Here is a 72,089-nt window from a genome sequence, read left to right on the forward strand (position 1 = left end):
CCAGTCTTCTGGAATCTCTCCCGTCTCCCATGATTTTCCAAAGATAATAGCTAGAGGCTCAGATACCTCCTCTATTAGCTCCTTGAGTATTCTAGGATGCATTTCATCAGGCCCTGGTGACTTGCAGGCATCTAACTTTTCTAAGTGATTTTTAACTTGTTCTTTTTTTATTTTATCTGCAAAACCTACCCCCTTCCCATTAGCATTCACTATGTTAGGCATTCCTTCAGACTTCTCGGTGAAGACCAAAAAAAAGAAGTCATTAAGCATCTCTGCCATTTCCAAGTTTCCTGTTACTGTTTCTCCCTCTTCACTAAGCAGTGGGCCTACCCTGGCTTTGGTCTTCCTCTTGCTTCTAATGTATTGATAAAAAGTCTTCTTGTTTCCCTTTATTCCTGTAGCTAGTTTGAGCTCATTTTATGCCTTTGCCTTTCTAATCTTGCCCCTGCATTCCTGTGTTGTTTGCCTATATTCATCTTTTGTAATCTGTCCTAGTTTCCATTTTTTATATGACTCCGTTTTATTTTTTAGATCATGCAAGATCTCGTGGTTAAGCCAAGGTGGTCTTTTTCCACATTTTCTATCTTTCCTAACCAGCGGAATAGCTTGCTTTTGGGCCCTTAATAGTGTCCCTTTTAAAAACTGCCAACTCTCCTCAGTTGTTTTTCCCCTCAGTCTTGATTCCCATGGGACCTTACCTATCAGCTCTCTGAGCTTACCAAAATCTGCCTTCCTGAAATCCATTGTCTCTATTTTGCTGTTCTCCCTTCTACCCTTCCTTAGAATAGCAAACACTATGATTTCATGATCACTTTCACCCAAGCTGCCTTCTACTTTCAAATTCTCAATGAGTTCCTCCCTATTTGTTAAAATCAAGTCTAGAACAGCTTCCCCCCTAGTAGCTTTTTCAACCTTCTGAAATAAAAAGTTGTCTGCAATGCATTCCAAGAATTTGTTGGATAGTCTGTGCCCCACTGTGTTATTTTCCCAACATATATCCGGATAGTTGAAGTCCCCCATCACCACCAAATCTTGGGCTTTGGATGATTTTGTTAGTTGCTTAAAAAAAGCCTCATCCACCTCTTCCACCTGGTTATAAATATGTTGCATCTAAACCACCCAAGACAGATTAAGCCTTCTTTGGACAACCTCTAGCGAAGGAGCTTCCACTATTTCCCAAGGTGTCTTTTCCATTATCTTCCTATCCTTACAGTTAGGAAGTTTTTCAAGATTTCATCTAAATCTGCAATGAAATTGGATGTATTTGAAAAGACCACTTTTTTTTTGTAAACCCTATGGTTGACCGGCAATTATATTCCTAGCCTTTTTTTAACTAATCCCATACCGGTTTTTTTGGCTCTGCTGCTGCCTAATTCTGTACTTCTGGTTATAAATTAGATGTGTGGTGGATCAGTCAGTTCATTACTCTGGTGTTCATAACGCTAAGGTTCTACGGTGGTTGCTGTTTAACATCCTCCTTGACTGCTAATGTAGTATCACTTTGATATGATTATCACATAGTCCTTCTTTCCAAATGCAGAACAAAACTATTTCTTGAACACATCTACCTTTTATGCAACAATAACAACTTTCATTTCTGCCTGTAGGAATTCACCTTAACCTTTTCTAGGATTTTTTTGTTTTTAATATACTTAATAACCTCCTTTTTTGAGCGTTAGCCTTTCCAAGCATGGACTTTTCCCTGATGTCTTTAACATCCTTTATCAATTTTTTTAACTTTGTATCTGTATTCCTTGAAATTTTTCCCTTTTCAACTTAGTTCTATATTGCTTTTGTTCTCCATAATTGCTGCCTTCACTTTGCCACTAAACCTGGTTTTCATAGATATTACAGGTTGGGAGCTGTTCTCTGTTTGTCCATTGGAATGTGATCAGTTCCATTCTTTATTTTCCTCTCCTCTATCATATGTCCCCTTATTTGTCTCTTCTCTAAACTAAACAGTCCCAGACTTTTCACTCTGTCTACATATGTCAGGCTCCATGATTCTCACAGCCTGTCTCACATATCCCATTTTTATCTGCTATATTCTTTATAGAGACAGGGTGACCAAAATTGAGTGCATGTCCAGAGCAGGTTATTCTCCATCCGATTCACTAGGCATCCAAACATTGTCTTTGTTTTTCATCACTGCTGTGAATGAGCAGGTGATTCTGTGCAGCTGTTATCAATGACACCCAGGTCTTTTTCCCATAGGAGTGTTCCAGTTGAGATCTTTCCCCCTGGCACATGGTTGGTCAAAGGTTTGGTTTTTTTCCACTCCCAGATTTTGAGTAACTGGGTGAATGGGTTTCATTGCATTAACAAACAATGAGATATGACCAATATTGACACTCATGTTTCCTGCTGGTGCCTATTAAGGTTTGCTATAAGATGATGTGTAGGAATTATTGATGCATGGGGCACCATCAAATATAGAATTGGTATTAGTAGGGTTAGTTATCCATAATTCATTTATCCAAATAATGAAAATGTAATTTTTCACTGTGTAAAGAGTGACTAATCTGATTCACCCATGAAAGCATCCTCCAGTTGTACATGTAGTTTCTCATATTAACATTGTCTCTCTGTCCAGGCATTTGTACTGCGACCATCACCCTAGAGCCTGGGCACATACAGGAAGTCAGGAGAACATGTGGTACATAGAGGAGACACCGTTCTACCTCAGAGTTGGACACCTTCTCCCCTACTCCATGTCAGATTCCAACACAACTGACTTCACCAACCCCTCCACCTTCATCCTGCTGGGCATTCCAGGCCTGGAGGCAGCCCATGTCTGGATCTCCATCCCCTTCTTCACCATGTATGCCGTAGCCATCTTCGGGAACTTCGCTATCCTGTTCATCGTGAAGAGGGAGCCAAGCCTCCATGGACCCATGTACTATTTCCTCTGCATGCTGGCCACCACTGACCTGGTCGTGTCCACGTCCACCCTGCCCAAAATGCTGAGCATCTTCTGGTTCAGTTCCAGGGAGATCGATTTCAGTGCCTGCCTCACCCAGATGTACTTCTTTCACTGCTTTTCAGCAATGGAGTCTGGGATTTTCGTGGCCATGGCTTTCGATCGTTATGTGGCCATCTGCGATCCCCTGAGACATTCCACCATCCTGACAAACCCTGTGGTGGCAAAGATTGGCCTGGCCGTGGTGCTGCGTGGCATCATGCTCATACTGCCCCATCCTGTCCTTGCCAGACGGTGGCCATATTGTAGAACCAACATCATTCCCCACACGTACTGCGAACACATGGCCGTGGTGAATCTGGCCTGTGCCGACATCCGCATCAGTAGTTACTATGGTCTCTTTGTGGTATTCTCTGTGATCGGTCTGGATGGTTTTTTTATTGTTGTGTCCTATCTCCAGATCCTCAGGGCCATCTCCATCCTCCCCACAAAGGACGCCCGGCTCAAGACTTTTGGGACCTGCATCTCCCACCTCTGTGTCATCTTAGCCTTTTACATCCCAGGTCTCTTCTCCTTCCTCACACACCGGTTTGGCCACAATGTGCCCCTGCACTTCCACATTCTCATTGCCAATGTTTACCTCCTTGTGCCCCTGTGACAATGCGGTTCTGGCGGGACCCAACTGAGAGTGCCAACTCAGGACAAATTGCTAAAACAGGGCAGTTACAGCCCAAGGCTGGGGTTTCTCTACCTCTAAGGCAACCAAACCAGCCAGACTAAGAGGACTTCGGTCTCACCCCACTGGCTAACCGCAACCTCACAAGCAATTTCCTTGGACACTCCAGTTTCCCAGTATCACCACCAGTGCCGCTCGTTATGGGGATAAATGGTTATGAAAACCAATATCCCAATATACACAAAAAGGGTTCTCTCGATCCCAAAGGACCAAGCCCCAGATCCAGGTCAATATACAAATCAGATCTTTCCCACAAATCACGCTGTTACCAATCCTTTAGAATCTAAAATCTAAAGGTTTATTCTTAAAAGGGAAAAAGATAGAGATGAGAGTTAGAATTGGTTAAATGGAATCAATTACATACAGTAATGGCAAAGTTCTTGGTTCAGGCTTGCAGCAGCGATGGAATAAACTGCAGGTTCAAATCAAGTCTCTGGAACACACCCCCACTGGGATGGGTCCTCAGTCCTTTGTTCAAAGCTTCAGCTTGTAGTAAAGTTCCTCCAGAGGTATGAAGCAGGATTGAAGACCAAATGGAGATGAGGCATCAGCCTTTTATAGTCTTTTCCAGGTGTAAGAACACCTCTTTGTTCTTACTGTGGAAAATTACAGCAACATGGAGTCTGGAGTCATATGGGCCAGTTCCTGCATACTTTACTGAGTTACAAGGCGTATCTGCCTTCTCTCCATGGGTCCATTGTATAGCTGATGGTCCTTAATGGGCCATCAAGGAGGCTAGGCAGAGCTAATCCCAGCTTGTCTGGGATGTCACCCAGAAGCATAGCATAAATTTGCCATACAGACCGTATAGTGCCAAGATTCATAACTTCAACTACAAAACTGATACACACATATAGACAGCATAATCATAACCAGTAAACCCTGATCTTGTCTAAGACACCCCATTTGACCCCCTTTATACAAGATTTGGGTGCCACTACAGGACCTTGGTTGCAACAATGATCTATATGGTCCCAATTTATGTCAATAACGTCACACCCCCGACGCAAAATGGATGCAGGAAGGGATGACACAAACATCACTGACTGCATCCCAAGAGCTCCCCATCCTGGGTTCTGTCTCACTACAGCTAGTATTGGGATAGAAGCCGTACCAGTGTATAACAGAAATGGTTTATCAAAGTCATGTTCAACAACATGACTGAACCTCTTTACAAACTCAAGGTAAAACTTAGTTAGAACAATAGTGGATTGGATCTGCTCTCGCAGTATGGTTCCTGTATGTCTCATGCGATCTTGCCAAGAGCTAAAGAAAACAGCTACTTTATTCATACATGCTCGGGCAAATGTTTGGAACCCAATTAACATCAAATAAATGCAGATATTAATGTTCTTCATAGTACAGGAATCTTGGCATTTATCCCTGAAAGCAATATGGTATTGTGCCTCAGTTTTCCTTTTCATACAGCACATTAGGTCTGGAATGTCTTTTCCCCTGTGAAAAGTTCCAATATTGTTTACAGGCATTAACTGTGAAACATCAGCATAACAAGGCCTTTTAACATAAATTGTGTTCTCAGGTATTCCTTTTAACATGTACAAGGGATTCTCCAAAAGATTATGCGCATTGTACACTTTTACAGTTTGTGGTAATAGCAACACATGTGTTACAAAAATTGCCATCAGCAATAACAACAAATTCATTGCGAATGTCCATTTACAATCATGTTTGTCATGCCCCATCTTTGGCTCAATACCACTGGAGTTTGGGCATTCTAGGGTTAGCCTGTGGCTTCCCTTTGCCAAATTCAGTTTTCTCTTTCCTCCTTGTCCTGCAGGATCAAACCCTGATTTCTCTTGCTTAACAGAATTCCCTGGCTGATGGGGTGGGCTCTCTGTGCTGACAGCTATTAGCAAGTCCTTCCTCTCCCAGCCAGGCAAGTAATTTGCATTACCACAGACAGGAGCCAGTCCATCAGTTTTCATATTCGTAACTGCTATCATTTCCAAGGCTGGACTCTGTCTTAAAGAGATACCACACAAATCTAAAGAGTCTGAGGGTGAGAGTTTGCTTGCTCTCCCCTGCATCCTCAAGCCTTTAGCCATAAAACTGCTCTGCTCTGTCACATCAGTAACCAAATCTGTTCTCAGACCCTGAAGCACAAACTGCTCATTGAAAAAATCAGAATGGAGACATTCCTGTTCCAACACCATTGTCTTTCCAACAAGTTGGCCCCACACAGCCACTTGGTCATAGGGCTGCCTCAATTCCTTAACAACTTTTACTTCCTCTGAGACCTTCTCAAAGCTACCCACACTGGATCTTTCAAAAGGACAGTCAGTGGATCCATTCACAACAGACAACTTCCAGCTGCTAGGAACTGAAACTTCCTTGATTACATCACTCTCACACCCCTCAGTTGCAGGGAACTGCTTGCACAGATTACCATGAGGATTCCTTTCCCCAGGAGCTTTTCTAAGCAGCAATTCACCCCTCACAGAAATTCTGCCCTTACCCTCTTCACCTAGGGCTTGCTCTAAAGGAACACTTCCCTGAGCAACAACAGACTCTGTCTCGGTCTTACTCACATCCAGGATCACCTTTGGCCCACCAGGCCAATTTCTACACAATCCCCTTTCAGGCAAACCCCTAGACTCACTAGATGAAAGGTCAGAAGCATCCTTCTTTCCTTTGCCACACGCAAGTGTAGGAATTTTTTCCTTTTTGCTACAAGTTGTTAAACTGTCAGTAGGTACCACAACCAAATTACCTTTTCGCTCTCCTTGTGCCCTGGCTAGGGTATCACCCTGATCAGACAGAGTTGTTACACCCTTCTCCAACCACACACAAGCAACTGGCAAAATACAAGCACCAGAATTGTCTGGTCTCTGGGATTTTGCTAAGACACTAACTGGATGCAACCTAGTTACAGTGCCATTCTCCCCAGCAGACACAGACTTAGGACCACTCCCTTCCTGGGCTTTAGTTGAATCCAGAACCATCTCTGAGACAACTGAATTACTCTCAACCATCACAGGCTGAAAGGCACCTTCTGTCTGCTCCACAGACAAAGAAGAGCTGGAGACACATTTTCCTTTACTAGACATACAGTTTGGGATTTCATTTTCCTCGTCCCAGCCCACAGGGCTGTTCCCAGACAACTGCTTGGAGACTGGGGTAGCTTCCTCCATAGGCAAGTCAATACCCCTGACAGACACAGGCACATTCCCTTCATTATCCCTATTCTTCACACAGGACACAGGTAAGGGATAGGGACACTCATCTTCCACTCTCCTTGCCTTCCCAAACTGCTGACTAGATAAAGCCATCAGCTCGCAAGACTGCCTAGGCTCCTCCAAAACCTCCTTCTTCTCCTCTCCCTTCGCTTGATCTAATTCCAGATTTACTTCTGAGACATTAGATAGACATTCAGAAACTTCATTCACAGCCAAACAGCTACTTCCCAAAGACAAACTTTTGGAGAAACCCTCTATAGACACAACCTTAGGATCAATCCTCTCCTGTGCCTGGTTTGCATTAACTTGACTGACCATAGCTTTAATATCATTTCCAATCATAATATCCTTAGGGATTGTGTCTTTTACTCCCACAACCATGGTGCCCTCAAATCCCTCCCATTTCAGGTGGATTTTAGCCAAAGGCACCCTGACAAAATACTCAGAGAAGGCTACAACAGTTACATCTTCACCTGGAAAATAATCTTCCTTCCTGACAAGACTTGCTTTAACCAGAGTAATATCTGCTGCGGTGTCCCTCCATGCCATACACCTTACTCCATTCACTTCTGCACTGCCAATAAACTCTGCATTATTTCCCCCATATTTAGCTTTAATGTGAGTTTTAAGGTCAAATTCTTCAGAGACCACAGAAACAGCATTTGCATACAGGGCAATAGAGCTGGGCTCTGTGTAGCTTGCCTGTGAGTCTACAACAACAGGGTTAGCATTTGCCGTGGCATTTGGGGTTGCTGGTTTTGGGCTGCCCTTCAGGGTTGGGCAGTCTGGTCTCATGTGGCCCAGCATACCACAGTGATAGCATGTAACCTGTTCCGTCCTGGGATGTGAGTTCCTACCCTCCGGGCCCCCTTGAACTCCTTTAGGAGAGTCAGGTTTGCTTTTAAATCCTTCCCTCCTTTTGAACTGGGGAGAATGGGGATTAGTTTTCCCCGGGGTTTTACACCCTTCCCGAGCCCTGTTTTGGGTGTGGGCATCTGCAATCTCTGCTGCCCGTAGGACCGACTCGGGGTCCCTGTCACACACAGCTGCTCTCACATGGTCAGGCACAATGTCTAAGAACTGTTCCAAAATTATTAAATCCAGCAGTTTTTCAAAATTCCCATGTGCCTTGGCTCCCATAACCCACTTTTTAACAAAACCCATCAGCTTATGAGCACATTCTACAAAAGTACAATCATTAGACATCTTAAACTTTCTAAACTTAACTCTGTAGGATTCAGGAGTAACCCTGAACCGCCTTAACACAGAATCCTTAAACCGCTCATAATCCAAGGCTTCTTCTTCCCCCAATTCATTAAATACCTCCCTGGCTTTTCCAGTCAGTCTGGTCAGCAGGATAGGCATTCGCTGACCCTCGGGGATCTGGTAGAGACTGCAGAGGCGTTCAAAGGTAGACAAAAACTCCTCTATATCCTCAGTATCGTTGTAAATGGGACACATCCTTTCCCAGTTTTTCTCATGGCGGGGGGGAAGTGGAGTACCAGGTGGGGATGACTTTCTCCGCTCTTCCATTACTTGGAGCTGAAGTCTGGCCATCTCCTGTTCCATCTTGTGAGTCTCCTGTTCCATCTTGCGGGTCTCCTGTTCAGCAGCGAGCAGCTCTAGACGCCCCTTACGAGATCTCTCTTCTAATTCTGCTATTTTTTGCTTCTCCAGCAATCGAAGATCTGCTAGCTTCTGTTCATGCTCAAGTTGCAGTTTACTTGTTGCCTTTTGCACTCTAATTTTTTCTGCATCTTCTGTAGCCTCAGGTAAGGGCTGTGCTCTCGCCCCCTGATCACTGGCTATTAACAGATTTCTCAGTTCTTCCTTTGTAGCTTTCTTTCTAAAGCTTATCCTCTTTTCTGAGCACAAATTTTCCAGGGCTTTTTTTGCCAAGTCCCTCATATGCTCTTTGCTCAGCCATTGCAGCAGCTCTTTAACCCACAAAACTCTCAATCCCGAAATTCAAATTTGGATAGCGTGGGGTTCTGACCCAAAGCTTAATTGACCTGGTTCTGTGGATCCAAGCACGACTACGCCACTGTGACAATGCGGTTCTGGCGGGACCCAACTGAGAGTGCCAACTCAGGACAAATTGCTAAAACAGGGCAGTTACAGCCCAAGGCTGGGGTTTCTCTACCTCTAAGGCAACCAAACCAGCCAGACTAAGAGGACTTCGGTCTCACCCCACTGGCTAACCGCAACCTCACAAGCAATTTCCTTGGACACTCCAGTTTCCCAGTATCACCACCAGTGCCGCTCGTTATGGGGATAAATGGTTATGAAAACCAATATCCCAATATACACAAAAAGGGTTCTCTCGATCCCAAAGGACCAAGCCCCAGATCCAGGTCAATATACAAATCAGATCTTTCCCACAAATCACGCTGTTACCAATCCTTTAGAATCTAAAATCTAAAGGTTTATTCTTAAAAGGGAAAAAGATAGAGATGAGAGTTAGAATTGGTTAAATGGAATCAATTACATACAGTAATGGCAAAGTTCTTGGTTCAGGCTTGCAGCAGCGATGGAATAAACTGCAGGTTCAAATCAAGTCTCTGGAACACACCCCCACTGGGATGGGTCCTCAGTCCTTTGTTCAAAGCTTCAGCTTGTAGTAAAGTTCCTCCAGAGGTATGAAGCAGGATTGAAGACCAAATGGAGATGAGGCATCAGCCTTTTATAGTCTTTTCCAGGTGTAAGAACACCTCTTTGTTCTTACTGTGGAAAATTACAGCAACATGGAGTCTGGAGTCATATGGGCCAGTTCCTGCATACTTTGCTGAGTTACAAGGCGTATCTGCCTTCTCTCCATGGGTCCATTGTATAGCTGATGGTCCTTAATGGGCCATCAAGGAGGCTAGGCAGAGCTAATCCCAGCTTGTCTGGGATGTCACCCAGAAGCATAGCATAAGTTTGCCATACAGACAGTATAGTGCCAAGATTCATAACTTCAACTACAAAACTGACACACACATATAGACAGCATAATCATAACCAGTAATCCATAACCTTGTCTAAGACACCCCATTTGACCCCCTTTATACAAGATTTGGGTGCCACTACAGGACCTTGGTTGCAACAATGATCTATATGGTCCCAATTTATGTCAATAACGTCACAGCCCCCCATGCTCAACCCCATCATCTATGGAGTAAGGACCAAACAGATCTGGAACAGGCTGCTCCAGCTTTTTACTCATAAAGGGACCTAAAGTTTTCTCCTGGTTCTTTGGCTCTTAGACTAAGCTCCATGCAGAGCTGGTCAGTGACATGGAGCTGGTCCCTCTTCCCTGAATTACCTGCTGGATAGTCAAAGAGACATTAAATACTTTGCTGACCTTATTGTGCTGTGTCAGGATGATAAACTGGGCATTTGGTCTATGTAGAACTAATTGGGCTGCCACCTTTTCTAATTGCCCTGAGGTTCCTCCCTCCTCCTCCAAGGCCCTACCCTGGTGACTCGCTCCTCTCCTCCCCTCCCCTCCCCCATCACTTGCTGGATCATCTCTGTTGGGGTATGCCTTTGGACACGATGGACAGACAAACAATTAGGGTATCCTATGTCTTCAGACATGACCAACGGACACACAGGAATGCACAGAGACTGGAGTCTTCAGTTAGAGATGTGTGTTTATTGTAGCAGGAGCTTAGCCTGCAGAAGCATATCTGAATCACTCGTTCCCCTCCCCCACATCCCAAGGAGTGAGCCCACATGTTTGTTAGGCATTTCCCTTTGTTGTAAGCATTAACCCTCTCCCTACCCAGGTGGGCAGTTCTGGTCTTGCTCTTGGCCCAATAAATGTTCTCTAATTATCTTGCTAAATTCTCCACCCCATTTGTGTTTTCCTTTGTATTCTACCTGTTGCCTTATCAGGGCTATTGAGCACTCAATAACTGCTAACAGGTAGCTTTGCACCTTCTGTGTGCATGTGTCATGGGACTTTCCATGTTCATCTCTTGGTTCCTGCCAGACAGAGCACCTGCAAAATTGCGAGCTTCTGTTGGCAGTTTACCAGAGAGAGCAGATATCTGACAGAGTTAAACACTCACAATCTCTTTGACACTTTTCACCCCAAAGCACCCCATATTCACCATGGTGATGGAATTATGCTTTGCATCATTCTAAATGTCTTGATCTGCTAAACACTGATATTTCACTGGGTTGTATATGCTATCATTGTATGTGAAGCTATGAAATCTTCCAATTTGTGAGTTACAAAAGCATGATGTGAGGCTGGAAACATTCAAAACCAGCATTTCAGGTACAGCAGTGGAGTAGCCAGAGAGACTGGAAGGGACCTCAAGAGGTTATCAAGTCCAGTCCCCTGCACTTATGGCAGGACTAGAACCTTCTAGAACATCCCTGACAGGTGTTTGTCTAACCTATTCTTTAAAATCTCCAACGATGGAGATTTCACATCCTTCTTAGGAAATTTATTCCAGTGCTTAAATATCCTGACAGGAAATTATTTCCTAATGTCCAATCTAAACCTCCCTTTCTGCAATTTCAGCCCATTGCTTCTGGTCCTACAATCAGAGTTTAAGGAGAGCAATTTTTCTCCCTCCTCCTTGTCACAACCTTTTTGGTATTTGAAAATGGTAATCATGTCCCCTCTCAGTCTTCTCTTTTCCAGACTAAACAAACCCTTTTTTTTCCAATCTTCCCTCATAGGTCATCTTTTCTATACCTTCAATCATTTTTGTTGTTCTTCTCTGGACTCTCTCCAATTTGTCCACATCTTTCCTGAAATGTGGCGCACAAAACTGGACACAATACTCCAGCTGAGGTCTAATCAGCGCAGAGTAGAGCGGAAGAATTACTTCTTGTGTCTGGCTTACAACACTCCTGTTAATGCATCCCAGAATGATGTTTGCTTTTTTTACAACAGTTTTACACTGTTGACTCATATTTAGCTTGTGGTCCACTATGACCCCAGATCCCTTTCCGCAGTAGTCCTTCCTAATCATTTGTTTCCCATTTTGTATTTGTGCAACTGATTGTTCCTACCTAAATGGATTACTTTTACATTTGTCCTTATTGAATTTCATCCTTTTTACCTCAGACCATTTCTCCAGTTTGTGCAGATCATTTTGAATTTTCCTCCTATCCCCCAAAGTACTTGCAAACCCTCCTGGCTTGGTATCATCCACAAACTTTATAAGTGTACTCTCTATGCCATGATCTAAATCGTTGATGAAGATATTGAAAAGAACCAGAGCCAGAACTGATTCCCTGTGGAACCCCAAATGTTATGCCTCTCCAGCATGACTGTGAGCCATTTATAACTACTCTCTGGGAACACTTATCGGACCAGTTATGCACCCACTTTATAGTAGTTCCATCTAGGTTGTATTTCCCTAGTTTCTTAATGAGAAGATCATGTGAGACTATATCAAAAACCTTATTAAAGTGTAGATATACCACATCTACCACTTACCCGCAATCCACAAGACTTGTTACCCTGTCATAAAAAGCTATCAGGTTGGTTTGACATGATTTGTTCTTGACAAATCCACGCTGACTATCACTTACCACCTTATTATCCTCTAGATATTTGCAAATTGATTCCTTAATTATTTGCTCCATTATCTTATCTGGTACAGAAGTTAAGCTGACTGGTCTGTAATTGCCTGGGTTGCCCTTACATCCATTTTTATAGATAGGCACTATATGTGCTCTTTTCTAGTCTTTTGAAATCTCTTCTGTCTTCCATGACTCTTCAAAAATAATAACTAATGGCTCAGATATCTCCTCAGCCAGTTCCTTGAGTATTCTAGGATGCATTTCATCAGGCCCTGGTGACTTGAAGATATCTAACTTTTCCAAGCAACTTTTAACTTGTTCTTTCCCTATTTTAGCATCTGAACCTACCCCGTTTTCACTGGCATTCTCTATGGCAACCTTCTTGCTGAAAACCAAAACAAAGAAATCATTAAGCACTTCTGCCATTTTCACATTTTCTGTTATTGTTTTTCCCTCTTCATTTAGTAATAGGCCTACCCTGTCCTTGGTCTTCCTCTAGCTTCTAATCGATTTGTAAAATGTTTTCTTGTTACCCTTTATGTCCCTAGCTAATTTGATCTCGTTTTGTCCCTTGGCCTTTCTAATTTTGCCCCTACATACATGTGTTATTTGTTTATATTCCTCCTTTGTAATTTATAATCTTGTTTCCACTTTTTGTAGGATTCTTTTTGATTTTTAGATCATTCGAGATCTCCTGGTTAAGCCAGAGTGGTGTCTTTCCATACTTCCTGTCTTTCCTATGCAGTGGGATAGTTTGCTCTTGTGCCCTTACTAATATCTCTCTGGAAAACCTGCCAGCTGTCTTCTATTGTTTTTCCCCTTAGACTTGCTTCCCATGAGATCTTACCTACCTACTCCCCTGAGTTTGCTAAAGTCGCCTTCTTGAAATCCATTGTCTTTATTTTGCTGTTCTCCCTCCTACCATTCCTTAGAATCATGAACTCTATCATTTCATGATCACCTTCCCCCAAACTACCTTCCACTTTCAAATTCTCAATCAGTTCCTCCTTCTTTGTCAAAATCAAGTCTAGCATAGCCTTTCCCCTAGTAGCTTTCTCCACCTTCTGGAACAAAATATTGTCTCCAAGAACTTATTGGATAATCTGTGCCCTGCAGAATTATTTTCCCAATAAATGTCTGGGTAGCTGAAATCCCCCATTACCACCAAGTCCTGTGCTTTAGATGTTTTTGTTAGTTGTTTAAAAAAACTCCTCATTCACCTCTTCTTCCTGGTTATATTTTACCGCTTTTATCCTTACTCAGAGACTATCAACAAGTCTGTCTGCTACTTCTATCTCAATCTCAAACTAAGTGTATACAGTCTTAATATATAAGGCAACATCTCCTCCCTTTTTCCCCTGCCTATCCTTCCTCAGCAAGCTGTATCCTTCTATGCCAATATTCCAGTCATGCGTATTGTCCCACCAGGTCTCTGTGATGCCAGCTATGTCATAGCTGTGTTCATTGACCAGCATTATGAGTTCTTCCTGCTCATTCCCCACACTTCTCGCTGTGACGGTGTACCCCATAAGGCTTCATGGGAATATGCTTCTGAATGTATATATGACATAACTGGAATATGTTTTACGCTACATATACCATGTAACATATCTCTGTAAAGGTTATGACCTACTGAATCTATTCATCCTATTTGTATGCATGTGTCGTTGTATTCAAAGTTATGAATATTGGCTGTGTTCTTGCTTGATTTCTAAGTAGCCTTTGTAAAGCATTTGGTCAGCTTCTTGAGAAAGGAATGCGCAAGTTAAATGCCCAGTCAAAAAGCACTTAACAGATAATGGATCTTGGGAGTCTCCAATCCACATAAGACGTCTACATGGGGACGTTCAAGGGAGCAGGTAAGCCATGGCTGCTGCCTGTAAAAACTGAGTCATGCATGGACATGTGACTTGCCCGTGTGACTCCAAAACTCCATCTTGGAGCTGGAATTTGCATAGGGGAGAGGAGGGGGTCTCCACCCAGAACAGAAAGTCTATTTAAACCCCTGGGAGACCCCTCCATTTGGTCTTCAGCTGGCTAAAGAGAGAGCCTCTCCACCCCCAAGGATACCTGAAAGAAACTGGAACAAAGGACAGTAACTACAGGGGGTGTGACTGATTGCTGGACCCAAACTAGAAGGAGACTAGTCTGTAAAAGGAAACTTACTGGGTGAGGTTTTATTTGCGTTCAGTTTTCTTAGATATAGACTTGCGTGTTCTATTTTATTTTACTTGGTAATACACTTTGTTCTGTCTGTTACTATTTGGAACCACTTAAATCCTACTTTCTGTATTTAATAAACTCACTTTTTACTTATCAATTAACCCAGAGTATGTATTAATACCTGGGGGGGGGGGGCAAGCAGCTGTGCATATCTTTCTATCAGTGTTATAGAGGGTGAACAATTTATGAGTTTACCCTGTATAAGCCTTATACAGGGTAAAACAGATTTATTTGGGGTTTGGACCCCATTGGGAGTTGGGCATCTGAATGTTAAAGACAGGAACACTTCTGTAAGTTGCTTTCAGTTATGTCTGCAGCTTTGGGGCATGTGGTTCAGACCCTGAGTCTGTGTTGGAGCAGACTGGTGTATCTGGCTTAACAAGACAGGGTGCTGGATTCCCAGGCTGGCAGGGAAAGCAGGGGCAGAAGTCGTCTTGGTACATCAGTTGGCAGTTCCCAACCCGTCACACTTGCATTAGTATACAAACTTTTAAGCTATTGATTTGATATTCCCCACCCCAGTTCTGTCTTGTCTCTTGTTGATCCCTGCTATTACAGCCTATGCTCCCCCCAATTTCTGACCCTTCTCCCAGGTCTCCATGTGTTTGACTTACCTGTAGGCTTTGGTCTCCTGCCCCTTTTGAACCTAGTTTAAAGCCCTCCTCACTAGGTTAGCCAGTCTGTTTCCAAATATGTTCTTCCCCTTCCTTCATAGGAGGACCCCATCTCTTCTTAGCAGTCCTTCCTGGAACATCATCCCATGGACAAGGAAGCTGAAGCATTCCTGGTGACACCATATTCGCAGCCATGCGTTCACCCCCAGGATGCATTTGTCTCTGCCCAGGCCCCATCCTTGACTGGAAAGATCGAAGAGAACACCAGTAGTCACGTGCCTACTTTTTATTGTTTTTATTTTGATTGCAACAAAAGTCAATGTTATATCTTTTTAAAAAAAATATATAAGTGGTACCACATTATTTTAATATTATGGTTTGAATCAGGGCACATAGGAGGCATAGAACAACATGCCCCGAGGAGACTGAAACCAACAGGGAAAATCCAAACCCTGATGAAAATGGACAGATCCCTCAAATTGACCTGGTGTTACCTGGGGACAGAGCAATAGAAAATATGGGTAACAAACTTTCAGGGTTCCCACACACACACACTCTGAACTCTGGGGTACAGATGAGGGGACCCGCATGAAGGACCCTCTAAGCTTATATTTTACCAGCTTAGGTCAAAACTTCTCCAAGGCAAAAATTCTTTAGACTTATATTGCTGCCACCACCACGTGATTTACACAAAATATTCAGGGAAGGGTCACTTGGAATCTCTATCCCCCCAAAATATCCCCCCAAGCCCCTTCACCCCCTTTCATGAGGAGGCTTGAGAATAAACTACCAACCAGTTTCCTTAGCAATGTAAGCGCAGTCCAGACCCTTTGTCTTCAGGACGCTGAAATCAATCAGGTTCTTAAAAGAAGAATTTTATTTTAAAAAAAAAGCAATAGAATCACATCTGCAAAATCAGAATGGAAGGTCACTTTACAGGATAATAAAAAGATTTAAAACACAGAGGATTCCCCTCTGGGCTCAGCTTCACAGTTACAAAAACAGGAATAAAACTACCTTTGTAGCACAGGAATTTCCTTGCTCTATTCACAGTCTCTGTGGTTTTAAATGGATTATTCCAGGTATAATTTCAGGAGATATTGTATCTGCTTTGCTTCTCCCTCCAGTCCGGAGAGGGAACAACCCACAGAGCAACAAACATGTTGTCATAAACAGACAGTTAAGGGTTAATTCCTCTTTTACCTGTAAAGGGTTAAGAAGTTCACATAGCCTAGCTGACACCTGACCAGAGGAACCAATGGGGGGACAAGATGTTTTCAAAGAGGGAGGAGGGAAAAAAGTCCTTTGTCTGTTCAGAAAAGTTTGTGCCGGAGTGAAGGATCCAGGAATCAGCCATCTAACATTTCTTAAAAGTAGTAAGTGTTTAGAGAAGGAATGTATTAGATTATGTTTATTTTCTTTTGTGACTTCTTTTTGCATAGAGGAAGAATCAAATTGGGGTTCTTTGTGTAACTAAGGTTTTGCCCAGAGGGACATCCTCTGTGTTTTGAATCTGTTGTCTGTGAGAGTAGCTTGCATGCTAATCTCACAGACGTATTCCGTTCACCCTTTTTCTTTAATTAAAAGTCTTCTTTTAAGAACCTGATTTATTTTTCCTTGTTTTAAGTTCCAAGGGTTTAGGATCTGGATCTGGGCTCACCAGGAATTGGTGGGAGGTGAATCAGTCTCAATCCTGCCAGGAAAAGGGGGTTAAAGACTGGGGAAATATTTGGGGGGAAGACAGAGTTTCCAAATGACTCTCCCATAAATGTTTGTTTAAACTATTTGGTGGTGGCAGCTACTAGATCTAAGCTGGTAAATAAGCTTAGGGGTTATCTCATGCAGGTCCCCACATCTGTACCCTAAAGTTCAGAGTGGGGGTGACACCTTGACACATGTCCTTTGCCCCTAGATTTGAAAGTGTCTTCTTTTCTCATTTGTCCTTCTGGTCAGGTGCCAGCTAGGTTATTTGAACTGCTTAACCCTGTACAGGTAAGTCAATCCAGTACAGCTGCCAAGGACACATAAAGGTTGCTACCATTCCCCCTATGTTCATGACACACACCCCAAATCACAGACGGTGCTGGACAGCCTTTTCCACACTGGTTGTGATTTCTTCCTGGAGCTCTAGGAGAAAACAGAGTTAATAAGACACATGCACTTTTAAACATAATACTGATTATATAAGAACTAACAGTATTTCCCACATTTTAAGGATGATTTTAACCAGTTGATTCTGGGAAATTTTCACGGGAGAGTGCATCAGCCACTTTGTTAGAAGCTCCTGAAATGTGTTGTATATCAAAATCTTGGTAGACACCTTCAGGCCACTCAGCGTCATCTCCTCCCTGGGCTGTAAACTGAAAAACCTTTAATTCTCTGGAATAAAAGGGCTTTAGAGAATTAACATGGTACACTTTAGGCTTTAGGTGGGGAATGCTATGAGATAGTTAACAGCTCCCAGGTGCTCTTGGACTGTAAATGGCCCTTCACATGATGCTTTCATCTTATGGGCCTGGAGCGCCTTCAAGACCATGACCTGGGCCCCTACTTTGAAGGAACGCTCTCTGGCATGTTTATCATACCAAGCCTTTTGCTCTTTCTGAGTAGCTTTTAGGTTTTCTCTTGCAAGGGCTAAAGAGTCTCAGAGGGTGTTTTGTAGGTTGGTTTCAAAGTCCAGAATGTTAGTTCCTGGAGAAGGTGTAAACCCCTTCCAGTGCTGTTTCACCAACTGTAATGGCCCCTTAACCTCGTGGCCAAACACAAGTTCAAATGATGAAAAGCCCAGACTGGGATGTGGTACAGCCCTGTAGGCAAAGAGCAATTGCTGTAACACTAGGTCCCAATCACTGGAGTGCTCATTTACGAATTTATGTATTATGGCCCCCAAAGTTCCATTAAACCTCTCCAACAGGCCATTGGTTTGATGGTGGTATGGGGTGGCAACCAAGTGGTTCACCCCATGAGCTTCCCACAGGTTTTTCATGGTCCCTGCCAGGAAATTAGTTCCCGAATTTGTAAGGATGTCTGAGGGTCAACCTACTCTGGCAAAAAGGTCTGTTAATGCCTGGCACATGCTTTTAGCCTTGGTGTTGCTTAGAGCTACTGCTTCCAGCCATCGGGTGGCAAAATCCATGAAAGTCAGTATGTACTGCTTTCCTCTGGGTGTCTTCTTTAGGAAAGGACCCAGAATATCCACAGCTTTTCGCTGAAATGGACCCTCAATTATGGGGAGTTCCGGTTCTGGGACTGGTTCTGGTTGGGTCTCTGGGACAGAGACTACTAAGGGTGTACTGCCTTTTAAACTTAGAGATGATTATGTGATTGATTCTCTGTAGTCTTTAATGAATATTATCATGTACAGTGTAAAGAAGAGGACATGGGACATCAAATATGTTAAATGTTCTTTTATTAATTGTTAATGTTTTTTAATATTATATATAACATGATGATATTTGTTGATAATATGGGGCCCATATGTACTGGTGTGAATATTGTTGTGGCTGTGGCAGAATTTTAGCAAGGGGGAATGTAAAAGGACTTTTGACCCCTCACTAAAACTTGGTGAGGATTTTTGTTTGACCAGCTCCTAGTATCAGAATGAAGGGGAAGAGTCAATGGAAAACCAGGCCTCAGGGGCAATGGGGAGAGGCTAACGCTCCCAGTCAGGCTGATTGACATGGGAGGCAGGCCAATGAGGAAGTCAGGAGGTCATAGCTTCATAGAACTGGAAGGGAACTTGAGAAGTCATCAATTCCAGTCCCCTGCACTAATGGCAAGACCAAGCACCATCTAGACCATCCCTGACAGGTGTTTGTCTAACCTGCTCTTAAAAATCTCCAATGATGGAGATTCCACAACCTCCCTAGGCAATTTATTCCAGTGCCTAACCACCCTGACAGTTAGGAAGTTTTTCCTAATGTCCAACCTAAACCTCCCTTGCTGCAATTTAAGTCCATTGCTTCTTGTCCTATCCTCAGAGGTTAAGGAGAACAATTTTTCTCCCTCCTCCTTGTAACAACCTTTTAGGTATTTGAAAACTGTTATCATGTCCCCTCTCTGTCTTCTCTTTTTCAGACTAAGCAAACCCAGTTCTTTCAATCTTCCCTCTTAGGTCATTTTTTCTAGCCCCCTAATCATCCTTGATGCTCTTCTCTGGACTCTCTCCAATTTGTCCACATCTTTCCTGAAATGTGGCACCCAGAACTGGACACCATACTCCAGTTGAGACCTAATCAGCATGGAGTAGAGTGGAAGAATTACTTCTGGTTTCTTGCTCGTGTCACTATGACCACTAGATCCCTTTCTGCAGTACTCCTTCCTAGGCAGTCATTTCCAATTCTGTATGTGTGCATCTGATTGTTCCTTGCTAAGTGGGACTGGAGCTGGGGATAAGGTTGGGACTGGAGCTGGAGCAGTCCAGTGCCCGATCTCATGAGCAGCTAGGAAGAGTGAGGGGGGACCCTTGGCAGATGGTCCAGCACAGGGAGACACTGCCAGCCAAGAGAACTTTCAGGCTATACTTGGGGGCATCCTAACCCTGATGGAGGGGCCAACACTGGGAAGAAGGGCCTTGCCATCCAGAGCCTGAGAGCGTGTGGCCACCACCAGACCACCACGGCATCCCTGCAGCACAGCCTGGGTTTGGGCAGGGGGCTGGAAAATGTGGGGAACAGACTATGAACAGACTTCCCTTACCTTCCAGAGATGGCTGTTCGGAGTTCCCCCATACCCACAGGGCAGAGTTACAGGTTTTCCGTTAACCTTTCCCATTTTTTCTTATTTTTAATTGGTTGTTGTTTAATAAATTGTATTTTCTTGAACTATATGTAATGATCAGTGTGTCAGAGAAAAGTGCAGAGTGGGGAGAGTACCCCAGAGTGGGGATATTCTATCTCCTGTCCTAAGCGACCTCAAAAAGTTTGGGCATCGAGCCCCCCAGGAATCCTGGGCCCAATGCCACACAGAACAGCGGACGGGGAGTCTTCAAGGTCAGGGAGGCCTCTGGGTAAAGGGAGTGGGAGTGAGAACTCTGATCCTTTCGATGGCCAATTCCACCAGGGTGGTGTATAATCCAGGAAAGTTCTCCCAAGAGCTGGACCATTCCTACTCTTCCATTTGTTAGGCAAAGCTTAACTGGGATGATTTAGTTGATGTTGGTACTGCTTTGAGCAGAGGGTTGGACTTCCCGGAGAATATCACATCATGTTCAAGGTCTTGATCCTTATCTTGAAGGTACTCAACAGCCTGGGGATTCAGAGACCCTAAAGTTCCAGCAACTGCACTTCTCTGGCCCAATGGGACTCTCGACAGCAGGGGTAAAGGTCATCTGTGCAGGAGCCAGAACTTTCTCAGGGGGCCAGTGCAAGGCTGCCCCAGGTACTCAATGAGCTCAATCACTTAACAAGGAGAAGGTTATGGAGTGATGCGAGTGCATTCTATCAGCACTTATAATGGGGAACAGAAACTTGATAACAGCGGGTTCTTAAAACTAGCTGGCAAAGATCTAACAAGAGTCAGTGGCTGGGCGTTGGTGGTGGACAAATTGAGAAAAGAGACAAAGTGGAAATGTTTAACACAGGGTAATTGACCATTCAAAGAGTTTAACAAGGATCAGGGTGTGTCTCTGTCACTGACAACATTTCAATTGTGATGGGATGTTTTTCTCAAAGATCTGCTCTAGTTCAAACAGGAATTAATCAGGACTGTCCTATGGCCTGTGCAATGCAGGAGGTCAGAGCAGATGATCACAATGATCCCTCCTGGCCATATAATCTACAAATCTCTCTAGAGTCCCCTGCAAGGATCATATTTCTGTGGGCCTCATTCTGTGTCCTTGTCACACCCTGGGTGTCACATTTTGGGTCTGGGCAGGTTGAAAGGAACACAGGAAATTCAAAGCTCAATGATGCTTGCTACTCAACGCCTCTGATAGGAAATGAACCAGACTGCCTGTGATTCTTTGTGCACCCCTACGTCTCTCTGGCCTTGGCTACACTCAGGACTTCCCAGCGCTGCTGTGGCAGCGCTGTGAAGCGCGAGTGTAGTCATGCCGCCAGCGCTGCGAGAGAGCTCTCGCAGCGCTGTAAGTAGTCCACCTCTCTGAGGGGAGTAGCTTGCAGCGCTGCGAGCGAGCGTGCAGCGCTGCAGGCTCTGATTACACTGGCGCTTTACAGCGCTGTACTTGCTGCGCTCGGGGAGGGCGTTTTCACACCCCTGAGTGCAGCAAGTTGCAGCGCTGTACAGCGCCAGTGTAGCCAAGGCTTCTATATAACACGCCCAGCGTCCTTCAGTGCACGAACCAAACCATTGTGTGTCTGGTGCTTTGTATCTGTCATTCCAGGTGCACTGAATTTGAGCCACATAAGAACATAAGAACATGTACTCTGTACTCCAATGTGTGACTGGAGAATGGAACATGTGCAATCTCCTGCTCCAACCCCACCGGCCTGAGCACTGAAGGCTTCTGTGAACTGCCCACAGTTGCAGGTTGGGCTCATTAGCTTCAGCTCTGTGTAAGGGGAATGTTGGCCGCTTAGTAAAACTTAGTGGGGATTTTTGGATGGCCAGCTCCCATACCGAAAGGAAGGGGAAGAGTTGATGGGAAACCAGGCCTCTGAGACTGACAGGCCCCAGGGGCACCAGGGAAAGGACAATGCTCCTGGTCAGACTGATTGACAGGGCAAGCAGGACAATGAGGGAGACAGAGGGTCAGGGGGATCCTGTCCTCCATGTGAGTTAGGGCTGCCTGGGCCAGAGGGACCGAGCTAAGGAGAGAGTAGGGGTCCGAGCTGAGCTGGAATCAGAGGCACAGCAGCCAGAGCCAGAGAAGCAGCCCAGAGAGCTGGAGGCAGAGCAGCAGCAGCACAGGGACTGGAGCTGTCTAGAGCCAGGTGCAGTGAGCAGCTGAGGAGAGCGTGTGGGATCCCTGGGCAGTGGGCACAGCATAGGGAGATAGCCCACAGAAGGGACCTTGCAGGCCAGACTTTTTTTTGGGGGGGGGGGACCATCATAACTCTGATGGGGGGGAATTAAATTTTAAAAAGAATAAGGAAAAATCCCCCTCCCAGTCTGGCCTGGAAGGACCCTTGGCTGGGGGTGTCTTTCTGCACTGGGCCCTTTGCCCAGGATCCCCCCTTGGCTGGCCTCACTGCACCCGGCTCCAGACTGCTCCAGCTCCAGCCCCAGCTCCACTGTTCTAGCTCCGGCTCCACTCGGTCTCAGCACTGATGCTGCTGCCTCCAGCCCCCTGGGCTGTCTCTCTGGCCCCTCTGGCTCTGTGGCTGCAGCCTGCTCCCAGCACAGTATCCGCTCTCCCTGGGCTGTGTCTCTGGCTCTGTGGCTGCAGCTCTGCTCCCAGCACAGTATCCGCTCTCCCCGGGCTGTGTCTCTGGCTCTGTGGCTGCAGCTCTGCTCCCAGGACAGGTCTGCTCTGTGGGCTGCTTCTGTGACTCTGCTCCCAGCTCTGACCTGCTCCCTCTGGCCCCTCTGGCTGGCATGGCTCTGCTCCCTAGCTCCCTGCTTAGCCTGCCCCATCAATCAGGCTGACCTGGAGCATTGCCCTCTCCCCATTCTTTTGATACTGGGAGCTAGCCAACCAAAACACCCCCACTGAATGTTAGTAAGGGGATGTAGTGGGGCGGCTCCCCCACTCCAGTGGAAAAGGGGTTAAAGTCAGCCCTGGGAGAAGGTTGTGGCTGAGAGCTGCTAAGCTGGGCTGATTTGGGGAAGCGGCTGCAGCTGGGCCATGCCCCAATCAGGCCACAGCTGGTGTGTATAAAAGGCTGTGAGCCAGTGGCCCAGAAGTCTCTCTCTCCAGGCTAGGATAGAGTAGGGCCTGACTGCTGGCAGAAAGGGTACTGGGAGTGAAGCAGGGCTGGGAAAAGGGCAGGGGAGCTCCAGGCTGGCAACTCCCCAGGCTACAGGGCCTGGTCCAAGGCCCATAGAGGTACTGGGAGGCAGAGGAAGGCAGCAGGTCTGAACCCCGTGCCTATGATGAGTGGCTTTTACACTACAGTCTGCCCCAGGGAGTGGGGGCTTAGTTATGACTGGCAGTAGCCCCAACTGAGGCAAGTTGGGGGTTCCCCAGAGCAGGGAGACCTAGAGGCAGAGTGTGGGGATATTGCCAGGGGGCAGCACCCCAGATAAAAGGGCACCAGGGTCTGGGAGGGACACAGGGCTGGAAACAAGCGGGACACCGGTCTGCAGAGGGCGCCCAGGTTGGAAAAGAGCTAATTCCCTGAGACGACCAGCAGGGGGCACCGCAGGGGGAATCACGCACATTTACAGGGGACAACAGTCCCTTTGGCTCCTTCCTTCCTTCCCCACAGCCCTGTTACCTCTGCCCTCCCCTCTGGTACCAGGGGTTCTCCTGGGAATTCATGAGAAGGAGGCACAGTTTGCACTCGAAGGCAGGAGACATGATTAGAACTAAAGCAGGGTTATAAAAGCTAATGGAGAGCCATGTGCTCCCAGCTGTGTGGCTGGTGCAGCCGCCACTCAATGGCCCATTCTTGCTAGCACCAATATAGTTCCCCGAACACGTGATCTGCTCTTAAAGGCCCAGGACACACTTCTAACAGCCAGGACAGGGCTGTGCATTCCCGCTGTCTCACACCCACCCAGCAGCCTATGTAATCCCCCATTCTTAGTGCTGCTCCTCCCCCATCTCCCCGCCTGCCCACTTTCTGGTTTGTTACACACAGTAGCTGTGTCTTGTCTGAATCTGATTTCTAAGCTCCTTGGGGCAGGGGCTGTTTCTCCCTCTGTGTTTGTGAAGGGCCCAGCACAAGGGGCCCTGAACTGCAGCAGGGCCTCTGCAGGCTTCCACAATACACAGGGGCGGCTCCAGGCACCACCGCACCAAGCGCGTGCATGGGGTGGCAAGCCATGGGGGGCGGCCTGCCGGTTGCTGTGAGGGCAGCAGTCAGGCTGCCTTCGGCGGCATGCTTGCGGGAGGTCCCGCGGTTTCAGCGGCAATTTGGCGGTGGGTACGCCGAAGACTCGGGACAGGCGGACCTCCCGCAGGCGCGCCGCCGAAAGCTGCCTCACTGCCGTGCTTGGGGTGGCAAAATACATAGAGCCACCCCTGACAATACAAATAATGATCATAAACAATAAACATAACAATCCATCCAAATCAGGAACTAGACCCACTTTGCCTTTAGCTACAGACAAAGGATCAAACCATGCTTGCCAGCTACAGAGTGTTAGTAACTTGAGTACAGGTAGACACAGCGCCTCTGTTGTGCTTGGACAGGAGAATTCGTTCAGTCTCATTCCTGGGCCTAAAAACTAAAAAAATTGCTGGTCTCTGATAACTTAGCAATAATCCTGTGTGTTAGGAGGAAGTGTTTGTGTCTCCCCACTCTCATCTGCCTCCAGATTTGTCTGTCTACCATCTGCCCATCCATCTTGGGGATTTACAGGGTATCAGACCCTTTGGAGACCTAGGCACTCTCCCTGGTTTTCTTACTAATCATCTGTAATTGTTAAATATGCACAACTGCACAGAGCAGCCTATTCCTCTCACTCAGCAGAGAGCCCAAGAGTTCTCATCTCCCTTTGGGAAGGGCCTTTAATAACTGTTTACTCCTCAAGCTGGTTTAATAGCACAGAAGTGGAGTCATGGAAAAGGAGATATTGGCTAGAATGTATCAGGTCTCCAGTTGTTTACATCCAGATGCTGCTTCTCCCCTAGGGGCTGAGCGAACCCCACTGGGATTGCACAGAGCTATATTATAAATGCTGCACACCCTCTGTGTCGGCTCTCAGCATGGGATGCTGCTGCAGATGCTGGGGTGAGAGAGGTGTGGGACACGGCTACCTGAGGAAGATTGCCAGGGAGAACACTTCCGTCTCAGAATTCACAGGTACACATCTCTTACTACTCGACACACCCAGTACAACATGGGCAATATGGAAGAGAGAATAGGTCTGTTGTTCTTTCCGCATTGCACAGCCATTAAGCATCCCAAGGCCCTTGCCACAGGGAATGAGTTCAGTCCAGTGTCACTGGCCAAAATGTCCCTCTTTGCTGTGCATCCCCGCCTGCCCTGGCTGATGGCCTCCAGCCCCGAGGTGGCTGCATTTCAGTGTCACAGGGGATCCTTCAGGATGAAAGGTGTTAGTATATGTACAATACAAGGCCAAATTCTGAGGCCATGGCTTGTACATTACTAAGGCTGCATCGAGGCAAAATTCCCCTTGGAGAAAGAGCTGAGAAAAGACCTCAGGAACCAGCGGTGTGTTAATGCACAGAGACTGTCACCACCTCCTCTTACCTGACTTCCTGGTACAAGTGCTGGAGGAACCAATGAGGGCCTTGCTCCTCTTGACCTGCTGCTCACAAACAGGGAAGAATTTGTAGGGGAAGCAGAAGTGGGTGGCAACCTGGGCAGCAGAGACCATGACATGGTTGAGTTCAGGATCCTGACAAAAGGAAGAAAGGAAAGCAGCAAAATACAGAATCTGTACTTTGATTCCCTTATGATGTGCAGAAATCCACTGGGAGGCTAATACGAGGGGAAACGGAGTCCAGGAGAGCTGGCTGTATTTTTAAAAAGCCTTACTGAGGGCACAGGAACAAACCATCTCAATGTGCAGAAAGAATAACAAATATGGCAGGTGACCAGCTTGGCTTAACAGTGAAATCTTCAGTGAGATTAAACACAAAAAGGAAGCTTACAAGAGGTGGAAACTGGGACAGATGACTAGGGAGGAGTATAAAAATATTGCTCAAGCATGCAGGAGTGCAATCAGGAAGGCCAAAAAACGAATGGAGTTGTAGCTAGCAAGGAATGTATAGGGTAACAAGAAGGGTTTCTCCAGGTATGTTAGCAACAAGAAAAAGAACAGGAAAACTGTGGGATCCCACCTGAATGCGGGAGGCAACATAGTGACAGCTGATGTGGAAAAAGCTGAAGTACTCAATGCTTTTTTGCCTCGGTCTTCACAGATAAGGTCAGCTCCCAGACTGCTGCACTGGGCAACACAGTATGGGGAGGAGGTGAGCAGCCTTCAGTGGTGAAGGAACAGGTTAAGGACTATTTAGAAAAGCTGGACAAACACAAGTCCATGGTTCCAGAGCTAATGCATCCGAGGGTGCTGAGGGAATTGGCTGTTATGATCACAGAGTCATTAACCATTATCTTTGAAAGATTGTGGCAATAGGTGGGGTCCCAGACGTTTGGAAAAAGGCAAATATAGTGCCCATCTTTAAAAAAGGGAAGAAAGAGAAATTGGGGAACTACAGACCAGTCGCCTCTCTTTAGTCCCCATCTAAATCATGGAGAAAGTCTGCAAGGACTCCATTTTGAAGCACTTGGAGGAGAGGAAGGTGATCAGGAACAGTCAACATGGATTCACCAAGGGCAAGTCATGCCTGACTAACCTGATTGCCTTCTCTGTGGATATGGGGAAAGCAGTGGACGTGATATATCTTGACTTTAGCAAAGCTTTTGTTATGGTCTCTCACAGTATTCTTCCCAACAAGTTAAGGTGGTCTATAAGGTGGATAGAAAGCTGGCTAGCTTGTCGGGCTGAACGGGTAATGATCAATGGCTCAATGTCTAGTTGGCAGCCTGTATCAAGCAGAGTGCCCCAGGGGTCGGTCCAATGGCCAGTTTTGTTCAAGCTCTTCATTAATGATCTGGATGATGGGATGGATTGGGCCAAAAGAGTCCTGCACTTAGGAGGGAAAAAATCCCAGGCCGACTGGCTAAACAGTAGTTCTGAAGAAAAGGACCTGGGGATTACAGTGGACGAGAAGCTGGATATGAGTCAGCAGTGTGCCCTTGTTGCCAAGAAGGCTAACAGCATTTTGGGCTGTATTAGTAGGAGCATTGCCAGCAGATCGAGGGAAATGATTATTCCCCTCTATTCAGCATTGATGAGGCCACATCTGAAGTATTGCATCCAGTTTTGGGCCCCCACTACAGAAAGGATGTGTACAAATTGGAGAGAGTCCAGTGGAGGGTAATGTCATAGAAATTTCTGTCCATTCCAGCTGAGGAATAAGGAGAGACGGACACAGCTAATCAAGCAAGGAGCCCCGGGAGGGGCGATCCGTTTATTTCAATTGCAATTGGGTTCGAGCTCATAAGTCAGCAAGAACAAAGAAAACACTTACACCAAAGCATTATATGCAGTTGCTTATGATAATCTATCGCTCTATGATTGGCCAAAATTTACCATCATTACCATACATAATTAGCAAGCTACATGTATCTGCCCCTCTTACGACCCCTTATTGTTCATCTACTTGCCCCCTCTTCCTTGCTTATTTTGCAAACCAAGCAGTTTATCTACAGGATGCAGGCACAGAAAGGTCCATTGTCTCCAGGTTTGGAGTTTGGCTACATTTCCTCTTGAAGGAACTTCCTGAGTTAAGACAACCTATAGCTGATGTTTTCCCTTCTTCTTTCTCCCATGTGTACGTGACAAATTTGCCCCCTGGCAGTTAAGCAGAATAATTTTATATCAGTAACAAAAATTATTAGAGAGCTGGGGCATATAATATATGGAGATATACCTCTCTTATAGAGCTGGAAGGGACCCCAAAAGGTCATTGAGTCCAGCCCCCTGCCTTCACTAGCAGGACCAACAACTGATTTTGCCCCAGATCCCCAAGTGGCCCCCTCAAGGATTGAACTCACAACCCTGGGTTTACTAGGTCAATGCTCAAACCACTAAGCTATCCCTGAGCAGCTGAGGGAACTGGGTTTATTTCGTCTACAGAAGAGAAGAGTGAGGGGAGATTTGATAGAAGCGCTGAAGGGTGGTTCCAAAGAGAATGGATCTAGACTGTTCTCAGTGGTGGCAGATGACAGAACAAGGAGCAATGGTCTCAAGTAGCAGTGCACGAGGTCTAGGTTGAATATTAGGAAACACTATTTCATTAGGAGGGTGGTGAAGCTTTGGAATGGGTTAATTAGGGAGGTGGTGGAATCTCCATCCTTAGAGGTTATTAAAGCCCAGCTTGACAAAGCTCTGGCTGGGATGATTTAGTTGGTGTTGGTCCTGCTTTGAGCAGGGGATTGTACTGAATGACGTCCTGAGGTATTATCCAAACCTCATCTTCTATGACTGTATGATTCTTTGTCTCTTCTCTAAACTAACAGTTCCCGACTTTTCAGTCTGTCTGCATCAGGCAGCCTCCCCGATTCTCATAGCCTGTCTCCGAAATCCCCTTTCTATCTGCTATATCCTTTATAGAGATTGGGTGATCAAAACTGAGCGCATGTTCTGACCAGGTTATTCACTATCCCATTCGTTAGGCATCTGAACATTATCTTTGTTTTGGACACTTCTACAAATGAGCAGGTGTTTTTCAATGACACCAAGCCATAGGAGCTAGTTAGCCGCCCCCTCTGGTTAAATAGGGGGGAATCTATTGTAATCCCCCACAGTAAGGGGAATCTGGACTCTTGGGGCCCACATCCCAAATTTAAGGACTTGGATAGGAAGTGGCCTGGAGTTCCTGGGCCAGGAAGAAGTGGGTGAAGGCAGCTACTCCCTCAGCTTCTGCCCCCCTACTTGGCATTCTAGCCACTAGGATACCCTGCCTCCAGGGACCCAGCCAGAGGCCTACTGCATGGACTCTCTAGCCTGGCTTTCATTGCACTAAGGAACAATGATGGAAAGCCTGTATCCACACTCGTGTTTGCTGATGGTGCCTATTATGTTTCCCCACACCATGATAAGTAGGAATTATTGACACATGTAGTAAGGTCAGTTGTTAATAATTTATTTATCTGAATATTTTTCAGTGTGTGAAGAGTGACCAATCTGCTTCACCCATGAGAACAGCCTCCAGTAGTGCATGTAGTGTCTCATATTAACATTGTCTCTCCATCCAGGCATTTATACTGCAACCATCACCCTAGAGCCTGGGCACGTACAGGAAGTCAGGGGAAAGTACAGTATATGCAGGAGACAACATTGTGCCTCAGAGTTGGACACCTTCTCCCCTACTCCATGTCTGATTCCAATGCAACCGACTTCACCAACCCCTCCACCTTCATCCTGCTGGGCATTCCTGGCCTGGAGGCAGCCCATGTCTGGATCTCGATCCCCTTCTGCGCAATGTACATCATAGCCATCTTGGGGAACTTCACCATCCTCTTCATTGTGAAGACAGAACCAAGCCTCCATGGGCCCATGTACTATTTCCTCTGCATGCTGGCCATCAGCGACCTGGTCCTGTCTACATCCATCCTGCCCAAAATGCTAAGCATCTTCTGGTTCAACTCCAGTGAGATCGAATTCAATGCCTGCCTCACCCAGATGTACTTTATTCACTGCTTCTCAGTGATGGAATCTGGGATCCTTGTGGCGATGGCTTTTGATCGCTACGTGGCCATCTGCAATCCCCTGAGACATTCCACCATCCTGACAAACCCCATGGTGGCCACGATTGGACTGGCCGTGGTGCTGCGTGGCTGCATAATCGTACTGCCAACTCCCTTCCTGGTGAGGCGGTGGCCATATTGCAGAACTAACATCATCCCCCACACATACTGTGATGGCATGGCTGTGGTGAAGCTGGCCTGCGCCAACATCCTCATCAATAGTTACTACAGCCTCTCTGTGGCAATCTTGGTGACTGGTTTGGATGTATTTTTTATCACTCTATCCTATACTCAGATCCTCAGGGCCATCTTTAGCCTCCCCACAAAGGACACCAGGCTCAAGACTTTTAGGACCTGTAGCTCCCACCTCTGTGTCTTCTTCGCCTTTTGCATCCCAGCTCTCTTCTCCATCCTCTCACATCGGTTTGGCCAGAATGTGCCCCTGCATTTCCATGTTCTCATGGCCAACATTTACCTCCTGGTGCCCCCCATGTTAAACCCCATCATCTATGGGGTTGGGACCAAACATATTCGGGACAGGCTGCTCCAGCTCTTTACTTGTAAAGGGACCTAAAGTTTTCCCTGGTCCTCTGTCTTTCAGGCCCAGCTCCAAACAGAGCTGGCTGGTGACATGGTGCTGGGCTCTCTGCCCTGACACTGACTGGGCAGTTAGAGAGACATTAATCCCTTTCCTGAACTTTTTGTGCAGTGCCAATGTGTGACAAATTGGGGAATCGGTCTGTGTACAACTCATTGAGTTGACACCTTTCTAATTGTTTGTTACTAGACCCCCAAGGCTCCTTTGCCACTCCTCTTCTACAAATGCCCTGTCCCTGCTCTGCCTCTTCCCCTCAAGGCCCTGTCCCTTTCTCCTGTCTTACCCTCCCCTTGTCACTCGCTGGATCATCCCCAGGTCCGTCCTCCCCCCCCCCCATGTGGAAGGGAGACATTTTAGATTTTGGTAGGGGTGACAATTTTAAACATGATTCAAGGGGCTATTTAGGCACTTGAAAACTCTATTTTTTTGGCAGATAACTTAGCAATTAGCTAACAGGAACACTGTATCTAATTCCTATATAAAAGAATGAAAAATAAATAAATATTAGACCCACTCAGCTGTGGTACTAACATGTTCTGGCATCTTGGGGCAAGGAGGGGCAAGCAGGAGCTAGGGAGGAGAGATTTCAGGGGTGCACAGCGGGCCCACCACAGTTCCAGGCTGTATGCCGGGGGGATCTAGTCACATAGCGTTGGAGTTTTTTTATGGATTGGCTTGTTATGGCCTTGTTTTGAAATGGGAATAGCTTGATTTTTGGCTTATTTTGAAAGTCGGGGTGTTTATTTACAGTGTGCAAGTTGGCATTAGTGAAATTAGTGTGTTACAGTGGGGGACAGATATATCTTGGGTCTATAAAAGAACATCAGAATCACCAATGGTCCATCTGGCCCAGTATCCTGTTTTCCAATAATGACCAATACCACATACCTCAGTTGGGTTGAACAGAACAGGCAATCATCTAGTGATTCATCCCCTGTCACCCACTTCCAGGTTCTGGAAAACAAACCCTATGGACATGCAGAACATGGTGTTGGGATTACTGCCCATCCTGGCTAATAGCCATTGATACGCCTATTGCCCAGGAACTTATGTAGTTCTTATTGGAACCCTGTTATAGTTTTGGCCTTCACGTAGTCCCCCAGCAAAGAGTTCCATAGTTTGTCTGTGAAGAAATTATTTCTTTCATTTATTTTAAATCTGCGGACTATTAATTTCACTGGGTGACCCCTAATTTTTGTGTTATGTGAAGGAGTAAATAACATTTCCTTATTAAATTTTTCCACACAAGTCATGATTTAGAGCCCTATCTCATATCCCTGGTGTGACAAAGTTCCTCCTCTGCCTTGGTGTATCCTGCACTTTCTGAAGGATTTTCTCGCCTCAGAGGTTCACAGCAGCCCTCAGTTTGGCACTTTTGCTAGAGTCTTAAACCTGCCATTCACTCAGCTAACCTCATCATTGGCCAGCATGGGGGGAAGGGAGAACAATCTTTGCAGTCTCTGTTGTCCTACCTAGTTGGTCGAGGACAGGTCAGATCCCTCTTCAACTTAGATGTTGCCCTCTGATGTGACTCACAGTCCAGGTCAACTCCTCCTGTGTCAAATAGGGAGTTGGGGGATGGGGAGAACCCAGGCCCGAACTCTACTCTGGGTTCCAGCCCAGGGCCTTGTGGATAGCATCTGTCTGCAAGTCTCCTGAACCAGCTGCATGACAGCTACAACTCTCTGGGCCACTTCCCCATGGCCACCCCCCAGTATCTTCTTTATCCTCACCACAGGACCTTTTTCCTGAAGGCATTCATATTCCTCAGTCCTCCAGAAGCACGCCTTCTCACTCCCAGCTCCTTGCGTGCCCCTCACTAACTGAAGGGAGGTCCTTTTTAAACCAGGTGCCCTGATTAACCTGCCTGCCTTAATTGGTTCTAGCAGTTCCTCATTGATCTAGGGCAGTTCCTGCTCAGATCATGCAGGGAACAGAAAACTATTCATGCAGTGACCAGTATATTTGCCTTCTACCAGTCTCCTGTACCCAACTTGTCTGGGTCTGTCACACTGGTTAATCATCTCTTTCCCAAGCTGAGAAGTCCCAGTCTTTTTAATAACTCCTCATACTAAAGGTGTTCCATACCTTTTATAGAAGGTATGGAACACCTTTAGTATGAGGAGATACTAAAGACACATAGAAAAACATAAACTCTTGAGCAATAGTCAACATGGTTTCTGTAAAGGGAAATCGTGTCTTACTAATCTATTAGAGTTCTTTGAAGGGGTCAACAAACATGTGGACAAGGGGGATCCGGTGACATAGTGTACTTAGATTTCCAGAAAGCCTTTGACAAGGTCCCTCACCAAAGGCTCTTACGTAAATTAAGCTGTCATGGGATAAAAGGGAAGGTCCTTTCATGGATTGAGAACTGGTTAAAGGACAGGAAACAAAGGGTAGGAATTAATGGTAAATTCTCAGAATGGAGAGGGGTAACTAGTGGTGTTCCCCAAGGGTCAGTCCTAGGACCTATCCTGTTCAATTTATTCATAAATGATCTGGAGAAAGGGGTAAACAGTGAGGTGGCAAAGTTTGCAGATGATACTAAACTACTCAAGATAGTTAAGACCAAAGCAGATTGTGAAGAACTTCAAAAAGATCTCACAAAACTAAGTGATTGGGCAACAAAATGGCAAATGAAATTTAATGTGGATAAATGTAAAGTAATGCACATTGGAAAAAATAACCCCAACTATACATACAACATGATGGGGGCTAATTTAGCTACAACGAGTCAGGAAAAAGATCTTGGCGTCATCGTGGATAGTTCTCTAAAGATGTCCACGCAGTGTGCAGAGGCGGTCAAAAAAGCAAACAGGATGTTAGGAATCATTAAAAAGGGGATAGAGAATAAGACTGAGAATATATTATTGCCCTCATATAAATCCATGGTTCGCCCACATCTCAAATACTGTGTACAGATGTGGTCTCCTCACCTCAAAAAAGATATTCTAGCACTAGAAAAGGTTCAGAAAAGAGCAACTAAAATGATTAAGGGTTTAGAGAGGGTCCCATATGAGGAAAGATTAAAGAGGCTAGGACTCTTCAGTTTGGAAAAGAGAAGACTAAGGGGGGACATGATAGAGGTATATAAAATCATGAGTGATGTTGAGAAAGTGGATAAGGAAAAGTTATTTATTTATTCCCATAATACAAGAACTAGGGGTCACCAAAAGAAATTAATAGGCAGCAGGTTTAAAACAAATAAAAGGAAGTTCTTCTTCACGCAGCGCACAGTCAACTTGTGGAACTCCTTACCTGAGGAGGTTGTGAAGGCTAGGGCTATAACAATGTTTAAAAGGGGACTGGATAAATTCATGGTGGCTAAGTCCATAAATGGCTATTAGCCAGGATGAGTAAGAATGGTGTCCCTAGCCTCTGTTCATCAGAGGATGGAGATGGATGGCAGGAGAGAGATCACTTGATCATTGCCTGTTAGGTTCACTCCCTCTGGGGCACCTGGCATTGGCCACTGTCGGTAGACAGATACTGGGCTAGATGGACCTTTGGTGTGACCCAGTACGGCCTTTCTTATGTTCTTATGTTATGTTCTATAATTTCTCTTGCCCTTCTCCATCCTTTTTCCAAATCCAACATATAGTTTTTGACACGGGATGACCAAATCTTCATGCTGTATTCAGGATAAATTAGACCCTATCATTTTGTAGGTATAATTGGGATTATATTTCACCATGGGCATTACTTTGCTTTTATGAACACTGAATTTCATTGGCCATTGTGTTGCCCAGTCACTAAGTTGTGTGAGATCTGCTTGTATCTCTTCGCAGTCTGCTTTGGACTTAATTGTCTTGAGTTTTGTGTCATCTGCAAATTTTGCCACCTCACTGTTTACCGTTTTTCCAAATCTGTTATGAATATGTTGAACAGCACAGTTCCCACTACAGACTCTCCCCTATTTACCTCTTTCCATTCACACTGTTTATTCCTACCCTTTTTTTCCTATCTTTTAATGGGAGTGCCTGACAACAGTTTCAGGACCATCTAATGAGCCCTAATTTAATTTAATGACAAGCCTTTTGTTTTCTTAATCATCCTGCCTCTCTGTTTATGAACAAACTCCCTGCCCCAAAGCCAGAAGTTGAGAGCAGCACATTGATCACTACCCATTGAGCCCGATGATCTAGCCAGCTTTCTACCCACTGTAGTAAGAGGAGGCCCTGAGATAGAAAACTTGGTATCAGAGGCCCGGTATGAGGCCTAAGGCCTGAACTAAAGTAATGGTCAAGACTTTGCTAACATAAAGCAAAGTTAAGCTGTGAGCCAGAGGCAGGCCCTGCTCACAGAAGCTGGCAGGAAAAGGGCTGATGTTGCACAAATATATATTCACCTAGCAAAGTTAAAGTATAAACATGGTACCAAGACATACTATACTGGAACATTCCACAGATAACATGGAACAGGCCGATCCATCCCAATGACAGGGGCAAAAGGGTAAAATGATGGATAGAGTTGTTTTGATCGAACCAACATGTACAAGGTGAGAGGCGGCACCTTGCTAGGTAGAGGGGTTGTACCTTGCTGCGTAGAGGGGTTGCACCTCAATACATCAGCAGTGATGTGTAACTTGTTTGTACCTGTGTATAAGAATGTATCCCTGGGGTGGTGTCTTTGTCCAGCCGAGGGGGCAGTGGAAAGTCCCGCCACTGACTGAGCTGAGTCCATTGCCAAGAGGCACTTTCTCGTAGTATGCCCGGTAGACTAAGTAATCTACGGGGAACTGCAATTGTGTCAGGGTCGCAATAAACCTGGCCGAGGTGCCTTCGTACCTTACTAGACTCTGTGGTTATTGGGGGTTCTCTTTGGGTCTGCTGGGTCAGCTATCTGCCCAGAGCTGGGGCAGCACACAGAGGGAACACACGCACGCAGCTGAGTGATATCAACATAGGAGAAAGCAGAGCACCACACCGGGAGCATCTGACAACACCCACCTTATAGTCCATTCATCCAGCCCATACTTCTTTAACTTGCTGGCAAGAATACTGTGGGAGACCGTAACAAAAGCTTTGCTAAAGTCAAGGAATAACACATCCACTGCTTTCCCCTCATCCACAGAGCCAGTTATCTCATCATAGAAGGCAATTAGGTTAGTCAGGCATGACTTGCCCTTGGTGAATCCATGCTGACTGTTCCTGATCACTTTCCTCTCCTCTAAGTGCTTCAAAATTCATTCCTTGAGCACCTGCTCCATGATTTTTCCAGGGACTGAGGTGAGGCTGACTGGCCTGTAGTTCCCCGGATCCTCCTCCTTTTTAAAAGTTGGGCAATATGTTAGCCTTTTTCCAGTTGTCTGGGACTTCCCTAGATCACCATGAGATTTCAAAGATAATGGCCAATGGCTCTGCAATCACATCCGCCAACTCCTTTAACAACCTCGGATGCAGCGCATCTGGCCCCATTGACTTGTGCTCGTCCAGTTTTTCTAAATAGTCCTAACCACTTCTTTCTCCACAGAGGGCTGGTCACCTCCTCCCCATACTGTGCTGCCCAGTGCAGCAGTCTGGGAGCTGACCTTGTTCATGAGGACAGAGGCAAAAAATCATTGAGTACATTAGCTTTTTCCACATCCTCTGTCACTGGGTTGCCTCCCCCATTCAGTAAGGGGCCCACACTTTCCCTGATTTTCTTCTTGTTGCTAACATACTTTTAGAAACCCTTCTTGTTGCTCTTAACATCCCTTGCTAGCTGCAACTCCAAGTATGATTTGGCCTTCCTGATTTCACTCCTGCATGCCTGAGCGATATTTTTATACTCCTCCCTGGTCATTTGTCCAAGCTTCCACTTCTTGTAAGCTTCTTTTTTGTGTTTAAGATCAGAAAGGATTTCACTGTTAAGCCAAGCTGGTCACCTGCCATATTTACTATTCTTTCTACACATTGGGATGGTTTGTTCCTGCAACCGCAATAAGGATTCTTTAAAATACAGCCAGCTCTCCTGGACTCCTTTGCCCCTCCTGTTATTTTCCCAGGGGATCCTGCCCATCAGTTCCCTGAGGGAGTCAAAGTCTGCTTTTCTGAAGTCCAGGGTCCGTATTCTGCTGCTCTCCTTTCTTCCTTGTGTCAGGATCTGAACTTGATCATCAGATGGAGGACTCCTATGGAGAGGGTGACCTATGCTGGAAATGGCCGAGTTTGCATAGCAACTACTCAGGAAAGGTTCCTATATGGTTCCTTGGAGTGTTGGGTCACAGATCCAAACTTCTGTTTTATTCCAAAACAGTTTACTTCAATCTTCCTTCCTTTGAAAACACTATCCCGCCTCCATGCTGAGAGGTGGAAAGTAATGTGGAACCTGTCTCTACACCCTCTTCTATGTGATACAGTTTTTATGCAATCACCCCATCAAAGAGGGAACCTATAGCCTATAAGAATAGTTTGCTAGCTTGCTATATTGTATAATGTGTTTCCTTCATTGGCTTGATTCATATTATTTTGCTGTCATTTCCTAGTGTTATTGAGTCATCTTATTTTCTTGAATTTTGTTTGTTTTCATTACAGACAACTATTAACTATTATGAATAACATATACTGCAATTCAACAATCTACAGGCCTGTAACCTATAGGGTTAGCTAGGTTAAGTGTTTGTAATCTTTGGCATAGATAACTGGCCTACCGGTTACCCCTCCTGACTTGTGGGGAACTGGATGGGGGAACGGAAAAAAAGAAATGAATATGTTTATCATTGGTCTGTAACAGAGTGGTAACTGCAGGGTGCACCACAGAACATAAAAGTCATAAGTAAGGCCAAGGATAATGGTTTCAGGAATGAGATAATTGATACTGATATGTATGAACATATGTCATAACATGTTAACCTATAGAGTAAGTGCACCCAAAGATTTATTTGGGTGAGGAAATAAGATTTGGTCATGGTAGGTTGGGCCTGGATTAAGGTATCAGGATCTCATAAAAGGACAAACAGCCATACAAGGTGTACGCTTTTCCTATCTTCGATCAAGCTATCAGCTTAGCATTATAATACAGCCTGGCTACTTAAAACTTGAGCCTAATCCCTACCAACTTGGGGAGCCATCTAGAAACTTCTACTTCCAGAATTCCCCTGATTGGGCTCCCTCTTGGACTAATTTATTAGCTTTTCCATTTTCAATAGTATAGGGTTCTTACCTTGAGTAGGCATTGACCTTTTTCACTGTAACTGGCCATGCTGGGGAAGTGATTTTTAAGGCCAGGTCACGGATGTACCTCAACAGCAATACATATTTGATCAGTGACCCATCAGAGGATGTAAACCCATTGGTTTCCTAACAGGGTACGAACTCTGAGAGAATTGCACATCCATGCTGAGTCTGAAAACAGACTGATGTTTTGGTACAAGGTCTTGATGGAGGCCTGGACACAGTACTCCAGATTCCGAACCCTGTGCATGGTTTCCCCTGATCATGATAACTAGAACCATCTACAAAGAAGTGACATCCTTTGAAGGAAACTTTTTCCTGGATTAAAGGTAGGAAAAACTTCCTCTCTATCACCCCCCCTTGTACTCTGATTTTCTATGTCTAGACAAACATGGGGCTCTTATTGATACAATAGGGCAGTTGGTAGCAGAGATGGTGTCCTAATAGGTTTCAATGCAATATCCTTCCCTTGTAGCAACAAAGCCCAATGGACCAGACAGGCACTGGAAACCAGTCCATCTTTAACCCAATTGGATATTAAGAACTGCCGGGATGTGTGTGATGAATGCAACATGATTGGGTTGAGGACAATTAGAAAAGCAAAATGTTGTACAGCCAAAGTACTGGCCAATAAGTACTGCTTGTGACGTTATTGAAATGAACTGTGACTATATAGATCATTGTTGTAACCAAGGTCCTATAGTTGTACCAAATCTTGTACAAAGGAGGTCAAGTGAGGTATCTATGTAAAGGTTGTAATTTACTGGTTCTGATTATGCTGTTTGTATGTGTGTATCATGTTTGTATTTGAAGTTATGAATATTGGCTATGTACTTGTATCTCAATGTGTTTGATTCTGATTAGCATCAGTGAAGCATTTGGTCAGCTTCTGGAGAAGGGGCTATTCTCAGTAAGTGCCCAGTCAAGAAACACTGAACTGACAATGGACTTTGGGAGACTCCAATCCACATCTGAGCTTTCCTGGGAACCTTCAAACTAACATGTGAACAATGGCGTCGGCCTGTAAAGAACTGAGTCATGCCTGGACATGTGACTTTCCAATGTGACGCCAGACTCCATCTTGTTGCTGTGATTTTCCAGAGTAAGAACAAAGGGGTCCTTCCACATGGCAGAGGATATAAAAGGCCCTAGAAACCCATCCATTTTGTCTTCAATCCTGTTTCTAACCTCTGGAGGGACCTTGCTACAAACTGAAGCTCTGAACAAAGGACTGAACAACCCATCCAAGCTGAGATGTTTGTACTCCAGAGATTTGATTGGTTTGAATCAGCAGTAATCCCATCAAGCCTGAAACAAGCCTGAACTAAGAACTTTGCAATTTTGTACATATTTGTTTCCATTTAACCAATTTTAACTCTCATCTATATTTCTTTCTTTTTAGGAATAAACATTTACATTTTAGATTCTAAAGGATTGGCAACAGCGTGATTTGTGGGTAAGATCTGATTTGTATACTGATCTGGGTCTAGGGTTTGGTCCTTTGGGATCAGGAGAACCTTTAATTGGGGACACTGGTTTTCATAACCATTTGTTCCTGTGAGGTGTGCTACTGGTGGTGATACAAGGGAACAGGAGTATCTGAGGGAATTGCTTGTTTGACTTTTGGTTAGCCAGTGGGGTGTAATCAAAGTCCTCTCTGTTTGGCTAGTTTGGTGAGCCTTAGTAGTGAAGGAACCCCAGCCTTGGCTGTGACTGCCCTGCTTTAAGCAATTTGTCATGAATTGATTCTCTCAGTAGTGTCCCCCAAGAGCACGCTTTGTTAAACTCCTCACAGTTGTCTTATCTGAGCTCCACTGGAGACATTAAACATGAGGCATAGGCCATCGGTCTGATTTTCCCATACCTCTCTTGGGAGGCAACAACTGCTAATGCACTGACACTCACCACCACCTCCAGGTGATAGAATATCTCAGGATTTGGATTGATCAACACCGGAGCCTTAACAATGGCTTATTTCAGCTGAGACATTGCTTCTGTGTATTGCTCAGTCCATTCCCATTGAACACTCTTTTTTAGCAGTTGATACAAAGGCCCTGCAATGGAAGCAAAATTGGGAATGAAATCCCTGTGGAATCAGGTAAAACTCAAAAAGGATCTTCGTGAAGCTGGGTCCTCTGGTAACGGCAACTTTTGGAGTGCCTCCACCTTTTTCTGCCATGGGTTTTGACCCAATTTTATCAAGGTAAGACCTAAGAAAGAGACAGGGGTGCACATTAGCCGCACCTTGACAGGATTTCACCTTAGGCCTGCTTCTTTAAATATTTTCAGGAGTTCATCCAGCTTCTCAAAATGCTCATTCCTTGTGCAAGTTGTTAGACAAAGGTCATCTACATACTGGAACAAAACAGATGGTTTAGAAAATCATGCCAGTACCCTCCACATCTGGGCATGGAACAATGCAGGACTGTTTTTGTAGACCCTAGGCAATCAAATCCAGGAGTATTGGACCCCTTGGAGACTAAATAGAATCCTGGTAGGATCCAAAAGCTGATACTGATGTCTAGAACTGTGAACTACACAGCCTCTGGATCAAAAGACTTAATGAGGTCTGGCATCCTGGCCACTGTAGTGGAACAAGTAGTTGTAACCTGATTTAGATGCCTGTAATCAATTGTGAAACTCCAAGAGCCATCTGGCTTTTTAAAGGGCCAAATTCAGGAATTGGCTGTGGAAGGGCATTTACATAGGACTCCGTGTGCCAGTAAGACTTAAGAGTCTTGGCTATATAATGTATAACCTGTTCTGGGTAGGAGTACTGTTTTTGGGCTGGCACATCTCTTCCTCCTACAACAGGGACTGCCAAACTGGTTGTTTGCAAAAGTTGATAGATCTTTGGATGCCCTGATGACAAAGAAGAGGATTTAGGACCCTTGACATGGATAATAAGAACGTAAGAACATAACATAAAAAACTAAAAAACATAACTAAAAAAGAGCCACCATGGCTTAACAACCATGTAAAAGAAGCAGTGAGAGATAAAAAGACTTCCTTTAAAAAGTGGAAATCAAATCCTAGTGAGGCAAATAGAAAGGAGCACAAACACTGCCAAATTAAGTGCAAGAGTGTAATAAGAAAAGCCAAAGAGGAATCTGAAGAACAGCTAGCCAAAAACTCCAAAGGTAATAACAAAATGTTTTTTAAGTACATCAGAAGCAGGAAGCCTGCTAAACAACCAGTGGGGCCCCTTGATGATCGAGATAAAAAAGGAGCGCTTAAAGACGATAAAGTCATTGCGGAGAAACTAAATGGATTCTTTGCTTCAGTCTTCACGGCTGAGGATGTTAAGGAGATTCCCAAACCTGAGCCGGCTTTTGTAGGTGACAAATCTGAGGAACTGTCACAGATTGAAGTGTAACTAGAGGAAGTTTTGGAATGAATTGACAAACTTAACATTAACAAGTCACCGGGACCAGATGGCATTCACCCAAGAGTTCTGAAAGAACTCAAATGTGAAGTTGTGGAACTATTTACTAAGGTTTGTAACCTGTCCTTTAAATCGGCTTCTGTACCCAATGACTGGAAGTTAGCTAATGTAACACCGATATTTAAAAAGGGTTCTAGAGGTGATCCCGGCAATTACAGACCGGTAAGTCTAATGTCGGTACCGGGCAAATTAGTCGAAACAATAGTTAAGAATAAAATTGTCAGACAAATAGAAAAACATAAACTGTTGAGCAATAGTCAACATGGTTTCTGTAAAGGGAAATCGGTTCTTACTAATCTATTAGAGTTCTTTGAAGGGGGCAACAAACATGGACAAGGGGGATCCAGTGGACATAGTGTACTTAGATTTCCAGAAAGCCTTTGACAAGGTCCCTCACCAAAGGCTCTTACGTAAATTAAGTTGTCATGGGATAAAAGGGAAGGTCCTTTCATGGACTGAGAACTGGTTAAAAGACCGGGAACAAAGGGTAGGAATTAATGGTAAATTCTCAGAATGGAGAGGGGTAACTAGTGGTGTTCCCCAAGGGTTAGTCCTCGGACCAATCCTATTCAACTTATTCATAAATGATCTGGAGAAAGGGGTAAACAGTGAGGTGGCAAAGTTTGCAGATGATACTAAACTACTCAAGATAATTAAGGCCAAAGCGGACTGTGATGAACTTCAAAAAGATCTCACAAAACTAAGTGATTGGGCAACAAAATGGCAAATGAAATTTAATGTGGATAAATGTAAAGTAATGCACATTGGGAAAAATAACCCCAACTATACATACAATATGATGGGGGCTAATTTAGCTACAACGAGTCAGGAAAAAGATCTTGGAGTCATTGTGGATAGTTCTCTGAAGATGTCCACGCAGAGTGCAGAGGTGGTCAAAAAAGCAAACAGGATGTTAGGAATCATTAAAAGGGGGATAGAGAATAAGACTGAGAATATATTATTGCCCTTATATAAATCGATGGTACACCCACATCTTGAATACTGCGTACAGATGTGGTCTCCTCATCTCAAAAAAGATATACTGGCACTAGAAAAGGTTCAGAGAAGGGCAACTAAAATGATTAGGGGGTTGGAACGGGTCCCATATGAGGAGAGATTAAAGAGGCTAGGACTCTTCAGCTTGGAAAAGAGGAGACGGGGGGGTATGATAGAGGTATATAAAATCATGAGTGATGTGGAGAAAGTGGATAAGGAAAAGTTATTTACTTATTCTCATATTACAAGAATTAGGGGTCACCAAATGAAATTAATAGGCAGCAGGTTTAAAACAAATATAAGGAAGTTCTTCTTCACGCAGCGCACAGTCAACTTGTGGAACTCCTTACCTGAAGAGGTTGTGAAGGCTAGGACTATAACAGCGTTTAAAAGAGAACTGGATAAATTCATGGTGGTTAAGTCCATTAATGGCTATTAGCCAGGATGGATAAGGAATGGTGTCCCTAGCCTCTGTTTGTCTGACGGTGGAGATGGATGGCAGGAGAGAGATCACTTGATCATTGCCTGTTAGGTCCACTCCCTCTGGGGCACCTGGCATTGGCCACTGTTGGTAGACAGGATACTGAGCTAGCTGGACCTTTGGTCTGACCCAGTACGGCCGTTCTTATGTTCTTACGTTATACACCCACAGTCATTTTTATGTTCAGCAAAAGCATCAGCATGTTTGCGAATTCTGACTTGTAACTTTGGACATGGTGTATATTCTGCTAGCAATTTGTCCAGGTTGAATTCTTCTGGTTCTTGTTCCTCCACTGGGGAGACCATACCGCATTCAGGCATGATCATCAGTGGGGAATCCATTTCCTGCTTGTTAGTAAAACAGAACAACTGACTAGCCAAATTAATAACACAGCCCTGCCTGCACAGGAAATCAGATCCCAACAACTCATTCCTTGGGTCTGACAATTTGAGTAATGCGAAAGTATGGGTCTTTTGCGGGTGACTGTTTTGTTCTTCAATGGCCTTGGAAAGCATGGCCTTAATCTGGTTGTTTGAAAAATTTGATAGATCTTTGGATGCCCTGATGACAAAGAAGAGGATTTAGCATCCTTGACATGGATATTACTGATTGCTGTCCCCGTATCTATAATAGAATTCCTGGGGTGGCCCCCTACCACTGCAGATATTGTAGGTCTTCTGCTTGCATCTCTATCTAAAGGGGTTATGATGCTTCTTGGGGCCTGTTGACATCATGCAGGGTAATCTGTAAGGTATATGGAGGATAATCCTCGGGCTCGGTCCTCATCTTGGTGAGGCAGGGGTGACCTGAACTCCAGTGGATGAGGGGGGTTCTGGGCGGTACCTGCAAAGAAAGGAACATGATCTTGAGCCTCCCCGTGCCCAGGTCCCAAAAGCATACACTTGTTGATTATTGTGTGAGTAAAAATTATTGGGCCAGTACTGGGGCTGAGGGGACATAGGGGTGTTCCAGTTGAGGCATCCCTGTAGGGCCTTCAATCCTCACTGAGGGATTAGCCTGTGGCTCCTGAAGGGTGGCCACTGGGGATCCATGCCGACCTGTTTTAAGGCTTCCCTGGGAATGGAAGTCTCAGCATGTATATGCATGTTAACCCATCTGTGGGGGGAGGGATAGCTCAGTGGTTTGAGCATTGGCCTGCTAAACCCAGGATTGTGAGTTCAATCCTTGAGGGGGCCACTTAGGGACCTGGGGCAAAATCAGTACTTGGTCCTGCTAGTGAAGGCAGGGGGCTGGGCTCGATGACCTTTCAAGGTCCCTTCCAGCTCTAGGAGATAGGATATCTCCATTAATTATTATTATTATGTGTCATCTTTCATGTGACTGCGCCAGGCTGCACTTAACCACAGATGAAATTGGTGCGGAGACCGATTTGTCTTTTGCTCCAGATCATACAGGATAGCCAAGGCAGCCTGCCCCAGATACTAATTACACTCTAGTGATTCCACTGTCTCTGGAAAAGACTTTCTGCCCATCCTAAATTCCAGGGGAAAGCTGCTCCATAGCTCTCGATTCACTGTGAGCTGTCAGATTTTAACCCAGTTATCATCTGGCAAACCAAATATATTTACTGTTTCCTGAATATGGTGTGCATCCACTGCAACTTAAGAATCCTCCATTATTTCTACTTGTTTGGCCACGAAGTCCAGGATTCTAATTTCGGTGACCACTGCTATGGGGCAATTGGAATTTAAATCTGGGGAGTCTGGGCTGCTTCAATTCAAATCCGTGTCAGAAGATCCTCCTTTAAATTGGGGCCTAGGATCCTTCTCTTACCCACCTCAGCACTTCTTTCATCAAAACTATCCGACATCTCCCCTGGGTGGAACCAAGGATGTAAGTGGTTAGTGGTGTGTTCCGCAAAGTTCCCATGCCTTCGGTTAAAGGCATTCTCATACTGGAATGATACATCACTCAGACCATGAAAAGGTGTGAGTGGGAGTTCCACTGGCATGAGGGGTGACACTAACGCCTGCCCAGGGGCTGTAGGAGCTCTCTGAAATTCAAGGGACCTGGATGGTGCTAACAATAGACCTGATTGCCATCATTGCAGGAGACTATTTCCCTCGGGGAATTCTGAAAAGGCTGCACTCCTGCACTGGATGGTGCTTCCACATTAGGTGGGGGTGCTGGAATAGCGTCCTCAGCTGTTCTCTCTCTCTCTCTTTCCTGAATCCTTGTGATGATTGAGTCACAAGCATTAGAGGCCTGAACTACTTCCTACACAGCAAGCTCCATTTCCTGGGCAATTTGAACCTCCAAAGACTCTCCTGTTCCGTTCTGAGGGGAGGCTGATGGAGAAGGGAGGGGTATCCCTTACTCCGAATCTCCCTTACACTACTCCTCTGCATCATTAGAGTACTCCTCTAAGATGACAGCATCAGGCTGTGACCTAATATTTTCTATGCGTTATGAAAATATGCTTGATATGAATATGACATAACTGGAACAGACTTTATGCAAGATGCTTCATTTGAGATGTCATTGGAAAGGTTATGGTTTAAGGAATGTGTTTATCCTATCTGTATGAATATACCATTTCTGTTTCTGAGGTTAGGAATTATGGCCTGTGTATCTGTATTTCATATTTGCTGCTTTGGGTCATTACCAATGCTAACACTTCAGGTACAACAATGGAAAAGCCAGACAGTGCCAATGGCCCACCAGCTAGCACAATAGACCGTGAAAAAGCTTTGTTCCATAATACTATTTACTCATAGAATCATAGAACTGAAAGGGACCTCAAGAGGTCATCTAGTCCAGTCCCCTGCAAGCATGGCAGGCCCAGCCCCATCTATAACATCCCTGACAGGTGTTTGTCTAACCTGCTCTTAAAAATCTTCAATGATGCAGATTCCACAACCTCCCTAGGCAATTTATTCCAGTGCCTAATCACCCTGACAGTTAGGAAGTTTTTCCTAATGTCCAACCTAAACCACCCTTGCCGCAATTTAAGTCCATTGCTTCTTGTCCTATCATCAGAGGTTAAGGAGAACAATTTTTCTCCCTCCTCCTTTTAGGTAGTTGAAAAGTGAAATCATGACCCCTCTCAGTCTTCTCTTTTTCAGACTAAACAAAACCAGTTCTTTCAATCTTCCCTCATAGGTCTTGCTTTCCAGACCCCTAATCATCCTTGTTCCTCTTCTCTGGACTCTCTCCAATTTGTCCATATGTTTCCTGAAATGTGGCTCCCAGAACTGGACACAATACTCCAGTTGATGCCTAATCAACGTGGAGTAGAGCAGAAGAATATAGGGCCCCCATTGTTCATGGGTAGCTGTGGAGGGAGGGCAATGGCTCTCTCCCCAGGACAGGCTACCGGCTGACCTCTATCCACAGGAATATTTTGTTGGTGTTGCTTTTACTGAATCTGTTCCCCCAAAGCAACCCCATTGACTGTGATGCATTGGCAGGTCTCTGAGTGGGAGCAGAAGTGGAGTCTCAGAGTTCACATCTCTCAGGAGCGGGGAGCTCACAACCTCCAGCTAGTTCTGAAAACCTCAAATTCACCTTGAGAGGATGGCGAAGGCTCAAGCTCCCTCTTCCAGCCTTTCCTCTGCATCCCACCCAACGAACAGTCCCTACCAGAAAGAGAATTCCTCTTGGCATGATGGAGACCATGGTTACAACAGGGAAGTCAGGACTCCTGAGTTCTCTCTGTCATCCTGACACAACCCAATGGCCCCCTCCCTCAAGTGGTCCCCTGGGGAAGGTAGATCAGCACTGTATATTGCTAATGCTGTTGCAAGCATCGCAAGGCATTTTGGGGAAGGGTCAAAGGTGTGAGTGAGTGTGGAATGGAAGATTCATTTGCAGGTCACGAAAGGCCAGAGGGGAAGAACGAAGAGAGCAGAGAAAGAGTCAACTCCACGCTAGGCCTAAAGATAAGATGCTGACTCCAGCTCACTCAAGGCCACAACACACATCTAACTCTCGGCTGCCTGCCAAGAAAGAGGGGGGCCCAGAATTCACCGACCAGCCATGAGAAAGGCAGATTCAGTTGAGCAGAGCTGTGAAGATAGCAGCAAAAACAATGAGAGTGAATGAGACGCAGAGATAGCAGTGAGAACAGTGAGAGTGAATGAGGCGGCGACAGTGAAGGCCAACAGGTGGGAAAACAAAGTCCCCTTGAGCCGGTGTGTTTTGGGCAGCCAAGAAGGTCACAGCGAGCTGATTGGGACTGGTACAAAGAACACCAGGCACAGAGGGCCCTGGACAACAACACCCCCAAAGGAACCCAGGACTTAAAACCCTCCTGAGAGCCCAAGCAAGGCGGAGCTCAACAGCGGACCTCAGACGGCCTGGGCCCAGGACAGAACTCCCGTCCACCCTTCCCCCTCTTCTTCTTATGTTACACCTAGGCTTGGCCAGCCTCAGGTAGAGCGTGTGTGAGTATGAAAGTGGGTTAGGACTTGGGGCACTAACGCTTTCTTCCTTCCTCTGAGTGATGTGGGGAGCACCCATCACTCTCCACTGTTATTTTATTATTTTATTAATAAAGCTTTAAAATTTAGACACTTGGTGCGTTTCGTCACCAAACGATCCTGTGGCCTCAGACAGATCACCTGACGCCTCAGGCCGATTGATAAAAGAAATCTGTCACAATCCTGCCACTCAACCTCTGTGTGACCTTGGATATTATCTTCCCAGCCATCCTGGGAATTGACATGGTATCCGACCCTGTTGAGATCTAGGCATTATGCCTAGTTTTCTAACTAATCAACTATAATTTTTAAATATACACAAATACACAGAGCAGCCAATTCCTCTCTGATTCAGCGGAAAGCCCAAGAGTTTTTATCTCCCTTTGGGAAGGTCCCTTAATTACTGTTTACTCCTAAAGCTGGATAAAGAGCACAGAAGCACAGACAGGCTGGTCTCCAACCTGTTTACATCCAGATGCTCACCTCCCCCCTAGAGGCTGAACAAACCCCACTGGGACTACACAGAGTCATATTATAAATGGTGCATACCTCTGTGTCAGCTCTCGGCGTGGGATGCTCCTGCAGATGCTGGGCTGAGAGAGGTGTGGGACACGGCTACCTGAGGGGGATTCCCAGGGAAGACACTTCCATCTCAGGATTCACAGGTATCCATCTCTTGCTGCTTGAAACACCCAGTACAACATGGGCATGATGGAATAGAGAATAGATCTGTTGTTCTTTCCACTCTGCACAGCCATTAAACATCACAGGGCCCCTTGCCATAGGGGACGAGTTTGCTCCAGTATCATGAGCCAAAACCTCACGCTTTGCTGTGCACTCCTGCCCACCCTGGCTGATGGCCTCCAGCCCTGAGGTGGCTGCATTTTAGTGGCACAGGGGATCCTTCACGATGAAAGGTGTTAGCAGACGTACAATACAAATCCAAATTCTGAGGCTGTGGCCTGTACTTTACTCAGGCTGCATGGAAGAAAAATTCCCCTTGGAGAAAGATCTGAGTAAAGACCTCAGGAGCCAGCTGCATGTTAATGTACAGTGTCTGTCACCGCCTCCTCTTGCATTTCAGGGCTCTGGCTCTTAATGGGGAGAGGGGAGGTTGTTACCCTGATTTTTATCTGCTGAGAAATATGGAGATGCTAGGGCTCCACACTGGAACTATTGTAACAATTATTCAACATGGGCAAGACATCTTAAATCTTAGATTCATTAGAGAAGGTGGCTGATTTATTATGCCTGAAACTTTCAAAAAACAATTCAGCAGCAGCAGACACCCAGCATGGGAAATTTCTGTCCAAATGGTTAAAGTTTGACAAACTTATAAATAACTGAAATTGAGGTTTTCTAATTGAAGGTGTCAGACAGCCATAACTGACGGCGGTGCCACCAGCAGCACTTACAATGGTCGATCCATTTATGAATCCAATTCTGCTAAGCTCTTTGCTCCAATAATGTTGGTGTCAAAAAGTTCCACAGGCCAAATATGATTTATACATTCAGTCTTTCAATGGAACTGAATGTTCCCTTATTCGTGTGTTATGAGATGGAGTAAACATAAATGCCTGATCTACTTTCTTTATTAATAATTTCATAGGGTTCAATCTCATATCTTAGATCATCCATTCTGACATCCTGTATAACACAGGCCATTACATTTCACCTGGTTACCCCAGTATTGACCCTAATGACTTGTGTTAGACTGAGACCTGGTGTAGACTAGGATTTTACATCATTGAATCATAGAGCCACAGGGTGAGTAGGGACTGCAAATTTCATCTAATTTAGCCCACTGCCGAGATGGAGGATTTGTTGCATCTAAACCATCCAGGACAGATGACTATCCAGCCTTCATTGGAAAACTGTGAGCGAAGGAGCTTCCACAACCTCCCGAATCACCTGTTCCATTGACCTCCTGTTTGGACTGGTATGATTTTTTTCATTAAATTACATCTAAATCTGCTATGCTGGAGATCGAATTCTTTTCCCGCCTTCTGTGGTAAGACAGAACAACTTTTCTCCACCTTTTCTTTGGCAACCTTTCAAGTATCTGAAGACCGCTGTCATGTCCCCTCTTAATTGTCTCTTTTCCAAACTAAACATACCCAGTTCCTACAGCTTTTACACATCCCTTGGATCAGGTTTGTCTTTCGGCTCTGGATCCTTTCCAGTTTCTCTACATCCTTCCTCTACATTGGTCAACAAAACTGGACACAGTGCTCCAGCTGAGGCCTAACCAGTGCTGAGTATCACAGAATCATAGAATTATAGAGATTAGGCTCATGAGGTTATCTAGTCCAACCCCCTGTTAAAAGTAGGACCTACCCTGAGAGAGGCATATATCTGGGTCTGCAGACATGGGGAATTGGAGAATCCTCGTCTTCCTTTGCAGTTAGTTCCAATGTTCAATCACCCTCAGAGCTAACAAATTGGCCCTTATTTCCAGCTGAAATTTGCCTGGCTTGGGCTTTCCTCTGTCTTTCTCTGCTATATTACAGAGTCCATTATTACCCACAGATTTCTCCCCAGGAAAGTCTCCATTTGATCCTCCTTTTGATAAGGTAAATAGATGAAGCTCTTTAAGTCTCACACTCTCTAGAATTTTCTGCAGCCTTCAATCCTTTTTGTAGCGCTTTTCTGCACCCTCCAAATTTTTCAATATCCTTTTTGAAATGTGGACCCCTCAACTGGACACAGTCAGTTTCACCAATGCCATGTGCAGAGGTAAAGTCCTCCCCCTGCTCCAACTCTGCACTCCCCCATTTATACATCCAATGATCACATCAGCCCTTTTGGCCACAGCATCATACAGGTAGCTCATGATGAGTTGATTGTCCACAATGACCTCTAAATCCTTTTCAGGGTTGCTGCATTCCATAATACAGTGATCTAGTCTATTGGTCAGGCGTGCATATTTTCGTAATGCAGAACAAAACTATTTCTTGATATCTACCAATGTCTTTAATGTCCCTTATGAACTTTCATAATTTGTACTGATTGCTATCTATTTTTTCCTGTTTCCCATTTGTTATATATTGCTTCCTCCTACCCCACCCCACTAATTACTGACTTGGTTTTTTTCACTGAACCAGGTTTTTAGCCAAAGCTCTCCACTTTCTTGACTGTGGAATTGTGTGTCTATCTACTAAACTCTTCTTAACGAATTCCCAATTGTCACTCCCGTTTTTCTGTCGAATTTTTTTTTACTCCCAATCAGTTTTGCTCATAATTTGCCTCAGCTCTGAGGAATTAGCTCCTCTGAAGCACCAAGTATCTATAGAGATTATTGTGTGTGAATTGTTCTCTGTTTCTCCATTGGAATGTAATCAATCCAATCTTTAATCTTGCTCTCCTCTATCATCTTGCCCCTTCTTTGTCTTTTTTCTAAGTAAAACAGTTCCAGACATTTCATTCTGTCTGCATCTGGCAGCCTCCCCCATTCTCAGAGCCTGTCTGGAAAACCCCCTTTCTATCTGCTACATGCTTTATAGAGACTGGGTGACCAAACTGAGCGCATGTGCAGAGCAGGTTATTCTCTTTGCCATTCCTTAGGCATCTGAACATTGTCTTTGTTTTGGCCATTTCTGCGACTGAGCAGAAGTTTGTCCATGAAACCGAGAGATTTTCCCTGTGGTGTGTTCTAATTGGGATGTTTTCCCTGGTATACGTTTTGGACAGGGCCGGCTCCAGGGTTTTTGCCACCCCAAGCAGCCAAACAAACAAACAAACGAACAAAAAAAAAGCCACAATCGCAATCTGCGGTGGCAATTCGGCGGGAGGGCCTTCGCTGCGAGCAGGAGTAAGGGACCGTCCACCGAATTGCAGCCGAACAGCTGGATGTGCCGCCCCTCTCCGAAATGGCCGCCCCAAGCAGCTGCTGGGTAAGCTGGTGCCTGGAGCTGGCCCTGGTTTTGGAAAAGGTTTGGTGTTTTTTGCACTCTCACATTTTGAGGAACCAAGTAAATGGTGAATGGCTTACTACAATGACAAACTAGCCTGGCTTTCATTGCACTAAGGAACAATGATGGAAAGCCAGTATCCACATTTGTGTTTTCTGCTGGTGCCTATTAAGGTTTCCCACACCATGACATGTAGGAATTATTGATACATGGAGTACCATGAACATGAATTCAGTTGTTCATAATTCATTTTTCAGTGTGCAATGAGCGACCAATCTGCGTCACCCGTAAGAACAGCCCCAAGTAGTGCATGTATGTCTCATATACACATTGTCTCTCCATCCAGGAATTACCCTAGTGCTTGGGCATATACAGGAAGCCAGGGGAACTTAGGATACATGCAGCAGATACCGTTTGCCTCAGAGTTGGACACCTTCTCCCCTACTTCATGTCAGATTTCAACACAACCGACTTCACCAACCCCTCCACCTTCATCCTGCTGGGCATTCCTGGCCTGGAGGTGGCCCATGTCTGGATTGCCATCCCCTTCTGCACCATGTACGTCATAGCCGTCTTGGGGAACTTCACCATCCTATTCATTGTGAAGAGGGAGCCAAGCCTCCATGGACCCATGTACTACTTTCTCTGCATGCTGGCCGGCAGTGACCTGGTCATATCTACGTCCATTGTGCCCAAAACATTGAACATCTTCTGGTTCAATTCCAGGGAGATCGATTTCAGCGCCTGCCTCACCCAGATGTACTTTGTTCAGTGCTTCACAGTTATGGTGTCTGGGATCCTTGTGGCCATGGCTTTTGATCGCTACATCGCCATTTGTGATCCCCTGAGACATTCCACCACCCTGACAAACCACAGGGTGGCCAAGATCGGCCTGGCCCTGCTGTTGCGCAGCAGCGTGCTCGTAATGCCCAATCCCATCCTGGCAAGGCAGTGGCCATATTGCAGAACCAACATCATCCCACACACATACTGTGATGGCATAGCTTTGGTGAAGCTGGCCTGTGCTGACATCCGCGTCAGTAGTTACTACGGCCTCTTTCTGGCATTCTTGGTGACTGGTGTGGATGTGTTATTTATTTCTGTGTCCTATATCCAGATCCTCAGGGTCATCTTCAGACTCCCCACAAGGGACGCCCGGATCAAGGCTTTTAGGACCTGTGGCTCCCACCTCTTTGTCTTCTTAACCTTTTGCATCCCAGCTATCTTCTCCATCCTCACGCACCGGTTTGGCCAGAATGTCCCCCTGCACTTCCACGTTCTCACTGCTAACATGTACCTCTTGGTGCCCCCCATGCTGAACCCCATCATCTACGGGGTGTGGACCAAACAAATCAGAAACAGGCTGTTCTGGCTCTTCACTTATAAAAGGACCTAAAGTTGTCTCCTGGTGGTCTGGTTCTCAGACCGAGCTCCGTGCAGAGCTGGCTGGTGCATGGTGCTGCACCCTCTTCCCAGAATCACTGACTGGACAGTCAAAGAGACATGAAACCCTTTCCTGACCTTACTGTTCAGTGTCAGTGTAACAAACTGGGGAATCGGTCTATGTAGAACTCATTGGGTTTCCACCTTTCCAACTGCTGATAACCGGACCCCCCAAACCCCACCCCTTACCCCCACCTCTTCTGCCAAGGCTCTGTCCCTGCTCCTCCTCTTTCCTTCCTGTCTTGCTCCTCTACTCCCCATCCCCTGAAACTCACTGGATCATTTTCACCTCCCTTCCTACACACCCAGCTGCAAGGGAGCCATTTCAGATTTAGGCTGGGGCCCATCATAAACGTGTTTCCAGGGGCTACTTAGGTTCTTGAAAACTCTAGTGTTTTGGCAGATAACACAGCAAAATTTGTGGCAGGAGCACTGTATCTAATTCCTATATAAAAGAGAGAAAATTAATTAAAGATTAGACCCACTCCACTCTAATACTAATATGTTCTGACATCTTGTGGGAAGTCACATAAGGGACACTGGTTAGGTTTAAAATTTATATCCATATAGATATAGATATATATCTTACTTTGTTACTAACTCTGCTGAGAGAGAGACCCCATCAGGACTCCTGGGTTCTATCTCAGTTCTGGGAGGTGAGTAGGGCCTAGTGTGTTTCTATAGGGGGCAGATATATCTGGGGTCTGTATAAGAACATCAGAATGGCCATACTAGGTGAGACCAATAGTCTATCAAACCCAGTATCCTTTCTTCTGACAGTGGCCAATGCCATGCGCTTCAAAAGGAATGAACAGAATACAGCAATTGTCAAGTGATTCACACCCAGTCACCGACTCCAAGCTTATGCCAAACAGAGGTAAGGGACACCATCCCTGCCCATCCAGGCTGACAGTCATTGATTGAGCTATCCTCCATGAACTTCTCTAGTTCTTATTGAGACCGTGTTATAGTTTTGGACTTCATGACATCCCATGGCAAAGAGTTCCACATGTCGACTGTGAAGAAATACTTTCTTTTGTTTGTTTTAAATCTGCTAACACTTCAGATACAACAATGGAAATGCCAGACAGCGATAATGGGCCCTCAGTACTGACAAAGAATTGCAAAAGAGCTTTGTCTTCCTGTGGGTCAGCCTGTGAAGAATGGCTAAAGGGGCCCATCAGAGGCATGTCACCATGTCACCTGATACTGGAACCATATTGAATTCTGTACTTTTCCACAAGAAACTGGTGTGGGGGTCAAACGAGGAAACAAAGGACTCCTGCCTTATGTAAATCCTATTTCAGGGTGGAGAAGGATGTCATCCTGGTGGTCCGTTCTCCCCTGCTACCCCACCCAAGATTACTGCTGGAAACAACTAAGACTGAACTGGGGGAAAGAACTGGACCCAGGCTGGAAGGGCGTCTGGCCTGTGAAGGAGATTATTAGAACCACATTGAGGGTGAGAACTCACATGTAACCAGTTTCTATATTGTATTAAGCTTAGTCTGCGTGTTCTGTTTTGTTTTCTTCGTAATCTGCTACCTCCTTAACTACTTAAAATATAATTGCTATTGTTAATAAATTTAGTTCTGGTTCCAGTTTATGTAATTTCTAACTGGAGGGGCATATGTGAGAAATTGTGCATATCCTCTTCCATATTGTGGGAAGAGGTGAATTTCATATAATTTTGGTTTTTTTCTCCAAGGTGGGCATGGATATCTGGTTGCTGTACACGCTCCTTAAGCTGAGCCTTCTCAGAGTGGATCTCTGTGTGACGGGTTCGGTCACAGAGACCCCCTTGGGACTGTCACTTGATGTGCTGAGATACCACTGAGCCTGACCCTTCTGCCAGCCTGGGCACCCCTTGCCATTGTCTTGCTGTATCAGGCACTCCAGCACAGACACAGAGACTGGGCCACACCCCTCTGCAGAAGATACAGACACTGAGTTTATTTCAGCTCTAGGGTCGTTCAGTTAAAAGGGACTTTTCTCAGCACCCAGTTGCATAGCCCCAATGGGATCTAAACCCCAGAAAAATCTGCCTTACACTGTATAACATTTTATACAGTATAAGTTCATATTGTTCACCCTGTTTATCATAGAAAGAGAGATATGAGCAAACTGTTTGCCCCCCCAGGTAACAATTACTTACATGTATTGTTTATTAATAAACAAAAGTGATTTTATGAAGTTCAAAAGGTATAATTTAAGTGGTCATAACAGATAGAACAAAGTAAGTTACTAAGCAAAATAAAACAAACATGCAAGGCTAAACTTAATACACCAAGAAACTGATTACAACTAACAGCTACTCACCCTAGATGTTATTTCAGGTAAAGTCTTTCTCAGGTCAGTGTTGTCCTTTCTGACCTGGGTACAGCATTTCTTGCCCATCCCTGTACTTATGGTCGTTTTGTTTACAGGTATTCTCCAGTGTTTCTTTGGGGTGGGGAGGCAGTCTGTGAAGCCATCTGAAGACACACATTGTTTACTTCCCCCGCCTTATATAGAATTTCTCTAAGGCGGGAAACCTTTGTTTTCCCCCCACTTCCCTGTGGAAAAGTACCAGCTTCAACATGGATTCCAGTATCAGGTGACATGGTCACATGTCCCTGCAAGACCCCAGTCTCCATTCCTTATAGGCTGACTCACACATGCACAGGAAGGTTACGCTTTTTTATCTGCTAATGGGCAATTAAGCCCCATCTGTCTTCCCCATTGAAGACCCTGAAGTGTAAGCAGAGGGAGTGACCCAAAGCCATGAACCTAAAATATAGATAAACAAGACCATATTCCTAACTTCTTCTACAAAAATGATACATGCATGCAAATAGAGTAATCATATCCAGCAAATGACAATCTTTCTAGAGACAAGTTACATGAGGCATTTCACATAAAGCACATTACAGTCTTGTCATATTCATATCCATAAGCATATTTTCATGAAGCGTAAGGAGTAGAATGTCACACACTGTCTCTGTGGAGCTGGGTGTGGCCCTGCCTGTGTGCTTGGTTGGATAAGGCTAGGGAGCCTAGCCCAGCAAGTCCAGGTAAAAGGGGGCCCACACTGGCAGAAGAGTCTGTCTCAGTAACCCACAAGGGGGTTCAACCCATTACACAATCCCTTTTGCAAGGTCTGGGTCGATTTGCTTTAATGATGCTGTGCCCTGAAAGAGAGAAACAGGCAAGAGAGCGCGCCCAATGGGAGCTCTAGGAAGGGCGTGCTAAAGCAGACGAAGAGTTTGGGGGAGCTGGGCATGAAACTAGTTTCAGTGCCTTGGTGTGCAGGTCTCTGCTCCCAAAGGGAGGCACTAGAATGGAAGCTGCACCCCGATAGTGGGCCTAGAAAGCCAGAGCCAGGGCCTGAATGCTGCTCCAACAAGATGTTCTCTTCACCCAAATGTGGCTCCTCTGCTTTCAGTTTTTCCCCAACTGCTCTGGTTCGAGAGCAGACCCAGCCAGGTTCCCTGCAGGAAATGTTTCCTAAACCAGGCAGTGCCAGTTTGAGGTCAGGGAGAGGGTTTGTCTCTCCCTTTGAAAGTGCTCCCCAGAATGGAAGAGGCAGCATGTCCCTTTTCTAGTGGGTTTTGTCCCATCTCTCACTCTCTCCCTCCCCATGCATTTGTGTCCTTCTCTCCCTTTCCTTTGTAACTCACACACATGCCTGCCTGTCTCTGCCACTTCTAATATGCATCCCACCTTAGGTGCCAGTTAGAAACACTCAAGGGGCTGTCAGGTGTAGCACTGGGTATTGCTGCATCAGAGGGCTGAGCTGGTTGGCACGAAGCAGGGCGCATTAATCTGGTTAGTAATCCAGGTAAAATGAAGTCCCTGGCCATGACCAGCAAGCAGCCTGCAGCTGCAAACTGCAACCTGCTTAGTATTAACTTGTGTGGAGAGCTTGCTGGGCTGGGGGCAGCTTCATAGACAGGGCTGGAGGCTGCTCGAAAGACGAGGGTGCTCGTAGAGCAGCAGCTGCTGCCATGTTCCCTTCTGCGGCCTTTCTGGGGATGTCCTGACATCAGGCTTGCTACAAAGCTGCAGCTCTATAGAACAATGGGTACCACAGCTCCATGGATGGGAGTGATATGGGAAGGCTGAGGAACTCCGGGCTGACGTTTTCAATGCTCCTGGTCTCCAGCCGCTGCTCCGTATAAGGTGGCAGCACAAGATCAGGAGTGAGGCTATACTGAAGCCAGTAACCCTCCCCCCATCAGCTATGTTAGTTTTGGCAGCTAGAATGAAAGACCAGCAACATCTGAAGTGGGCACACCAAGGAGTGACATTATATGGCCAGTCTACCTAGGAACCATAAGCGTCAGTAGCAAAGAAGACTGTGCATGAATATACAACCAGAGCCTCTTAATCACCTTCCCAGAGATCGATCTATGCACACTCGGTTTGCAAGGAGGCTACGTTCCTTTGGGGTTTGCCATGAAGATGATGATGGTGACTGACGGGACAAATGGCTCCCCAGATACTGTGGCAAAACACCTGTTGAACCAGTAATGTGTGTGCGGCTGAGGTCTGACAAACAGAAAGTGCAGGTGACACTCGCTGAATAAGGAAAGTGAGAGGGACATTGTACCTCAGCTTGCTTTTCCCCTGTGGTACAGCCCAGACTGCAGGATAAAATATGTTGTGTGAGGTGTCAATGGAAAAGCAGGGGTTTGCTGAATATGATTATCCTATCTGTATGTGTATCTAATTTTTATATCTGAAATTATGAATATTGACTCTGTACCTGTATTTCAAATGTGTTTGCTTCTCTTGTAACTCCCACAAGCTAGTTTATACCCCTATAGCAAGCACATTGTGAATGGATATTCTAGTTGATGCCCCATCTGTGAACACAATGAGCCATGGAAGAAGCTTATCCCCACCAGGTGGACTTTCCTGTGAATGTTCTAGCCAGGATATGGGTAATGGCCCTTGCTATGACTCAACAAATATGCAAGGGCATGTGACACTGGACTCCATCTTGTGCCTGTATTTTCCCACTAATTGTGCTGCGGAATTTTGCTTAGAAAAATGAAGTTCCATCCACAGGGCAGGCAAGATGAAAGGTGGAAGTCACATCACCACTTGGCCTCAATCCCCCACAACTCAACACCTTGAAACACCTTAGGAAGAAGGACTGAACTGGGGATGTGTTCCCAAGCTGAAGAGATTTCTAGCTCCTGTATGAAAGAATGGTGGACTGTTTGTATCGTCATGGTGATACACAGCTTCATTGAAAATGTGTCTAGTGTTAGATTGCGATTTTGTTTATTTTTTAGGTAACCAGCTTTGATGTTGCGTTGAATGTACACCATTTCTCTGGAAGTTTCAGCCATTTAGTTAGCGTAAATCTTTTCTCAGTAGTTTTTAACTCTTTAGACCTAACCCTAATTGCCTTCTCCGCAAGGGATAAAACCACAGACAGTGAGTCCTAGGGAGACCCCTGGAAGAGAGGGAAGCTATCGCATTCCCAGGAATGCTTAGGGAAGCAGGAAGTGAGTTGGTAGGATGTCAGGAGAGCCAATGGTAAGAGAGTGTGGGCTTTTGAATTGTGAACAGCAGCCCCCTTCCAGGTTCCTGTTGGCTGGGGAAGCAGTGCTGGGAGATGTAATGAGCCAGGCAGCAAGGCTTTTGCTGTCTTTTGCTGCCTGAGGGGTAACCGGCACGCAAAGGGTTCAACCTGCAAAACCAGGGAGTCCAAACAAGCAGTGTTTTTTTCCAGTGCATGCGTTTGCACTGCAGCAGAGTAGATTCATAGATTCATAGATTCTAGGGCTGGAAGGGACCTCAAGAGGTCATCGAGTCCAGTCCCCTGCCCGCATGGCAGGACCAAATACTGTCTAGACCATCCCTGATAGACATTTATCTAACCTACTCTTAAATATCTCCAGAGATGGAGATTCCACAACCTCCCTAGGCAATTTAGTCCAGTGTTTAACCACCCTGACAGTTAGGAACTTTTTCCTAATGTCCAACCTAGACCTCCCTTGCTGCAGTTTAAGCCCATTGCTTCTTGTTCTATCCTTAGAGGCTAAGGTGAACAAGTTTTCTCCCTCCTCCTTATGACACCCTTTTAGATACCTGAAAACTGCTATCATGTCCCCTCTCAGTCTTCTCTTTTCCAAACTAAACAAACCCAATTCTTTCAGCCTTCCTTCATAGGTCATGTTCTCAAGACCTTTAATCATTCTTGTTGCTCTTCTCTGGACCCTTTCCAATTTCTCCACATCTTTCTTGAAATGCGGTGCCCAGAACTGGACACAATACTCCAGCTGAGGCCTAACCAGAGCAAGGTAGAGCGGAAGAATGACTTCTCGTGTCTTGCTCACAACACACCTGTTAATGCATCCCAGAATCATGTTTGCTTTTTTTGCAACAGCATCACACTGTTGACTCATATTTAGCTTGTGGTTCACTATAACCCCTAGATCCCTTTCTGCCGTACTCCTTCCTAGACAGTCTCTTCCCATTCTGTATGTGTGAAACTGATTTTTTCTTCCTAAGTGGAGCACTTTGCATTTGTCTTTGTTAAATTTCATCCTGTTTACCTCAGACCATTTCTCCAATTTGTCCAGATCATTTTGAATTATGACCCTGTCCTCCAAAGCAGTTGCAATCCCTCCCAGTTTGGTATCATCTGCAAACTTAATAAGCGTACTTTCTATGCCAATATCTAAGTCGTTAATGAAGATATTGAACAGAGCCGGTCCCAAAACTGACCCCTGCAGAACCCCACTCGTTATGCCTTTCCAGCAGGCTTGGGAACCATTAATAACTACTCTCTGAGAATGGTTATCCAGCCAGTTATGCACCCACCTTATAGTAGCCCCATCTAAGTTGTATTTGCCTAGTTTATCGATAAGAATATCATTCGAGACCGTATCAAATGCCTTACTAAAGTCTAGGTATACCACATCCACAGCTTCTCCCTTATCCACAAGGCTCGTTATCCTATCAAAGAAAGCTATCAGTTTGGTTTGACATGATTTGTTCTTTACAAATCCATGCTGGCTCTTCCCTATCACCTTACCACCTTCCAAGTGTTTGCAGATGATTTCCTTAATTACTTGCTCCATTATCTTCCCTGGCACAGAAGTTAAACTAACTGGTCTGTAGTTTCCTGGGTTGTTTTTATTTCCCTTTTTATAGCTGGGCCCTATATTTGCCCTTTTCCAGTCTTCTGGAATCTCTCCCGTCTCCCATGATTTTCCAAAGATAATAGCTAGAGGCTCAGATACCTCCTGTGTTAGCTCCGTGAGTATTCTAGGATGCATTTCATCAGGCCCTGGTGACTTGCAGGCATCTAACTTTTCTAAGTGATTTTTAACTTGTTCTTTTTTTATTTTATCTGCTAAACCTACCCCCTTCCCATTAGCATTCACTATGTTAGGCATTCCTTCAGACTTCTCGGTGAAGACCGAGACAAAGAAGTCATTAAGCATCTCTGCCATTTCCAAGTTTCCTGTTACTGTTTCTCCCTCTTCACTGAGCAATGGGCCTACCCTGTCTTTGGTCTTCCTCTTCCTTCTAATGTATTGATAAAAAGTCCTCTTGTTTCCCTTTATTCCTGTAGCTAGTTTGAGCTCATTTTGTGCCTTTGCCTTTCTAATCTTGCCCCTGCATTCCTGTGTTGTTTGCCTATATTCATCCTTTGTAATCTGTCCTAGTTTCCATTTTTTATATGACTCCTTTTTATTTTTTAGATCATGCAAGATCTCGTGGTTAAGCCAAGGTGGTCTTTTGCCACATTTTCTATCTTTCCTAACCAGCGGAATAGCTTGCTTTTGGGCCCTTAATAGTGTCCCTTTGAAAAACTGCCAACTCTCCTCAGTTGTTTTTCCCCTCAGTCTTGATTCCCATGGGACCTTACCTATCAGCTCTCTGAGCTTTCCAAAATCTGCCTTCCTGAAATCCATTGTCTCTATTTTGCTGTTCTCCCTTTTACCCTTCCTTAGAATGGCAAACTCTATGATTTCATGATCACTTTCACCCAAGCTGCCTTCTACTTTCAAATTCTCAACGAGTTCCTCCCTATTTGTTAAAATCAAGTCTAGAACAGCTTCCCCCCAGTAGCTTTTTCAACCTTCTGAAATAAAAAGTTGTCTGCAATGCAGGCCAAGAATTTGTTGGATAGTCTGTGCCCCGCTGTGTTATTTTCCCAACATATATCCGGATAGTTGAAGTTCCCCATCACCACCAAATCTTGGGCTTTGGATGATTTTGTTAGTTGTTTAAAAAAAGCCTCATCCACCTCTTCCACCTGGTTAGGTGGCCTGTAGTAGACTCCTAGCATGACATCACCCTTGTTTTTTACCCCTTTTAGCCCAACCCAGAGACTCTCAACACTTCCATCTCCTATGTCCATCTCTACCTCAGTCCAAGTGTGTACATTTTTAATATATAAGGCAACACCTCCTCCCTTTTTCCCCTGTCTATCCTTCCTGAGCAAGCTGTACCCATCCACACCAACATTCCAATCATGTGTATTATCCCACCAAGTTTCAGTGATGCCAACAATGTCATAGTTGTATTTATTTATTAGCACTTCCAGTTCTTCCTGCTTATTACCCATACTTCTCGCATTTGTATATAGGCATCTAAGATACTGGTTTGATCTTTCCTCCCAGTTTTGTCCTGACCCTCCTTTCTCTCTGCCAATATAGCCCACACTCCCTCTCGTTTCCGACCCATCTCCCAGGTCTCCATGTTCCCCACTTACCTGCGGGCTTTGCTCACCTGTCCCCGTCGAACCTAGTTTAAAGCCCTCCTCACTAGGTTAGCCAGTCTGTGTCCAAATAGGGTCTTTCCCCTCCTTGAAAGGTGAATGCCATCTCTGCCTAGCAGTCCTTCCTCGAATAGCATCCCGTGGTCTAGGAAGCCAAAGCCCTCCTGGCGACACCATCTTCGCAGCCAGGCATTCACCTCCATGATGCATCTGTCTCTGCCCGGGCCCCTACCTTTGACAGGAAGAATCTAAGAGAATACCACCTGCACTCCAAACTCCTTCACCCGTACTCCCAGAGCCCTGTAGTCACTCTTGATCCACTCAGTGTCACACCGCGCAGTATCATTTGTGCCCACATGGATGAGTAGCATGGGGTAGTAGTCAGAGGGCTGGATAATCCTCGACAATGCCTCCGTAACATTTCGGATACGGGCTCCCGGCAGGCAGCATACCTCCCGAGATGAAATGTCAGGGCGACAGATGGGCGCCTCCGTCCCCCTCAGCAGAGAGTCTCCGACCACCACTACCCTACGTTTCCTATTCGCAGTGGTGGCAGCAGACCTCCCAGCCTTAGGGGTACGAGGCTTCTCCTCCTTTACTGTAGGGGGTGATTCCTTCTTTCCTGTATCAAGAAGAGCATAACGGTTACCTATTACCACAGCGGGAGGGTTCGGAGCAGGGGTGGAGCACTGCCTGCTGCCAGAAGTAACCAGCTGCCAGTGTCCACCCTGAGCCATCTCCTCCTCCACCAGTGGTGTATCAGCAGTCCTGTGTACTGGGACAGCTACCTCAGCTGTCTCCACATGGACACTGTCCAGGAATTGCTCGTGGATTCGGATGCTTCTCAACCTAGCCACCTCCTCCTGTAGCTCTCCCACCTGCTGCCTGAGAGTTTCCACCAGCAGGCACCTTTCACATTGGATGGTCCCCCCAGCCTGGATATCAGTAAGTGGAAATTGCAAGTTACAGTCTCTGCAAAACCACACCAGGATCTGGGTAGAAGCATCCATGCTCAGGAGATCTGTCTGGCTACAGGCGCAGGTGGAGGAGAAAGAAGCAGTGCTGGCACAGGTGTTGCGGGTCTTCCTAACCATCGTAAGCCTCCCTCTGTCAAACTCCCGTCTGCAGCCCCCTGTCCGCTGAAAGGGTTGTTTAAGCAAGAAGTTTTGAATGTAGTTGGTTTATAGGTTTTAAGGGGAATAGAGGGAAAACAAATAGAACCGGAAGGGACCCTCACCCCCTTCCCACTCCCCTTCCAAACTCCTTTGCGAAACTCCCTGTTAGCAGCCCCTGTTCACAAAAAGTAGCCCTAGAGCAACCAGCCTTCCCAAATAGGGTGACCAGATTACAAGAACAAAATATTGGGACACATGGGGAGGCGAAGCCGAACCAAAAATAATAATAATTAAAAAAAAAGCCAGAGCGCCGCCTGTCAAGGCTGTATCCCCACTTTGAACTTTAGGGTACAAGTGTGGGGGCCTGCATGAGGACTTCTAAGCTTAACTACCAGCTTAGATCTGGTCCGCTGCCACCACTCCCAATGTGCTAATTCCCTTCCCTGGGTAGCCTTGAGAGACTCTTCACCAATTCCCTGGTGAATACAGATCCAAACCCCTTGGATCTTAAAACAAGGAGAAATTGACCCTTCCCCCCTCCTTCCTTTCACCAACTCCTGGTGAATACAGATCCAACTCCTTGGATCTAAAAACAAGGAAAAATCAATCAGGTTCTTAAAAAGAAGGCTTTTAATTAAAGAAAAAGGTAAAAATCATCTCTGTAAAATCAGTATGGAAAATAATTTTACAGGGTAATCAAACTTAAAGAGCTCAGAGGACCCCCCTCTAGTCTTAGGTTCAAAGTTACAGCAAACAAAGATAAACACTCTAGTAAAAGGTACATTTACAAGTTGAGAAAACAAAGTAAAACTAAGACGCCTTGCCTGGCTTTTTACTTACAAGTTTGAAATATGAGAGACTTGTTTAGAAAGATTGGGAGAACCTGGATTGATGTCTGGTCCCTCTCAGTCCCAAGAGCGAACAACCCCTTAAAACAAAGAGCACAAACAAAAGCCTTTTCCCCCCCCCCCCCAAGATTTGAAAGTATCTTGTCCCCTTATTGGTCCTTTGGGTCAGGTGTCAGCCAGGTTACCCGAGCTTCTTAACCCTTTACAGGTAAAAGGATTTTGGAGTCTCTGGCCAGGAGGGATTTTATAGTACTATACACAGGAGAGCTGTTACCCTTCCCTTTCTAGTTATGACACGCCGAAGCAAAAAATAAATAAATAAATAAAAAAAGACGGAGCACCGCCAAAGCAAAAAAAAATGCCCCAAGCCAAAATATCGGGACAAAAGGCATCCCGACCATACATCCATTGCGACGCGGGACAAATAACTGAATATCGGGACAGTCCCAATTTTATCGGGACGTCTGGTCATCCTATTCCCAAAGCACCACACCAAGCCAAAAACAGCCCCAGATCAGGGCAAACATCCAACTCCATGGCAGACATGCGGAGCAGGGATGAGACACAGGAGAATGGCCCTGAGGGGCCGGGGGGAAAGATGCTGTGGGTGCAGAAGAGGACAGTGGCGGCCACAGGCAGATCTCTAACTGTGGGCGAGTTGGAGTCCTTCCTACAGATGAGGCGCTTCGAGCTGGAGGCAGAGGAGAATGAAAGGCAGAGGCAGAGGAGCTCTGAGCTGGAGAAAGCTGAGAAGCTGGATGCTGAAGCTACACCGACCAACACAGGGGGCATTGCCAATCCTGCTCCAACTACCGCTCTCCAATCCAGGAAATACCCATTGTACAAGGTAGGAGATGATGCAAAGGCCTTCTTAGAAAATTTTGAAAGGGCCTGTCTTGGGTACAGCGTCTCCACAGACCAGTACATGGTGGAGCTGAGGCCACAACTCAGTGGACCCTTAGTGGAAGTGGCAGCTGAAATGCCTAGAGAAAACATGAACAATTATGAGCTTTTTAAACAAAAGGTCAGAATTAGGATGGGACTCACGCCCTGAACATGCCCGTCGCTGTTTCAGAGCCCTAAGGTGGAAACCAGATGTGGATATGAGGGGCAGACGCTAAGACTATGGAAGAGCTATCTCTCCTAATGTAAATGGAATAGTTCCTAGAGGGTGTCCCTGAAAAGATACAAAGATACATCCTGAAGGGAAGCCCAAAACCATAACAGAGGAGCGGGAGATCGGAGCCAGATGGGTGGAAGTGACAGAGAGGACCAGAACTAATAGCAGTTTGTGGGGATACCAGAAGGGGCACCCAGAGATGGCATAACAGCCCTGGGGGCAACCCAAGGGCCTACCTCACAGGGAGGAGCCCTCTCCACCACAAGGGAGACCCCAGATGCCCTCTCGTCCGACAACCCCATTCTCCAGCAACCCACCTTGCTCCAGTGACAAGCCAGCTGGGCGATGTTTTAAATGTAACAAGCTGGGGCGTGTGAAGGCCAGCTGCCCCAAGAGCACTAGCAGAGTGCAGTTCATTGCACCGGGGTCACACCATGAATCCTCAGGCCCAGATGCCTCTCAGATACCCCCAGAGCAAAGGGAGACCCTCAATGTGGGCAGGAAGAAGGTTGTCGCATGGAGAGACACTGGAGCACAGGTGTCAGCTATCCACCAGTCCCTAGTGGACCCCGAACTCATCAATCCAGAGGCCCAAGGAATGGTTCAACCCTTAAAGCAGACTCTCTTGACCTGCCTACAGCCAGGTTAAGGGGCCATTACAATTGGTGAAGCAGCAATGGGAGGGGGTTACACCTTCTCCAGGGACTAACATTTTGGACTTTGTGGACAAACTGCAGGACATTATCAGAGATGCTTTAGCCCTTGCTCGAGAAAACCTACAGAATGCTCAGCAGGAACAGAAGGCCTGGTATGAGCGTTCCTTCAAAGTAGGTGACCAAGTCATGGTCTTGAAGGCACTCCAGGCCAATAAGATGGAAGCATCGTGGGACGGGCCGTTCAAGGTCCAAGAGCACCTGGGAGCTGTTAATTACCTCATAGATTTCCCAGACCCTTACCTTAAGCCTAAGATGTATCATGATAATTCTCTAAAAGCCCTTTTATTCCCAAGAATTTGAGGTTCTTCAGTTCACAGCCCAGGAGAGACAATGCTGATTGGCCTGAAGGAGTCTGCTATGAAGGGGAAAGCGATCGTGGCATTGAGGAGGTAAGCCTCTCCATGAACCTCGGGCATGAACAGCGACAGCAGATCAAGGAACTGTCCACACAATCAAAGAGACTAACAAGAAACTTCTTTGGTGGAGTTTAGCTCTCCAAGATTTTGATTTTGAAATACAACACATTTCAGAAGCTTCTAACAAAGTGGCTGATGCACTCTCCCATGCACTCACCCTAACCCTTACCCTAAAACTATCCCTGTATTCTGAGTCATTGTATTCCTTGAATGTGGGGACTATTGTTTAGTTCTTCATGTTATCAGTAGCAATTTTAGTATGTGCATTTAGTATCTTAACTGTTTTTTCCTAGACCTCCCGGAAGAAATCACAGCCAGAGTGGACCAAACCTAGACCAGGCTGCCCAGCACCGTCTGTGATTTGGGGGGGGTGTAGTGAATCGGGGGAGGTGGTAACACCATTTCTCTGGACTTTTCAGCCCTTCAGTTAGCTAAAATCTTTTCTCAGTAGTGTTAACTCTTTAGACCTAACCCTAATTGCCTTCTCTGCAAGGGTTAAAACCACAGACAGTAAGTCCTAGAGAGACCCCTGGAAGAGAGGGAAGCTATCGCAGTCCCAGGAATGCTTAGGGAAGCAGGAAGTGAGTTGGCAGGATGTCAGCAGAGCCAATGGAAAGAGAGTGTGGGCTTTTGAATTGCGAACAGCAGCCCTTCCTGATTCCCATTGGGTGGTAAAGCTGTGCTGGGAGGGCCATCTTGCCTGTGCCAACACTGCTTCTGTCTCCTCCGCCTGCGCTAGGGTGACCAGATGACAAAGATGATATATCTGGATGCGGGGGTGTCCGGCGGAGGGGGAAAAAAAAAAAAAGCCGCCGGAGCGCCTCCCCCGTCACTGCCACTGCCGCCGCCAGGTGGCACAGCCTCGTCTCCACCCGACTCTATGGTGGCCGCAACAGCAGAGCGCGCCCCGGCCCGGAGCTGCCAAGCCCACGTGCTGCGCTAGATCCCCGGGGCAGCCTGGCTCGCTTCCCAGACGCCCTCCTGGCCCGGGCTGGGCCGGGCCGCTCCGTTAGCCATGAGCGCGGCGCAAGAGGCCCAGGCCTGCCTCGCCTTCTACCAGGGGCTCGGGTGGAGGGAGCCGCTGCGACATCTCTGCCGGGCCGTGCTCACCTTCCTGGAGAAGCTGGACTGGAGCAGTTTGCAGGGTGAGTGCTGGGCGCCACCCCCTCCCTCCAGGCTTGTGCCGCCATACAGCTGATCAGCGCAAGCCTGGGAGAGAGGAGGAATGGGGCGTGCTTGGGGAAGAGGCGGGGCCAGGGAATCAATTGGCAAAGATCTAGAAGATAATAAGGTGATAAGTGAAAGTCAGCATGGATTTGTCAAGAACAAATCATGTCAAACCAACCTGGTAGCTTTCTTTGACAGGGTAACAAGCTTTGTGGATGGGGGGAAGTGGTTAGAGTGACCAGACAGCAAATGTGAAAAATCGGGACAGGGGGTGGGGGGTAATAGGAGCCTATATAAGAAAAAGACCCAAAAATCAGGACTGTCCCTATAAAATTGGGACGTCTGGTCACCCTAGAAGTGGTAGATGTGGTATATGAAGACTTTAGTAAGGCTTTTGATACAGTCTCGCATGACCTTCTCATTAAGAAAGTAGGGAAATACAACCTAGATGAAGCTACTATAAGGTGGGTGCATAACTGGTTGGATGACCACTCCCAGAGAGTAGTTAACAATGGTTCACAGTCAGGCTGGAAAGGCATAACAAGTGGGGTTCCTCAGGGATCAGTTCTGGGTCTGGTTCTTTTCAATGTCTTCATCAACGATTTAGATCATGGCATAGAGAGTACACTTACAAAGTTTGTGGATGATACCAAGCTCGGAGGGGTTGCAAGCGCTTTTGAGGTAAATAAAATGAAATTCAATAAGGACAAATGCAAAGTGCACCTCTTAGGGAAGAACAATCAGTTACACACATAAAAAATGGAAAATGACTGCCTAGGAAGGAGTACTGCAGAAAGGGATCTAGGGGTCATAGTAGACCACAAGCTAAATATGAGTCAACAGTGTAACAAAGTTGCAAAAAAAAGCAAACATCATTCTGGGATGTATTAGTACGAGTGTTATAAGTAAGACACGAGATGTAATTCTTCTACTCTACATTACCCTGATTAGGACTTTACTGGAGTATTGTGTCCAGTTCTGGGCACCCCATTTCAGCAAAGATATGAACAAATTGGAGAGAGTCCAGAGAAGAGCAACAGGGATGATTAGTGGTCTGGAAAACATGACCTATGAGGGAAGACTGAAAGAACTGGGCTTGTTTAGTCTGAAAAAGAGAAGACTGAGAGGGGACATGACAACTGTTTTCAAATACTTAAAAGGTTGTTACAAGGAGAAGGGAGAAAAATTGTTCTCCTTAACTTCTGATGATAGGACAAGAAGCAATGGACTTAAATTGCAGCAAGAGAGGTTTAGGTTGGACATTAGGAAAAACTTCCTAACTGTCAGGGTGGTTAAGCACTGGAATAAATTGCCTAGGGAGGTTGTGGAATCTCCGTCATTGGAGATTTTTAAGAGCAGGTTAGACAAACACCTGTCAGGGATGTTATAGATGGTGCTGGTCCTGCTATGAGTGCAGGGAACTGGACTTGATGACCTCTCAAGGTCCCTTCCAGTTCTATGATTCTATGAGTCTATTATTACCTGTGAAGGGCCCAACACAAGGGGCCCTGACATGCAGCAGGGCTTCTGGATGCTTCCATAACACAAATAATGATCATAAATAATCAGCACAATAATTCAGCCAAATCAGGGCCTAGCCCCACTTCGCCTTTAGCTACAGATGAAGGTCAAAACATGCTTGCCAGCTACAGAGCGTTAGTAACTTGAATACAGGTGGACACGGTGCCCCTCTTGGGCTCAGACAGGAGAATTCGTTCACTCTCATTCCAGTGGTCAAAAACCCAGGTGCTCTGCACCAGAGAAAAACCCCTGTCCGAGGGGCAGGCACAGAGTTCAGCTATGGCAGGGGTGGCCAACCTGTGGCTCCGGAGCCACATGCAACTCTTCAGGAGTTAATATGCGGCTCCTTGTATAGGCACCGACTCTGGGGCTGGAGCTACAGGCGCCAACTTTCCAATATGCCGGGGGGTGCTCACTGCTCAACCCCTGGTTCTGCCACAGGCCCTACCCCCACTCCACCCACTTGGTGTGATGGAGAGACTCTGGTTACAGCAGGGAAGTCAGGACTCCTGGGTTCTGTCTGTCATTCTGCCACTCAATCTCTGTGTGACCTTGGCTACTATCCAGCTATCCTAGGCATTTGCAGGGTATCCAACCCTATGGTGATCTAGGCACTATCCCTAGTTTCCTTACTAATCAGCTAGAATTTTTAAATATACACAAATGCACAGAGCAGTTAATGCCTCTCTGACTCAGTGGAGAGCTCCAGAGTTCTCGTCTCCCTTTGGGAAGGTCCCTTAATTACTGTTTACTCCTTAAGCTGGATAAAGAACACAGAAGCCCAGACAGGCTGGTCTCCAACCTGTTTACATCCAGATGCTCACCTCCCCCCTAGAGGCTGACCAAACCCCACTGGGACTGCATACAGCTATATTATAAACAGTGCACACCCCTGTGTCGGCTCTTGGCGTGGGATGCTGCTGCAGATGCCGGGGTGAGACAGGTGTGGGACACGGCTACCTGAGGATTCACAGGTACCCATCTCTTGCTGCTCGACACACACGGTACAACATGGGCATGATGGAATAGAGAATAGATCTGTTGTTCTTTCCACTCTGCACAGCCATTAAATATCACAGGGCCTTTCCCACAGGGGATGAGTTTGTTCCAGTATCATGGGTCAAAGCCTCACGCTTTGCTGTGCACCCCCGCCCACCCTGGCTGAAGGCCTCCAGCCCTGAGGTGGCTGCATTTTAGTGGCACAGGGGATCCTTCATAATGAAATATGTTAGTAGATGTACACTACAAATCCAAATTCTGAGGCTGTGGCCTGTACTTTACTCAGGCTGCACGGAAGCAAAATTCTCCTTGGAGAAAGATCTGAGTAAAGACCTTGTGTAACCTCCTCCTCTTGCATTTCAGGGTACTGGCTGTTAATGGGGAGAGGGGTGGCTGTTACCTGGCTTTTATCTACTGGGAAGTATGGAGGTGCTAGGGCACCTCACTGGAACAATTTAAACAATTTTTTAGCATGGGCAAGACATCTTCAATACTAAATTCATTTGAGAAGTCGACTGAACTGTTATGCCTGAACTTTCAAAAAACAATTCAGCCGGCAGCCGACACCCAGCATGGGAAATTTCAGTCCAAAGGGTTAAAGTTTGACAAACTTATAAATAACTGAAAATGAGGTTTTTTAATTGAAGGTGTCAGACAGCCATAACTGATGGCGGTGCCATCAGCAGCACTTACAGTGGTAGATCCATTTATGAATCCAATTCTGCTAAGCTCTTTGCTCCAATAATGTTGGTGTCAAAAAGTTCCACAGGCCAAATATGATTAATGTAACAAATTTTCTTTTATAAGTGTTATACATTCAGTCTTTCGATGGAACTGAATGTTCCCTTGTTTGTGTGTTATGAGATGGAGTAAACATAAATGCCTGATCTACTTTCTTAATTAATAATTTCATAGGGTTCAATCTCAGATCTTAGATCATCCATTTTGACATCCTGTATAACACAGGCCATTACATTTCACCTGGTTACCCCAGTATTGAGCCCAATGACTTGTGTTACACTGAGACCCGGTGTAGACTAGGATTTTACATCATTGAATCATAGAGCCACAGGGTGAGAAGGGGCCGCAAGTGTCATCTAGTTTAGCCTGCTGCTGGATGGAGGATTTGTTGCATCTAAACCATCCAGGACAGATGGCTATCCAGCCTTCTTTGGAAAACCTCCAGCAAAGGAGCTTCCACAACCTCCCGAAACACCTGTTCCATTGTCCTCCTGTTTGGACAGTTTGGAAGTTTTTCCCAAAATTTCATCTGAATCTGCTATGCTGGAGTTTGAACTCTTTTCCCGCCCTCTGTGGTAAGACAGAACAACTTTTCTCCTCCTTTTCTTTGTCAACCTTTCAAGTATCTGAAGACATGTTCTCTCCTAGTTTCATTCGAGAAGTCCGCTGAAGTGTTATGTCTGAAACTTTCAAAAAACAACTCAACTGGAAGCAGACACCCACTGTGGGAAATTTCAGTCCAAAGCCTTAAAGATTGGCAAACTTATAAGCAACTGAAAATTATGTCTCCTAATTGAAGGTATCAGACAGACTTAACTAACCGTGGTGCCACCAGCACCACCTACAATGGCTAATCCATTTGTGAATCCCATTCAGCTAAACTCTTTGCTCCAGTAACGTCTGTGACAAGGAGTTCCACAGGCCAGCTATGGATTATGTAAACAATTTTCTTTCATCAGTGTTATCTGTTCAGACTTTCGATGTAATTGAATGTTCCCTTGTTCGTGTGTTGTGAGACAGAGTAAATATAAATGCCTGATCTATTCACAGGGTTTGTGGTCAGAAGGGACCATTAGATCATCCAGTCTGACCTTCTGTATAACAGAGGCCACTAAATTTCACCCAGTTACCCCTGTATTGAGCCCAAAGACTTGTGTGTGACTAAGGCCTGGCCTAGACTAGGATTTTACATCATAGAATCCTAGAGCCACAGGGTGAGAAGGAACCGCAAGCGTCAGCTAGTCTAACCCCCTGCCAAGATGCAGGGTTTGTTGTGTTGAAGCCATCCAGGTCCAGCCTCCTTTAGAAAACCTGCAGGAAAGGAGCCTCCATGATTTCCCGAGGCATCTGTTCCATTGTCCTCCTGTTCCAACAGTTAGGCAGTTTATCCTGAGATTTAATCTAAATCTGCTATGCTGTAGTTTGAACCCACTGCCTCTTGTCCTGCGCTCTGTGGCAAGAGTGAACAACTTTTCTCCATCTTTTTTATGGCAGCCTTTCAAGTATTTGAAGACTGCTGTCCTGTCCCCCCATTAATCTCCTCTTTTCTAAACTAAACATACCCAGTTCCTTCAGCCTTTTTTTCTATGGTTTGTATTCCATTCCTTGGATCACCTTTGTCTTTCGAGTCTGGATCCTTTCCAGTTTCTCTACATCCTTCCTCTACATTGGTCACCAAAACTGGACCCAATACTCCAGCTGAGGCCTAACCAGTGCTGAGTATCACAGAATCATAGAATTATAGAGATTAGGGTCACAAGGTTATCTAGTCCAACCCCCTGTTAAACGTAGGATCTACCCTGAGAGAGGCATATATCATCTCCCATGGCTTGCATGCTATACCTCTCATAATGCAACCCAAACTGTATTTTCTGTTTTTCCAATAGCAAAAAAATCCACACCCCTGAGAGATGAAGCTATATGAAATTAATCTCAGTATAGACAGCACGAGGTAAGGGGAGGAATTGTTCTATCGACCTAGCTACCCCCTTTCCTGGAGGTGGATTTCCCACACTGATGGGAGAACCCCTACAGTCAGTGTAGGTAGTGTCTACACAGAAGCTCTCGCATTTTAAGTGTAGACAAGCCCTCAAGCAGATCTTCCAGAAAAAGCATCCAGTCTGGATCTGCAGACATGGGGAGTTGGAGAATCCACCACTTTCCTTCACAGTTTGTTCCAATAGTTAATCACCCTCAGAGCTAAAAATTTGCAATTGAAATTCATCTTACTTGGGCTTTCATCTGTCTTTCTCTGCTATATTACAGAGCCCATTATTACCCATGGATTTCTCCCCATGAAAGTCTCCGTTTGATTGTCCTTTTTATAATATAAATAGATGAAGCTCTTTATGTCTCTCACTATTTGGCATTTCTGCAGCCTCCAATCCTTTTTGTGGCTCTTTTCTGCACCCTCCTAATTTTTCAACATCCTTTTTGAAATGTGGACCCCACAACTGGACACAGTCAGTTTCACCAATGCCATGTGCAGAGGTAAAATCCTTCCATTGCTCCAACTCACCTCTCCCCTGTTTATACAACAAGGATCACATCAGCCCTTTTGGCCACAGCATCACACTTCATAGAATCATAGAATCATAGAATATCAGGGTTGGAAGGGACCTCAGGAGGTCATCTAGTCCACCCCCCTGCTCAAAGCAGGACCAATTCCCAACTAA

The 72,089-nt window shown here is 45.7% G+C and overlaps 3 protein-coding genes across 3 annotated transcripts; all 3 read left to right on the forward strand.

Moving 5' to 3' along the window:
* The first annotated feature begins 2,711 nt into the window (after nt 1–2,711).
* Nucleotides 2,712–10,070, forward strand: LOC135884064 (olfactory receptor 52E8-like). Its single transcript, XM_065411360.1, has 3 exons — nt 2,712–3,566; nt 5,260–5,262; nt 9,981–10,070. Exons 1-3 carry the CDS (start codon nt 2,712–2,714, stop codon nt 10,068–10,070), a joined length of 948 nt encoding a protein of 315 aa, XP_065267432.1.
* Nucleotides 10,071–29,145: 19,075 nt separating this feature from the next.
* LOC135892555 (olfactory receptor 52E4-like) lies at nt 29,146–30,144 on the forward strand. Its single transcript, XM_065420360.1, has one exon. The coding sequence runs from the start codon at nt 29,146–29,148 to the stop codon at nt 30,142–30,144; it is 999 nt and encodes a 332-aa protein (XP_065276432.1).
* Nucleotides 30,145–51,048: 20,904 nt separating this feature from the next.
* Nucleotides 51,049–51,996, forward strand: LOC135875365 (olfactory receptor 52E4-like). Its single transcript, XM_065400272.1, has one exon. It carries the CDS (start codon nt 51,049–51,051, stop codon nt 51,994–51,996), a length of 948 nt encoding a protein of 315 aa, XP_065256344.1.
* The last annotated feature ends 20,093 nt before the right edge of the window (nt 51,997–72,089 follow it).

The sequence above is a fragment of the Emys orbicularis genome, chromosome 1 (genome assembly GCF_028017835.1).
Source record: "Emys orbicularis isolate rEmyOrb1 chromosome 1, rEmyOrb1.hap1, whole genome shotgun sequence".
NCBI classification, from domain to species: domain Eukaryota; kingdom Metazoa; phylum Chordata; order Testudines; family Emydidae; genus Emys; species Emys orbicularis.

Excerpts from the sequence above, each read along its gene's own strand:
- LOC135884064 (XM_065411360.1), top strand. The coding sequence starts at position 2,712 with ATGTCAGATTCCAACACAACTGACTTCACCAACCCCTCCACCTTCATC.
- LOC135892555 (XM_065420360.1), top strand. The coding sequence starts at position 29,146 with ATGCAGGAGACAACATTGTGCCTCAGAGTTGGACACCTTCTCCCCTAC.
- LOC135875365 (XM_065400272.1), top strand. The coding sequence starts at position 51,049 with ATGTCAGATTTCAACACAACCGACTTCACCAACCCCTCCACCTTCATC.